The 61,087-nt window shown below is 40.1% G+C and overlaps 1 long non-coding RNA gene across 1 annotated transcript; it reads right to left on the reverse strand.

Moving 5' to 3' along the window:
* Window positions 1–38,007: 38,007 nt before the first annotated feature.
* On the reverse strand, window positions 38,008–39,603 carry LOC147754428 (uncharacterized). Its single transcript, XR_015317575.1, has 2 exons — window positions 38,849–39,603; window positions 38,008–38,623 (listed from the first exon to the last, which is right to left on the reverse strand). It is a non-coding gene; the product is annotated as an uncharacterized LOC147754428 (long non-coding RNA).
* Between the last annotated feature and the right edge of the window lie 21,484 nt (window positions 39,604–61,087).

A 61,087-nucleotide genomic window follows, 5' to 3' on the forward strand; every position in this document is an offset into this window, starting at 1 on the left:
CTTGTTCAGGCTAACCTAGTTCATTGAATAGGTTAGTTAGAAGGAGTCCTATGCAGAAACAGCTATGACGGCTTTTCTACTTGTGTCAAGCTCCTTCCACAAACTGATAGTAAATGATGGTTCATTAGTCACGAAGGCCGAAATTTCCATGATCGTGTCCGAGCTCAGTTAGCATTAGGCATAAAGAATACATTTGAAAGATTTTCAATATTCACAACTTTCAAGAGTTGTTTTCAATGTTATATATGCAGTATGTTGCTACAATTCTAAATTATCGAACTTTTAAACTTACCCAAGAAAAGCCACTCCGGAAAAATAAAGCATGCAATAAATTATATTACACGTTGTTGTTATATTGTTTGACTATTAGTCAAATTTGTCATAATCAGATCAATAAGCTCTAATGTTTTCTAGAAAGGTAGGATCCGAACAGTTTTTTTCATTCGCTAGAAATCTGTACAAAGACTTTCCATAAGGTCCACAAAGTGGGCAGCGTTAGTCTTTTGGTCATACAGCTAATAGCTCTGGTCCGTAATTTTGGGGCATATAAATTACGAGGTGATTACTATAAAATTAGCGTCTACACAGAATATGTATTAGTTTTCCTGTAAAGCCTTCTCCACAACTATGCAGGCGTCCGTAATCGTGTCATGATCTCGAAGGTCCCTAACACCCCCTGTAAACCGAACCTGAATATACTGGCTTCTAAGTTTTGACTTGGAACTGCTGAAATCACTCAAAAGATCTATAACCACATGATCTACTTTGTGTATAGGAATCAAGCTCAAGCACACAAGCTTTTTCATCCAACTAGACATTGGACGTGACTGAATTGATGAATTTCCTGTCAGCCGCGTAAAAAATAACATCATCCAAAACAACGGGATATCGCAAATTTTCTAGACGATACGAGGCTTGTGTTAAATTTTCGCTCTTCTGCGTTGCTCCATTGGAACATCATAGGGATAGACCTAGATTTATGTTTTGACGTCTTTGCCAGAACAGTTTCCACACTTGATTACGTCCTGATATTCTGTATCGTAACTCTTGGCCTGATCCAGTATTTTCATCCGCTCCGTATACGTTGGGTGCGGAGTGGATAAACGTGGTGAAGCTGACCCGTAATCCAACGTAGACGGCGGATCAAATGGTTACAAAAAATTTCCGTGTCGAGTTGTCACTGACGCGGTTATCTGTTATAGGCACAAAAGCACATATTCAAGCCTTGCACGTCTTATCAAATTGACATACCTATTTTATTAGGAGACAGTGACGATTTTACGGTGTCTCTTCATGAGTGAGACGGGCTGTTGTTCGCATTGGCCGCGTGACGTGCTATCTCGCTTTATTTAAATGCCGTTCAAAAACAGTTGAGGAATGGTGAAGCTAACCTAGAGGAAGACTTTGATTTTTTCCAGATTATTCACCAGATTATTCCAGATTGCGAGAACACCGGCAGACCCTCATTGTCGTTGCGCGCTTTTCTTCCGTCATAACTAAAAGATTGTCATCATCGGCTGGTACATATTCAAGCACGCCACATTGCGCTACGCCATTTTCGTTCGCGTATATGTTTATAGAGTAGCCAATACAGATTCTATAGTTGCATAGTATTCGGTAGTTTCCCTTCATCCATGCATCAACTCAATTGGACGAACAAAATGCACGACATTAGTTTAAAACATAGACCGGGCTGCGCTGTTTGGTGGAAGCCTGCCGTTTAAGCCAATGCGTTCGTTTCAACTTATGTACGAAAAAGTTATCTATTGTGTTGATACGATTAAATCGAAGACATTGACTATACAGTTGGGCTAATCGTGGTCGAACTGCTATGATTTACCTAACCTTATCAAATCTCTCAGTCGAATGTCTTTGTGAGCCGTACTATCACTTTTCAGTAGCTTGCCTTCGTTAGTGGGCGGATTAGATGCCGTTAACTTCAATTTGCTCGCTGACCGCTACCGTGTCTTGATTCCTGTTCGTTTATTAGTTAATAAAGTTCCTTCTGCATTCAGCGGGTGATTTTTTCGCTCGGAATCGTGGCATGGTTGAGCATCGGTGAGGAATGGCGGCACGTGATCAACATTACGTACGTTAGCAATAGTACAAATGGCGCTTTCCCAAATATTAAAAACGGCCGAGGCTGATATTATAGTGGTCGTATGGCCTTGATATAACTTTTTCTACCGATGTTTTATATTGACCAGTACACTTGGAAATAGTAAGCGAATGCATAAAACAGCAGCGACGTAAGGGCTTCGTTTTATTATAAGTACATACTTCTGTAAATAATAGGTTATAGGATATATTAGGAAAAAAAGAATAAACCTAAAGGAAAGACGGTTCACTCTTAGAGCACATTTCTATAGCATCCCTATTCAAAATATAGGCAACTGATAGAAAGGTCACTTACCTTGCTTGCGCACTGCTCAGCCAAAAAGAAAGACTAACGCTGATTCGAAAGACTGCTATTTCAGCCATTACTAATGCACCTCTTCATTTCTTTCGGATGCTCCTAACAAAGCTGCTGTACAGCGTCTTACTGTCGGCGCTTGACTGGCACCTAGCTTGTCGCACTGATTGGTTCCCCGTGCATCTTCATTCCGTGCATATGCGTACTATAGAGATAGGAACGTTACGAATGAAGTCGCAGTTGTTGAGTTTGTATGAAACATTGATTTAACGAGCGTGATTCAAGGACGCCATTGAAAGCTAAAACTCCGGCAGGATGTTTTCATCAAAATAACAAACGCATCGATACATGCCCTTTAATGCTTTCCGTTTTCAGGCTAAGGCTTTATTCGTTGCCAATTGTTCTCTAACATAGCCAGTAGTATTAACCTAACTAACAAATGGTTTTCAGTGCCATTGTTAGAGGCAATATCAGATGTTCTTCGAAAACTTCACTTGTTAGTATATGAACAGTGTCTGCTATGATGAGGTTAATGTAGCGCTTTTTTCCGCTTTTCCGTGCTCTTAAAAAGTAACAAATGTGTTCCTTTCATGCATCTTTGCCGAAAGACACGTTTGTTGCATTAGGCGATTTACTACATGTAGCACGGCAGACCAGTGATAAGTGAGGTGTGAATCAACCGAGTGAAGATTAATGTAACAACACTGTTCGCCAGCTGTCGAAAATCCCAGGAGATCACTTTCTCTACAGCTTTTCTTTTTGGGGAGGAGAACAGGCAAGTTCCTTAATTATCCTTCGGTCGAAAAAGACTCTGTGAAAAAGCCGAAGCAGTCTCCCCGTGGGACAATTTATCTGGTGGTTCGATTTGGCGAACTTTAAAGGGGCAGACAAACGGAAAACATGGACAGAGAAATTTTGAATAGACCGTAAGTAAATAGATGCGCAGTTATAGAATAATTCTACGTCCATTTTTATTTCCGCTTTAAGATTACGAGAGAGTAAACAGACGGCTTAATGCTATACACAAGATGCTTTTAGATAAACGTAAAGTTGTCTTATGTCGTGTATATTGGAGTTGAGTTGTGTACTAGCTAGATGCTTCGTCTGGTTCGATGCAGTCGAAGGCTTTTGTCATGAGTTGCATACTTAAAACGAACCGTACTTAATTTAAATAATTTCACCTTTAGGTGTGAGAATGAACTCTTCGAGGTTCCTCTGCTGTTTAGCAGTAGGTTCATACAAACTCAGTGCATTGGTTATTTTACAAGTTCGTATTGCCTTAGTTTAGTCTGTGATCTTTTTGGGACAATTACCGTTCGAAGCTAACAACAGTGTTAACATGTAACCGACAACAAGGTCAGGTTTGTTTGTTTGCAGTATTGTAGTAACAAAGTGATTCTAATTATATCCTGATTATCTTAATAATAATAACATACGATATAGATAGCGTAGGTCTCGGGCATCGGTCTCCTTCCCCATATATAAAGCTTCATGAAATAGCTATCTTAAATCCTATATTCGACTGCGGAAAAGGATCATCTCCTGTGCGTATCTAATGTAAATGTCATACTTTTACTATAAATGCATACATTCAAACCTGTTTCGCTGTTATGTTCCCCGCCTGAAAAGTCTCAGAACGCAACTTTCACCATTGTCTACAGAAGCCAAAGAAGCTACACTGAGTTGCCCGATACTCCAATGGCCAGTGGAGACAATTCAGCCAGACCTTGACCCATATCTCCTCATAGTCCCGACAGAAAGCCTGATGAACTCCGAAGTCCTGTTTCCAATACTAGCCTCCCATGGCTTCTTTTGAGGAGTGCTGGGCCGTATGCGATCTTACTGCAGCAAGTTCTCTCTTTAGCCTCCCAATGTTACCCTTGTGTACGCTTGTTTCTGCAACACAGACTGCGTTCGTACCGTTGCAAACTCAGCCAGCGCTTTAAGGGTGTTTTCGGACGTGTCCGCAATACGGCCGCGCTTCACAAACTCGCCAGTCATACAGCGCAAAGGTACCTGCCGAGGACTATAGGAAATCAAGCAACTAACCATCTCGCGTCTTCTTTTTTTTTTATCCCTGATTGTAAATGGGCCGACAATGGCGATGGGTGAACATTGGCTCGAAACTAAGGTTATGTGTACATGTGTGTCCAAGCGCGCACGGATCTGATTGTATACCTATTTAAACGTAAGTACCAACGCTTGTTCCGACGGAGAAGAACCTAGTTGTATGCTCCCCAACGCCAGCCTCTTAAAGAACAGTAGAATAACAATACTCTCCACCGTCTTCTGCGAACGAGTGCTGATAGCGGTACTTAGACAATGCGGTACTTCGTTTTTCCATGCGGCCCTCTGATGTGTATGACGGACGGGCAGCTGGAGGAAGAGCTGTTGGAGAGCAGGGGTCCTAACTTAATTTGATCAAAGGAAGGAACATGGATCGACATGGCACCGAGCTAGTCGAATCTATGCATTAATCTTGCACAACTTCGTACGAGGGCGGGTGTCTATAAGGCCACTTTACCTAGGTCCAGCAAGGGACAGGTGTACAATTACGAGCATTTTAGTTACAAAAATAACGTAGAAGTCTTTTGCTAAACATATTTCCTACATTCAATTATTGGCTAGAGAGTAACTATTATTGATTTTACCATTTACCAAGATGTTTCCGTGTGAACAGCTTTAGACAATATTTATGCCACATAATAATTTTACTACATTAGAATAACGGCTTATTATGTATGCCGTTATAAAAAAAACAATGTAAGAATTATTATCGTGAATATAGGTCGCGTTGGCCTCGCACAGTATTTAGCTGTCGACAATCCTATTACTAGCCTCATTTTATAGATGTAACTCCCTTAATTTATGAAGTGCTTGTTTGAATCCCAGCCAAGAAGTTCACTTGGGCCCGTCTTTAGGCAAGCCAATACAATTGGCGTCTAGTGCTACTAACACAGGTGGAGAACCTTTGCTAGTTTACATAAACTGTATTAAGTACGCAGTCCTGGTTCACGGGCATTATTTATCAAACGAGGTCATCGTTCTTAAATAGTGACGCTGACGACGGCTTTACTATCTGACGAATAATCAGGCCAAGGGAAATACAAGGCTAGTAAAATTTAGCACCATAGGCATATCTAGCTGCAGATTATTGTCTATGTTCTTCATTATGAGCTTAAAAGTTTTGAGAAATTGAGCTTTTGGGAAGCATAGGCAGAATTTACCGGGCTTGAACGTAATTCTACTCGTTTTGAAAGTTAGCAAATCAGAGGGTTCTTGTCTTCGTTGTTGAAAATTGTTTCATTCTTAAAATTGGATAGCTCGTGGCGTCGGAGTAAAATCGACTCAGGAACAGAAAAGAAAGACGTAGACATTTTTGATAAATTAGTTTGCTCGAAGAAAAAAACAAATGTTTTGAAGTTGTATTCAGACTCTGCAGCCCTCTAGGGAGCTAGATAGAACTGGATCCATTCAGCTCGTTCAAATCATATATCTATGAAATGCGTTCAGTCATTGGTTCCTTGCCACACTCTTTATAGCTTGCTTATTTCTGCTGGACTGACTTTAAGAAAAGAATTGCGAAGATAAGAGACGCTCGAAGGGGTCTGCGCTATTGTTTCTGCTAGCCTATGCCATGTGAAATGGAGGACAGATATTCTTCATGCAGTTGATTCTATTGTGCACTTGATTGCTTATGCAACTATATACTTGTGGCCCCGCCACCCATCTCGCTAGCTAGCAGTGACAAAACATCTCTGCACAATGAGGAAATGAATGACTTGCCCCACATAAAATAGCAATGACCGACGCTCATTCAAGCAACGGAGGCCTCTTGCACAGGCCGCAGCTTTTTCAAACCATTTAGACTATGTCGGTTTTTGTAGGCACCTGAATGAATGTCTTCACATCGCTGCTCGCTGGCGACATCTGTTAGCAATGGAGAGATGAAAAAGCTGTCTCCATAATATGCAAGAGGCATATGTGCTCAGTTGACACAATGCACTTTGATTCTCCTAGAAGTTCAACGTACGTAAGTTGTCAGCCTCGCAACTGAAGTTGAATCAATGCCCAGCTAGCTTGTGAAATACCACGATTCTCTTGTATCGATAAACGCAGCTATTGGTAAATAACAAAAAAACAAATTTATTAACATAACATAGTATCTAATACTTTTCCATATAGCATAAAATAACTATTAGATACTGAAAGTGGGTATAATACGGTGTTAGATATAGTAATTATAGAAAAAATAATGAAACACTGCGGAAGCATCATTTATCGAATACTATTGCTTTATAATAGTTCGATACAGATCTTTTATCTTTCCAAAAGTACATTCTCTGCTCGTCTCGTCTAATGAACGCTATAGTTTCAAGGTAAAGATGCGCTTATACCTTTTCTCCAAATGTGATATTTTAGCTAAGTGCATTTTCACTATATCTATAAACGTTAAATAAGTTCTTTATGCTTAGTCAAAAAACGATGGCATACATACATACATACATATCAAAAGTAAGATCTACTGAAAGAAACAAAAATCACATATACTTTATACATATATATATATATATATATATATATATATATATATATAGAAACCACCAATTTTAGCAGAAACAAATAGCAAGCTTATTTGATATGGGCACAGTAATAGCCAACTTCTAGCAAAAATTACGCAAAGTATTTGCCACACCTACCTTCGAATTACCTAAACAGCAGCAAACGATGATTGGACGCTATAGGAATCATTCACGGGACTACATTGTGACCTACTGCAGTAGTAGTAGTAGTAGTAGTAGTAGTAGTAATGTCCTTCATTCATTACGCGGATAGTCAACAAAAATGTCAGTGAGAAGTAGGTTTATAGTTGGGCGCTATTTGGCTGCAGGCCTTTCCTTCTTCATTTGTCATGGACACGAATCCATTGACCTCGTTAATGATGCGCTCGCTTCATCACCGTGTTGCCCCGCCGCTATCTGTACTATTGGCAACCTGCCCACTAAGTTACGGTTATAAACTTATAAATAGAAAAAAAAAACCAAATCACTTTGAAGCCATGCCGATATCGTAATTGAGTTTAGCTCACGAAAGTCTAGCATACCCTGAATAAACTTTTCGTACGAAGGCGTAGAACAGGAAGTGAAATCGATGTCGTCGCAGGTGGTCTACACAGGAAATGGCAAAAAGCTAATTCAATATTCTATGAACAACTTGGGAACTATTACCGAGGAGATAATATCCATAAGCTGATGGATGCTGCGCTCAATAGTTGACAAAGATGTTCAACTCTATCTTTGCTACATCGCGATTCACTGTTCCAGGATTCATCGTAGTCGTTGACCACTAGGTAAGTTGCCTACGCAGAGACCTCTGTTCGTTATAGGGACTTAGTTTCACGCACGCAGCGTAATTATGTCTCCGTTGGCGTGTGTTGCTACCGAGCCATTTATGTTGCTCAAACAATTGGGCTATTACCGACTAAACCCTTGTGATTGCATAGATATTTAGGTATATGGACTGGATTTACCAAATTAGTAGAAATCCATGTACTTCCACACCTACCGGTTCCGAGGGTTGACTGTTGCTGCCATGCTTGTATATGATCAAACTTTTGTAAGATACAGTTCCTAAAGTGTATATAACTTGTAGTAACTCACTGTCGACGGTGAAGCGCATAAGGCGCGACAACCTTGTCAGCTTACATAAGAACTCCCACAAACACATGTAAAAAAACGACTATTCACAATGTGGATTGTTTTTGTCGATATGGTTTGTTGGTAACCGTCGTAAACTCTGTGCACATCTTTGACTTGGACTCGAATTTTTCATGAAGACATAAGAGTAACATTATCTATTTCCAATAGTATTGTGAGTAGGTTTTTGGTTCTTGGTCTTCTTTACCCGACCCCCCGCCTAGAGTACCTCCTAGCTTTCGGCTTTAGGGTCTTTTTAGCAGCACTATAAAGGAATACTTTTATCATACTATTGTACTGCATGCACGCCGTAAACCGGTTTCTACGTTAATGTACAAATCTATAAGGTATATATACTTGGTATGAGTTAGTCAGGATAGATCAAAAACGTGTACTAGTAAATATCGAAGGAGAAAGCCCACTGATTGTCTACAAATTGTATTGCACACTTTGTCGGTGAACTATGCACTTTCTGATTAATATTTTTTGCACTCCTGCTATTAGAGAATTTCTAGTAAACATAGAAGCTTTGCTGACGATTCTTCAAAGCCAACGAACTTAATTGACAAAAATAACAGTCTTAAAAAGATTACAGATGCGACTGTCTTCACTACGATTTCAGATCCGACAGTTTGCATACTGGTTCTATTTTCATTTCTTACATAATTTATCTTATTATTTAACAAACTCACCTAAGGCATACAGAGAGTCAGACCTGAATCGAAGAAAAATACCACCTTGGAGTTGTCAGAAATATTCACCCGGGTGCTTCATTTGTAGCATATTGTTATCATTGAATATCCTTACCTCTGTTGTGTAAATGGGGGAGCAGTAAAAGTCAATGTCAGCTGTGCGCCTCCCACAACCTCATTTTGTGCAGCAGCAGCAGCAGCAGCAGAAAAATTTGTTGCAGCTAGCTGTTATATTTTCCTTTTTTACAGTCTTTTCCCGCCTGTTTCTGCCGGTAGATGTGATCTTAATAAAATAGGCTGATAACGTTAATGTTGCTCTGGGACAACACTGAAATAGAACCACATTTCCCATTTAGGTAACGCGTCCTAGGGGAGTCGTTTGCCGGTAGTCTTTGCCTCTCCGTCGCCTCCGCTCCTTTCTCCGTGTGGTCTGATGGTGACGCGGTGGGCTCCTGGACAAGCTATCGGTTACCCGCTGCCAACGTGGCCATTGTCCATGTAGCGGTGAAGCCAGTGTCGTAGTGGCGTATCCTTTCGAGCAAGCAGAGCTGCTACGTCCTGGCGCCTCGGTAAGTAACCTGAACTCCCAGATCTATTCTTCTGGACTTACGTGCACTAAGTGGCTGAAACAAAGAAGAACGCGCATTGCAAATATCAGAAATATCTGTAATGATATTAAGAGAAATTTCTTTAGGTATATTCATTATGAAAGCTGAAATTGATCAGGTAGAGATGGAACTGGTAGAACTTCTACTGGGTGAAGTGAACTAGCGAGAGGAAAAAATGACGGACTAGAAGTTGGTGTACCGAGCCTGTTCATATCAACGGTGTCCACGTATTTTCAATAAGGACCTTTTTCGAACACCGTAGTTCGACATGGCCCACCAGCCTCCTGAGCTTGGTGAAGAGAGCACATCTGGTTCGCTACTTATCAGCTGCAGATGCATAATGCCATAATTAATCATCGAAGCTGTATCCCGATCAGAAAATAGCATGAATTATTTTTATACATTGTTGCTAAAGCATCGAACAGGAATAAGCCGATAGAAGTTTACTCCGAATTTTCTTGTTACGGTCTCTTGGGTTAGTTTCTCATGCTTGGTAACCCATTATTTGGACATAATGATTCACCCTGCTATGATAGTCACCTGCAAGTGAGTAAATTTTACACACCTGTAGAATAAATACTATTGGTTTCGATTACTGAAAAAGAATGCAGACTGTACGTCAATTAGTCTGTACGTTAGACTGAATCATTCGGATCAGGAAGTTTAACAGACAACGTCAGCGTGATCTGCGCACCCGTTGATACGAAGCGCGTGATAGGACAGATCCGATAAAACAACAGATATCGGTAGTATTCGTTTATAGAGCATCGAGAATAATGTACATATAGTACTAACAGTAATTAGGTGATCCTAGGCTTGGTGCCGTGCCCACTTATTTAATTAGAATATTACCATGCATAATATATTCCATAGATTTAATTCGTTGACATGATAGACCCTGTCGGAGAACTAGAGCCTCTGATGTGAGGACATCTTTTAATTTAGATCGATTATTAAAGCTACAGAGAGAGGTGCCATTTGCCAGCTTAAGAAAAATAAACTTTGAGTCTTCGAGTAGCGCCCCGAACAATGTTTCCAATATGTTTTTAATAATGAAATAACCATATTATTTTCGGATATTTTTCCAGGAACGTTCCTGAAATTCGCTAGTGCTTATATGACCGTTTTTGCAGTTTGTCTTCGCAATAGGAGTTATTAATGCGGAAATATGGTTAAATAAACCAATGTATTGAACAATGCATCATTCGTTTCGCAGAAAACTCTATAATTTTCTCGAGGCACAATTTCACTACAGACAATACCTACATATATATGCGGAGTATATCTAAGTTCGGGCAATTTCTTATAAGTTCATCTCAACAAAAACAGATATTTTACTATTTTTGCATGCGGTAAAAGTATCACTATTGACGGTTACCACGAACATGAAGTGATCAGAACCTAAACCACTCATTGGTCATTTTCGGAATATTTTTTTGATCTGCAACTAACTTTTTAATAGTAACTTCGATTTTTATATTTTCATGTTGAACCATATGGCGCGGCTCGTGTGTTCCTAGCTCTTGTTCTCTATTGTGAAATATTACAACTGGTAAATTTACTATGTACAGATTGTGATTTTCTTTACGTTTCTTGGACGCTTTCGGTTTCATTGCTTCCCTTCGGCATTGGCTGCTTTGTTATATATTGTTCGTAAAGAGGAAAACTTCTTTCTCTTCCTCTCCGATAAACTCTGATGACGTGATCTATAAAGGGGCGTGCCGTAGGAAGACGAGGGATGAGGTCCTTTGCCTTACTGTACACAACGTTAACAATTACTACGCAACACATAAAGGAAATAAATGTTGCCTAGCACAGTTCGTCGTCCGTATTTAGAGAGGACACTAAAAACTAGGCCAGTTGAACTGTTGAACAGGTTATCCGATGTTATTACGGCTGTTCTGTAGGCCTACAGTAGCACTAGTACATAAATAAAGCGCACCGAACGAATTCTAGATGCATGATGAATTGCCTAAAAAGGAAACCTATGTGAAACTTACTGCTGCCACTAGAGCGTGAGACGATGTTGCTGACGGCACGTACATACTCGATGACTCGCCATTGTGCGCTAACATTGTGACTGAATATTTATAGCTAAACACGTGGAATGCCTGCGCACGACGAATTGGTAACATAGATATAATGCTAAAAGAAATGGCAAAAAAAAAAGATCAGCCTATGCAGCCTAGTCTGACTTTTCTTCTTCTTTTTTTTTTTTTTTATCAAAATTCTCCTTTCTTGTTTTAACATGACTGATACATACGGTCGTAACGAGACGGGAGAATTTCCCTAGACGGTAAATCGAGTATTTTGTTCACGGATGGGAGTCGTCGAAATGTGTGGTGATCTGTCTACATTTTGTCTCTCACGGGTGAGGCACAAGTCTACACAGACGCTCGTATTACTACTGGCAACATATCTCATTGTTATTATAGGGGGTTCGGTGTCCATCGACCAGAAGGTTAGAGCAACGCTTGAATTTTCGCAGCGTTGCTTAAACTGAATTTGTTGTACTTTAGCAAACAGTCTTAAATATTGTTTCTGCTATAAATAAATGACATGCACCATATTCAGCTTTTAAGGTCCCAAACACCTTTATTATTTGGCGCATACATCTAGACTATTTACTTAGTGTTATACATATGCTATACTTGTACATAAGCTATATAAAGGGCGTGTGCGTAATGTGCGGGAGAACCTGGCAAATAAGAATTGTTACCTTTACGACAAGCTCACAAAAATCATTTATTAAATCTGCTAGTAACAACCTCTGAACGAGACGGGCCTGGACGTAGTTAGGGCAGAGTTGCAAAGATGCGCTCTCTTGATGTTCAAGTTGTTGTTTATTGTGTGGTTTGTCACAGTTTTTCTACTTCTTGTGGCCACTCCTGGCTGTTCATTTGGCAGAGAACGCAGCAGCTTTTGAAAAAAACATACTGTTAATGCCACAATGATCGTCAATGAAGAAATTGAAGTTTTACGTAGGTAGATCACTTACGCGAATCAATGGAACGTAATAATTGTAACTAGATTTGTGCTGAGACCCCAGAAGCTTGGCTCTCTATAGTCCAACCACGTTCGCCTAATTAAAAGCTCATAGAAAGCACCTTACTCCAAAGGGACACTAGCCCAATTGCGTAAATCCCTAGTCACTCAGTTATTCAAATTTAAGCTAAGATAATATGAGGCAACGTGACAACTAAAGAGGCTAAACGCTCACTAGTCAGTGTGTACAACGATTTTCTACCGGGCGAAGGACAGAGACTATGAACCGCGCGCATTTACTAGCATTACCCCACGTGGAGGTACTCGATTAAGCGGTAAATAAATTCAATATATTATTTAGCCCTAAATTATAGTGGGGTTGCCAGTAATTGACGGCTTCCTCCCTTCTGTTTTGTGTTTTCGTTCTTCGGTCTATATGAATACAGGTATGATTATTTGTTTGAAAATGGTTGGCAATACGTTTGCTTGACCGCTTCAGAAAACTATCATCTGTGCCTAAAAGATGGCATGCTTATTTCAAATGTCGCATGCACCAGGCGCTAAATGTAGCCGATACAGATATCGAGACGTAACCAAGAAAATTAACCCTAATATTTCGAGATTGACTCTCTCAAGACCCATACCCAGTTTCTTTTACATAGAAATGCATTGTTCTAATGTAAATTTATTCTATATTGGTGATATACTATCTAATAGAAAATATTCAAATGTATGCATGTATCAGTACAATATTTACGAAAGATACACACATGTACAAGATAAATTTGGATAGTATTTATATTCGCCCACGACTAACTGCAACGAAAAGCACTATACTGAGAATTTATCGAAAATCTCAGTCACATCGACAACGCGTATTGTGACCGAAACACTTGGTGCTGACGCAGGCTTCCTTTTAGCTGGTTCAAGAAGGCATCTTTAAAGGCATAAGCTGAAGAGGAACTCGACGTCGAAAGAGCTAGTAATGAAGCGTTGAGTTGGGTTTGTCAAGGCGATGTCTCGTTAGCACCGAATCGGAAATTAGGTCCACATCACGCTCGCAGTATTGAAAAGGGCCGGCAAGCTGGAATCAACCGAGAAACAAAGGCTTAATTGATTCTAGGACGTGATAGCAAAAGTAGCTTAGGGGGATCCAGGCATGGTGCGATCCCTGTGTCAGGGTCGATCGCCGAGAGGTCACACAGTAAGAGGGGTACCGAAAGAAGTTGTATACAACAGGTAAATTCATGTGATAAGTAAAGGGAACTTTAACAAATACAGATAACAGCGTGCTGACTTTTCAGAACAAGGAATAGCGACGAACATTTTTATAACAGAGTGCTTATAAGAAGACAATCTTTTACCATAATGAAAACCTGTGGCCTGCATTTGATTTTGCAACAAAACTTGCTATATAGGTTTTTCACGTAACAGTATAGATTTAGGTCACGTAAAAACAGAATCCTTGAGGTACTTGAGGTCAGTAAAAGTAGAGAAAAGGCTACGAAGCCGGATCTTGTTAGTTAACTATTAGTGGTTCGTGCCACATAAAGACCTTGCCGTTCTTCACGTTATGGAAGGATAATTGTGCAAGGCTAGTCTAAATGTTGACATAGGCTTATGCTTTACTTTAGTTCGATACTGAATTCCATACAGTAGAAAAACAAAGGAAAATGGAAGTTCGTATTCTCGATAATTTTATACTGTCATGCAGCAAACAAAATATCTCTGTGTTTAAGCATACGTTTCTACTTATCATTTAATTATGTATGAATGTAAACGAAATGAATTCTTTTGATGACAAATGAAACAAAAAACAATTATTATATTGTGAATAGCTTTACGACGAAGTCGTATTTTTTAAGCTCCGCATCAGGAAATTGTAGCTAAAGTTTTGGGAAAATTTAGCGCCTACTGTAAATTGAAGAATACTTATAGCAGTTATTAAATGAAAACGCTAATCCAACGCGCCTGAATCCCTATCAAAAAGCGGTAACAAGGCATTATTCTCACACGATCTTATAGCATCGTGATTATTTTTCCCCGCTCACCCACTCTGTTTACTTTAATCTCCGTCATTGTTCCGATGCCGACAATGTCGCTTTATTATAGGACCTCGAGAGCGGAGACTGATGCCAAAACCTTTTTACGGATTAGAACTCGTTCCCCCATCGAGCCGTCCTTTTTTCTGTATCTTTCAGACAAAAAAAGTCTGAGCTCTGATTCCAGCAGCAGTGTTCATTATAAAGCAGGCCCAGATAATAATTAACTTAATTTAGCCGCTCCTCGCAACCCATCAGCAAAACCTACCGCAGCACCGCACCCATCTGACACTTCTAACGTGCCAGTTTTGGTCCATTCTCTTCGGCGCTTAGTTACCGTATACATAATTGTGTGATACTTTTCTTTCGGCATTCGTGTGGCGCGTGCAAGCGTTTTTGCAGAATTAATGCTATCACGGTTCAAGATAGATAATGCCGGGAAAGGTTGCTCTGCTCAGAACGTCGGATAGATTTCGGCGGAAGCAATAGCGGAGTAAAGGAAGGTAACTGAAACTTTGACCGGCATGGCCGCCACATTAGAATGAATCCATCACGAGCTGATGGGTATCAGGGCAAACCTGCTAGTGAAATATGTCTTTCATGATGTGACGATGTGAGATCGGCTCGCAAAAAGCGGAACACGGTCAGAAGGGAACAGTACAGACCTTGTTAACAGTTATTTAGTGAATACGGAAGATAAATAAAGCTACGAAGTGACGAGAGGCACCAGATCGTAGTAGATGGGGAGAGTATAAACATAAGGCCATTCGAAAGGCCAGCAAACTATAAAGTATGTCCCCTAACCTACTTCCTTTTAAAAACGATCTATTCATTAGAGCTTCTAACAAAAGTATTCAAGTGGTGCGCCGATGCTCATGCGATAATCTTACTGAACTAACGTGAGAGTGTTATCATAGATGCAAACCCTGAACGATACATCGATTAGTTAAAATATACCTTTTAGTTTTTATTCATCTGTTTCGATTTTTTATTAAATCGTGCATGTCTTTATAGCTTCCCACGAAAGCAAGGTGTTAACTAGAAATAGACCAGATAGTAAATACATTTTTTTACAAAGAAAGCACAATTCGTGCAACAAAAACAGCAACCAATAAAAATTATTCGTCAAATAAGGAAACACGTTCAGTTATTATAAAATCGGTAACATATATCTGCGCATGTCTTCAACATGAAACGATAACGTATGGTAACTTGGTGTGATATAGTCATGGAATATAGCTTCTAAATTGTATTTAGATATATCCGTGATAGCATGGTAAGCAACGTGTAAGTCTACTAAACTTTAGGAGAAATAATGATCCAGGTTTGAGTCGACGTACAGACACAATTCGTTTGGCGGTAAAGGTCAACAGGCCAAAGTAACGCCTAACAGACAACGTTTAGAGGTAAAACAGGAAATTACAGTAGTGAGCTACCCAATCCCTTGTCGGGGTTAAATAAGTCAGGAGGCATAATGCCTGTATAGAGGACATCTCCATACAGGAATTTCAAATGTGTGTACTTTGTCTTACTATTATTATTTAACACTCTGGCTGGGTCTTTGGCAAGGAGCCACTTTGGCATCTAAACCTACGTTTCTATAACCGAATTGCCTGGCCTATGAGTAACCTGCTCACGACACGGTCGTCGAAATTAGACAACAAAAAAATCTACCGCGTTCACCATTGATTAGGCTGATAGTGTTGGGGTAATATACATCGGCTGAGGTGTTAATTAAATAACGGGACGTAATGTTCACATTTTTATACGACTCAACCGTACGTATACATTTTACCTGGTATATATTTTATATAAATTTCCGTGTGGCCGTGAAGAATGATCAAATTTTATTGTCTGCATGTGAAAACATACGCATAAGTGAGTTGTGGCTGTCAGCAATGCGAAGATCCGCAATTGTCCCTATTGTCTTTAACGATGCTAAAGTCTTTGTTGTATTAGCCACCTTATAACCCTGTAGGTGGCCTTTAAGAGGCAGCGGTTACCCTTGCAGAAAAGAAGGTCTGACCTACAGCATCTTAATTTAGCCGTAGTTTTATAGGAAAAATAGTATACAATTTGAGTTCATTGGTAGTCGATAAACAGTCTTAATTTGTCTATTCATTTCATGCAATGATAATATGTATACATGTTTGAGAAATATTTTAACCCTTGGATCGTATTGACCGAGACGCAACGTGGCGCAATATACTACAGTAGTCTACAGGTTGAAGCCAGATAGTCCTTACTTTTAGGACCTAAAGTTTTATTATACCCTACTTGGTATTCATGACAGTTGTCTGTTTCCTATCAGCTTATACAATATATATGTGCTATCTATGTCACTAACCACTGGCGTTTGCCCTTTGCGCGTTAATACGTGAATATTATCGGCTTGCACGACTAGTTCACTACGGGAAGGTTCCTATTTCATTGTGTTTTCCTAGGTCGCACAAACTGCCATTGGCAATCAAATAGAAGTTATTCCATTCGAAGTTTATTGGTGAGGGCTTTCGAGTTCGATTTTCCATCGCACAAGTCATCCTCGTCTGAACAGACAGAAGTATACGCGTTGAATCGAACTAACTATTGAGTGCATTGAGATATTAGTAAGTGCTAGCTTATTGAACCCCAATAAGAAGGCATGAGCTGTTTTGCCGCTGGGGGTGGCTATCGCAATAAATCTCATTTATTCGATGTGTATGTGTTCACTATGCGGCCGTGCGTCTGTGTGCATGTCATCTTGAGTGTACATTTCTCGTCCATTTAGCTCCAGGTGCATCAGTTAACTTTTTGTCAGCATCCTTTTTAACGTGTCTTCCGTTGCTACCCATTGATGATCCCTTCGGGGTAGCTGTTGACACCGCAGTTAACGTTAAATAAAGGCCGAAAGTAACGGTTCTTTGAACACAAGTAGCAAACGAAAGGCTGGCTTTGTCGCTTGTGCCCGAGTAGATTCTTCGCCTTCGATTCTTTAGAGTAGAGCAAGCTGCTGTTGATTGTTTTTCGGCTCACATAAGTATTTCTATATTAATCCTTAAGAAGTTAACAGAAGTGAACGCTGAAAAAGGCAACTTTATCGTCGTTCCAAACAAAACCATGATGCGCCACTGAATGAAAGTCACGGACATAGCGAACATGTTGCTGCACAACTGCCCAATGAAGGAGAATTGGTGGAATGAGTAAACTGCACTATAACAATTATCTGTTAAAATATTAAAGGGATTGTTGCGTTGGAACGCCAGCCTTTCTCATTTTGTACAGTCTAATGAAATAGACATTTACAATTGGGTTACGAAAGTCTTGGGTTATACATCCATGAACGAGAGTACATATCAAAGTCTCAATCGAAACAATAAACCTGATTTACGTTTTTGAAAAAGCAAATAATTTTCTAAACGAACTAGATAGCAATAAAAAATCGTTTGTACCATGGACGGCTATTACGATGCCATAAACTTCTCTTAGGATCAGCATATTGTACATGAGTAGGGTACTAACCATAAATATGTTCTATCGTATTTAATATAAAAGCGTCATTAAGTGGCCTTTCTTTTCGCGTTTGGAAATTCTGCTAATCGATAGATCTATATAGACGTGACTAGGCATTATATCAAGCCTAAGTGACGTAATTGTGTCATTACGCAGTGATGGCAGAAAAAGCGTAATAAAAATGGCTGTAAGAAGATGCCGTTGAATAACTCGGAAATTAAATTACAGGTCTATATCTCAATTCCCCGCAAATGTAATATAAGATGTGAAAACTACTTTTTGCCTTCATAGGCTGAAAACCGATTGATATAATAAGTTACGCAATTTCAACGCGCCATGGAAGCTTAAACGCTGATCCGTTACTAGGAGAACAATATAAGTGTTACAATACACTGGCGATCTCGCTGCGAAACAGTGAGTCCTCTATTTCTTACTTTTCTCTATGTCACTTATCATTGGCCTTTGAAGTGATGTCTGGTCCTGGACGCGGTCGCCGCCTAAACGGAGCGTGTCGCTTTTTCAATATTGCTCAAATTTAGTTTAACTGTAAAACCTGTAAAATGTCGAGACACTATCGCGACAAGTGGTGCATGACGAGCGTTGTGAAACAGCATAGTTTTTAAACGTTCATCCATACAGGAGAATTCATGTTTTTGAGGGAATGCGTTCACGTTAAGTTTCGAAGTGCTTTTTCTTCCATACCTTTTTGATAACCGGAAACAGGGATTATACCGTCATGGTTGGTAGGGCCGAAATGAACTTAGGTCTTCATATTAGCAGTAAGATTAACGGGTATAAGTTGATTAAGGAAACAACCAATACTAGGGAGAGACAGACGGATGCCAAGCCGAATTGGGGCGGCAGCCATGGGGCATTTTAGTACCTCGTCGATTTTATGTTTGGAAGACACGGATACAGTTTGCAAAAATATGGCGTAATAACCAGAGAGCGTGTATTCATAAATGAAGTTCCTCATATATTTCTATAAGTGCTACAATAAAGGATAGTTATACCAGACTTTCACCTAAATAGTAATTGAAGCATAGCTCTTGATAATTGTTCAATAAAATTGACGAGCAAAAACTAGCCATTTAGACTCGTCTTTTTTTTTTGAAGGACGCCCCATTTATATTTAGGGCATGCGTAGGAAAGCACGTGACCAACTATCAAAAATAATGGGAAGTTCCAAACGTAACTTCATTAAGATGAATTTACTTATTCCTTGTTGAAGGCGGTGACTGTCTTAGAAGCTATATAATCTCTAGTATCATTGATACTATAGTGTAGGTGACAATGTTCTTGAACGATCGACCGATCAAGCCGCTTGTAACGCCTTATTGTGTAAGCGCCTTTAAGTGTAGATAAAATCCTAAGTGTAATATTTGATAGCAGGGTGAAACGACTCAATATAGTCGAGTTTTTTGCATCGTTTTCCGGTTTCTACTTTAAGCATTACTAAGGATTCCACTGAAATTTAGCACAAAATATTAGTTAACAAAATTGACATGGGGAAGGTTTTCCGCGAATTGTTTTGTGTCTGCATCATGCTTTTTTGGTTTACTGTTGCAAATAAGCTATGGTATCAATCACGGTCTTAGATGAAAAAAAACGCGTTGCTTTAAGGACCTTTCAACATGGGCGGGTTAATATCTGACGTCATCAAGCAGAAGAATCCGGAAAGATCAATCAGGACATGTGAAGTGTTCATTAAACACGAACGTTATAATGTTCATCGCTTTTTCTATTTCTCCAGTTATTGACTAGTATGTTTACACCCAGATTCAAACTCAGATCGCTTTTTTCGAAATTAGATCGCTTTTTTCGAAATTAGATCGCGCATGCGTTGCCGTTGCACCACGAGTTAGTTAGGTAGTGGTGTGACGTGAGTGACGCTGTCTAACTCCTTTGACCTTCTTTGTTTTGTGATATTAGTAAAATAAAGCCTACTGTTAACAAAGAGACGTATAGACTTGTTCAAATTTGTTGGCTTACAAGCGGATCAAATCATCCTCGCCAAGTTTTGCCTGGAGGTGCAAGGCTAAACTGATCCGATATCGGCAACGGAAGATATTTGGTTGTCGCGTGCTGCCATGTAGCTTACTGAGTAACGATGAAATACCTAATAATTATACATCCGCCAATCTAGATAAATCAAATAATAATATTTATAATTTAGATAAAATGGATAAATACGACATTCAGAACAAAAATGCTCGTGTTTCAGATAATCCTGCCGGAGCAAACCCCTGTTGTTGCTTATAATGCCTGCTGAGTTGAGGCATATATCCACAGATAGAAAAAAATCGGTCATTCTATAAACCACGAATTTAAAAAATACCTATGTCTGTTTTGTTTCCGAGGTTAAAAACACAATAATTTTGTATGTGCTGAATATGATGTATAGCTAAGCGTAACTCTCGAAACTGATTTTCTAAATTTGCAAATGGTATCTTTAACTGAACTATGCAATTCGTGTTCGCAGACCCTGTTTATGAGACTGGAGTAATCTCATGCACCCAGAAGTCTTTACGAAGAGAAAAGCACTTGACGTATTCGACATTGTTGCACCGAGTAAACAGGCCTATACAGAATGAAGACTTAATGGACAAGGCAGAGCCGTCCTTCGCGATAACAACACAACAGCCTGCCACGGCCTGCGACGCTCCTTTACAGCCACCATATTCTCCAGACTTCACCATGATTGACTAGTAGTAGTTTTGTTTTTATTCGTGATTTGACATTGAAGTTGACCTGCAATAGATGCCAAAATAGGTTCTTCGACGGATAGATCTAAAAAATTGTAGCGAGACAAGATCGGGAGATTAGAGAAAGCTATATAGGACAATAGTGAACGTGTATTGATTTACTATTAGGATTTATTGTGCATCTTTTATCCGCGTTAGTCAGTCAAACATTTAAAGAAGACCTGTCATATCGATCAGAGTAACGCAGAAGATTTACGCCTCAGAACATGAATTGTGATAGTCTCTCTGCAGCAGGCAATTAGCCTCTTAATCTAAGTATATGCGAAGTGTTTTTGACTCATGCAGACGGTTCAATAAATACTAGAAACTGGGCGACATCTATAAACTACGATTTCTTTTGCACAATTATATCATAATTTATTAGCGGTCTGTGAATTTAATTATTTGATATGAGATGTCAAACTTCACGTTTGCAACATAGGACGCTTCTACAAGCGAACTCCATAGAATACCACGCCATATTACCGTATTCCTGTTCAGAGCGACAGCCAGCTCTGCATTAGAAGTAATGGCACATTATTACATCAAAACAGATCGAACACGTGTCGGTTCGTCGTTCCTAGCCAGCTGCTAAAACATAAACACCGAACTCTTTCATCTAGTGCTTATTTTCACTTGAAACGGTTAATGAAAGCAGGGACCTTTTCGGAATGTTTGTTGCTAAATCGAGCTACAGGAGAGCACTTTTTCTCAACGACAACAACAAACGCTCACAGATAACAAAGATTAGACGTCCGCGAAAGAATTTATTGCAAAAAGCCTTTTTGACGTTGACGCTAAGGCCGCGACATGTAGAAAACTAAACTTGTGTGCCTTCTAAAAGCATTAGGCCAGTCATGGCGAGACTTACATAGGCCCAATTCCGTCAATGATTTAAGCTGAGATTATGTGTTTTAATATTTTTTTTTATAAATTATTATTTGTGTTGTAATAAATTGTAGTGATGCCCCTTGTGTTGTCATAGCTGTTTTCTAAGAAAACGAATGAAAAAGTCCCGAGGAGTAGATAAATCAGGAAGGACAGTTTCCTGATTTAATTACTTGGTTGATCTAAAGACAGCGGACAGAGACATGTTCTGACAGAGCTGTCAAGGCACACGTGCTGACCATGAAAGTTTTTATAACTTGCGGAAAACGTTAGTTTTGTATTAGGCATTGGGTATCTATATACCCTGTAACTAATGCGGCTTCTCTATATGTGCACACTTCAAAGGCATGCTGCCTTAGGGTAGTTCGTACTTGTTAGGGGAATACAGGTTGAACCGTCGATTTTTTACAAAATATCCTTCAAAAGCTGGCTTTTGGTATAAACTACCGGAAGAAAAACGTACAAGGTACGGGCTGACAACGACGGATGTTGTACCGTTAACTGGGCAATTTGTAACGGTTGTTTTTAAAAACTGCGTGGTCAGCAAACCCAAACGAACTACCTTCTCTGTTTGAAAAGAAAAATTGAAAAACATTACAGCGATATACCTAAGAAATTCTTTACATGATGCATATCCTAAACACTCAGCCGGTATATGTGAAAGCCCAATCCGGATGCATAAACAGCAAAGAAACAAGTGTTTTCGATTGCCAAAAATAAGAAGCTTTAAGTGGCTGGTAGGTAATTTACCAGTAATATCAAGGTAAGTTCAATGAGGCGTCTAACTAACTTGTCCCACTGTCGATCTTGTGAATACGCTAAGTAATGTATACACATGTAACAAACAAATATCGATGACCAATACGCTATGGATAGTTTATTTAGAGTTATTTATGAAGAAATGTTTATTTCGTTGTCTTTCCCATAAGCCGTTTCAACACATATTCGCTGGCTATAGATGTATGGTGCCCCAAGCGTGCATCTTACTTTTACAAAGGATACCTGCAATTACATGACGTGCAAACGTCTATTTTCTCGGTGCCGTTATTAAAATAACTGCCATTACTTTAACTACTCGATCGCGCCTTACTTACAGAGTTAGATAGATTTTTGCTTTTGATCAGGTGTGTTAAACATACATTAATAGGGCGAAGTTGGATATGCAGCTGAGGTTTCAGGAGGAAGAACTATGCAAAGTATAATAAATCAAGGTGTTTCTCAATGAAATACCGTATCTTCCCGTGACAACATTCACCAATATTAGAAACGTTATTGATGAAGAACTGCTACCAACGCTAAAAGCTGTTCTGGGCATTACTATTAAAAGGTGTGTCCACTGCCCCTTCATGGATGTGGCACACACAAATGGGAAAATTTCACACGCCTAACGAGGTTGTTACCCGAATCACTGTGCCTTGTGACAGCTCCTGCTGTTTTACTTCACATCGATCGTATTCTCAGCTCTAATCGAAGTGCCTACGGGACCGCTAAATGATTCATTAAGAGCGTGTAATTTGGATGGAAAGAGATTTTAATGAGTTAACGTAAAGAAAATAACACATCTAGAGGTGTCTTCCCTGAAATAGCGTTCGTGGCACACGTGCTTCAATCGCGACCTCTGGAGCGGTACGACACCTCCGAGTAGGGAGCTGAGTTGTAAGAATCTATGAAAAATTTCTTTATAGGTGTTTCGTTAACGACGTGCGGATTAAGCAAATGAGTGATATGTGACAGCCGTAAATTATTCGTTCGGACGGATTACTAACAACAGTAGTAGGTCTGTCACAGTAATTTTGTTTCATTAAACCTGTTACTGTTTTAATAATATTTTCTTTCGAAACGATGCTTTCTATTCCCCTCCATTTGTTACGTTTATTAATTTAAATATGTCTACCATATACACCGATAGATAAAAATTAGCTCGTTTGATATGAATAGATGATGAGGTCACAGAGTCGAATAAGCTTCTTAATAAATTGTGAACACTTTTCTTGTTTGTAGCCTCGCATGCGTATAGGGGTATTCCTGGTGTTTACCCAGTGTGGTTGTTACCAGTTGTAGTCATAGCGGGGTCAACGCAAGCTTTTTTGGTCAATTCGTGGCAGGTACCTTGTTTTGATTCGTACAAATACCTCTTTGAAAATAGTTTTTTCAAACTATGGAATAGGTAATCTATGATTCAACTCCAAATAGTACATGAAACAACTGAACCATCGCTTAACATCCTGATGATAGTTTAGAGTCCGAATGTATGGGCATAGTACGTCATGTACAGCCATAACACTGTGATACCATAGGCCCATTGGAAACCTTTTTTTTTTATTAGGAAGACCTACCTAACTTGTGAACCTGACCCTCAAAATACGACCCAAAAAATAGATACGTCGACGTCGATCATAATGTTTCACGAGCGAACTATATTCTGTTATTAAGCCATTTTGAGTAAGAATACCTTCTTTTTGTTAAATGAAAGATGTCTGCTTAATTCGATACGATGTTACAGTGAATCAACAACTGATAGTAACGGCTTTACTTGGACTCTTATTCGGTTTTACAACATCTTTACATTCAAATTTCTCGTATTTAGTTGTAGTGATGGATGCAAATCTAGAGAGACCCACTCACGTAGTATACAATTAGTTGTTTCGTAAACGGATTCCACTACGTGTCCTACTTTCTTAAACTTCTTTTTTGGTCTGAGCGATGTGTAGCCGCAGTAAGATCATCGGCTAGGCTCAACGGGGTAGAGCTCTCCCAAAATCATAATACGTTAGAATAAACGAACGAAGGGCCACCAATCCTAAATATTGACTAAATTTATTTAACCGGCTTCACAGTTTTAAGCGAGTGTAAAAAACTATTCCCGAATTTTTCTGATCACTGTCCCTCTGACAATCAGTTGCATCGAGGCTGGATTTCAGTCTCTCAGTGTCTTACAAGTTTGCTTTCAGCATTTGATGAATGGGGCAAAGTCCAAGCAGATCGTCTTTCGAAATCATCACCAACGCCACAACATCCATTAAGCTATGCACGTCAATAAAATTTGAGATGCCCAGTTGGCAATCGATAGATTCGCCCATAGAAGCACACAAGTATTTCTTTGCTGTTAGAGCAGCGTCGCCGTCCCGCGGACGTTCACCTGCTATGCATTTGTGTACATGGCCGCTTGTATTCCCCCTTCATATCCACATCCCTCGAAGCTACCCTATTCTATAGGCATACAATAATCAATCAGTTAGCCAGTCGTCCTGACTACAAGTGCCAGAAATAGTAATAGTCCCTTATAACGTAAGTCCGTGTACTGTCATTGACACTAAGCAGAATCTTCTTTCTTACGTAAACCCTTTCAGTCGGGTCTTCTACCTATCTAATCTACATATTCTGCATAGTAGCCACCAAACTACGTACTCTGCGTGCTTCCTAATATCAAAATGCACACAGATGATTTTATTACTTTTTTTATAGAGATCAGTAAAAAGCAGGGAATAGGTGAAAAATTGGTGCTGTGTTCCATGGTCGCATCTGAACAGGGAGTTTTATCTATCTATCTATCTATCAGTATCTAAACAGTTTTATGGTTAATATGAAAGCGACACGGATTGGACTTCATTTAAATTTATAGTTTGGACTGGACCTAAGAACGTCGGGGGTTTTCGACATGTATCGAAGATAGCAGCAAAAAGTTAGCACATAGATATAATCTACTATATTTACTGCATTTGGCAAATAAACAATCCATTGCAATGTGCACCAGTAACTTATATGTGCCCACAGCGTTACATAAGAGTGTATCTTTTTGTCACTCCGGGTTGTCGGCGTAACTTGTAAGAATTCTCTTTTGCGCAGCACAGATTCGGCTTCGCTTCATCCCCTTCTCCTATTTCGGTACCACCAGTGTCCTCTCATTGTTCCGAAAGGTCAGCAGAACAGCGAGCCAACAGCAGCAGCATCGACGTTGGCTGTCAGTCAATAAATGGAAATGTAACAATCCAACGTCTTTCGCTCCTTTCGCTTGCCATGCTCCATTTTACCCATAGCTCACCCTCGATCTCGACCCATTTTCGGGTCATCTAGGAAACAAGAGACGAACGAACGAACGAGTAGACAAGTAAGGGGCAACCAGAATTGAGTTGAATAAAGTGGCTCCGGCTCCCCACAACAAGCGTCGGTGCCGCTACAATTTCAAATACATTTGCCTCGCTTTAGTAAAATAGGCCGGTGAAACCTTAAAGGATGGAGAAAGGAGTATTGCCTGTATCTGAACTGCTGCGATCAGACGACGTCCACTCAGATCAAATAGGCCACTTTCAGTTCTTTCTTTAAACCGCCTCCAAGACTCTTCTGTCGAAAAATAGCTTCATCGCCGTCTTCATACTACTCTGAATTCCGTCTCTTTACCATCGGATTTAACCAGTATCAATATGGTCACCAATCGCGACCAGTAGAATAATGGGAATCATCCACAGCATCATTGTTCCCGTCGAAGTTACTATCAGCCAGCCGGACCACTGTAAATAGCCTACTACTATATGCTATACTGGCTGTGTTGGTTAGGCAGTTCTTGAAATCTGCTCCGGGAAAAGGACTGACATCCAGGGATACTCGCATGTATGCATACAGGAACAGCAAGAGAGGAGCAAGAGGGAAGACTTGTTGTATAAACACCCAGTTTCATTATACTACAGCTTTGTTTGTAGGCATTTTTTTCATTTGATGTATTAAAAACCAAGACCCAACGAACTTTTTCACTACCGTTGGAATTTCGGTATAGGAGAGTGGGGGTACGTATTATCACGCAAATAATGCAGAGAGACTGTTACAGCGAATTAGCATTAAGCTGTTATCTACGTGTGTACAAATACATTAGTGTACGTTGCTCTGCACGACGCATGCATATATACAAATATAAATCATCATTTCGATTCGTGTTTAGATATCCTACGTTGTAGAAACACAGCTGGCGGACCAACATCTTGAATGCACGACTCCCGGCATATATTTCACAAATGTTAAATAGGCTCACACACATACGGAGCATTGTGTAATATTGATAGGTAAGTAAAGTGATAAATACTGCGATTAACCAAAGCATTCATTTTCAAATATCATTCAAAAAAAAGCATTCAAATATCTTTAAATTTTACCAAATGAGTACCTCTCATATATATCCGTACAGGTTGTGATTTTTAGTTGGAGGATCTCGTCGACGTAAGCGAAGGCAAGGGCAAAATCAACGAAATAAGTAATTTAAAAATAGCCCGCGGCATTTACAACATGGCTTTACAGGATTATGCAGCGCTCGTTCGACCCATGTAAACAACCGATTAACTACCAGCATCTCACGCCAGAGCTCGAACGCGTCGTATAGCTTCGTAAGAATTTCTGCTGATGATGTCGACACGTTTCAAGGGCTTTCGTATAACCTAGCACAATTCCCTCGGGGCGTCATGTCCAAAGAGGTATTCGTGCAATATTTAGCGTCTGCAATCAGATAAGGAATGCTTTCACGCTTCGCGACTCATAGAACACTGACTGAAATGACCTTTCTAATTCTCGCTGTAATTCTAAGTTATAAAAATATATGCATGCATTGAGAGTACTGATGTGGTCAAACCTCGAAACTGCGCCTTGTTGGGCAGTAGCTTTGTTCAACAAGAGGATATTGGCCCCACTTGGATTAAAGACCTTCAGCGTGACCTAGAGCCAGTATACGTTCCAGATAGATTAGAGAAGCAACAAGAACCAAAACGGGAACGTTGCAGCCTCTTTCTTTAACGCCGCATTGCAAAATTTCCCAATACCAACAGCAGCAGGAGTGTCCGTCATCGTATATATATCATCGTACTTCTGTAAGCTTTTTCAGTTTGTTTACTAACCGTCTGTATAGATAATATCTTAACCTCTTGAGCCGTGCATGCCAGTTTTCTAAAAATGAGGAAAGTCCAATAACTGGAAGGCCTTGCCTATCAGGAGCCGAGCAGGTGCAAAGAGCATTTCGGGCCATTCTGCTACGCTGCGTAGAAGCTGTATAATGCTAGTAGTAGTGACAGTGGCCACCCATAGCTGCCTATGGCTGAGCCGTCACTTTCCGGCGCGGCCGCGGGTTGCGATGTTAGCGGCGTCGTACCAGCTTTTCCTGCTACTTTAAAGTTCTATGCCCTATCACTTTCTGACACCATTTTAACGACCGAACGGAAGCAGATCCGTTTAAAGGGAACCTGCTTAGCGAACTGAAGGAGAGGATGACGAAGGCCTGACGAACTTCAAAGTTGCAGAGGTTTCACCATCGTGGCCGACACTAATACCGCCGCTACTACAGCGCGAGGTCATCAAAGCGGTGATTCTGAAACAATGAAGAGGGAGAGAAACACCTTAAAGGTACTAAGCAGTAACAGCGGGGCCAGAGTCCATCGATCCTCTTAAACCTAAGCCAGAGCTAGGAGCGGAACTTCGCCATTTGAGCCGCTACGGTTTTCATCTGCTCCTCTGTATTGTATACGGTTATTTTTTTACTAAAGCATTAGCCTTGTGAGTCTTTTGAGAAAGCAGGGGCTCTTTCATCTGTCGGCCAAACATACGTCAAGAAGAGAACCATAAGATAGTTTGGTGATGGATCGCCTCTGGAGGGAACAGGCGGTTCGCGGCCGCCTACAAAGGCGCGGCAGCAGTACAGCCCGTGATCGCACAGCGGTAGTGGATTTGCCCACACCTGTTTGCGCCTTTTTCCTGCATAGAACAAATCAGCCTTTCATGCCATCTCTACCTCCCTTGCTCCCTCCCCACAATACTTTCTACATCATTCCTCTCACAATCTGTCCCCAGTGTTTCGCTTGCCGACGGCCTGACCCACCAACTTCACATACCTCCATACCCCCCATTTGTCGTCGACTTTTACTATGTTTAGCTTGTCTCTTTTTTCTTTCTGCTGATGAAACGTTTGTACTTCGCTGCTGCTGCTGCTGCAACGGGTTTCGTTGCCGTCATAGCTGCTAATGTTTATTTAGCCGGGTTCCGGATTCTTAGATGAAAGGATCACAGCCGAAACTTTAGCAATGGTAATAGCAGTAGTAATCGTAGTACTGTAAACAGTGGGCGATGATAAACATCCATAAACGTATTTGAACTACGCAAAGCTCAGAGAATCCGTGAGGATATGCGAGCGCAAACGAATACTTGAATTTGTCTTGATTTGTCAAGCTAGACTGGTGGGACGGGATTGTACGGCATGGAAAAGAACTAAAAAAAAGGTAGGGAGTGATCTCATACGAATGTGGGTATGTCAATAATTCTGCCATTATCTGGGAAAGGGGTTTATTGCCGTCTCTACTTGCGACGCACCTACCGTTCATGATCGACAAGTTTCATAGTGGAGATGATATGACGGGTACATCGTATCCTGATCTGCAGTGATGTGCACGCCTAAGATAGCGCGGCAGATCGATAACTGATTTCCTAGGCGGAAATGTATTTGTGAGAAAGAAGGATAAGGACTTTTCAGTGTTTTGCGGTCCTTTTCCTTTATTAAAAAAAATATTGCCTGTCTGAAATAATTTCGGGGGCGGTCGATTCTGAGGCTAAGTGATGAAGCGATGGGTTCAAACAACTCAGTGTTGAATTGGACTCGTTTGAACACGAATAAAAAGATTAATCAAATATGTCTTGAAAACTTTGTTCGAAGTGAGTCTTTCTCGTAGATTCTTTGGGTTAACAATGCAGTGCATCGATCGACTGGAACAGTTCACGAACTACTGAATTTACATATACAAACATCAAAACGAAAATTCAGCCGGAAGCAAAAATCATCATAATTTCCGCCAATGCCACTTTATCGGTCTTCAATAAAATGTGGAAACGCTATACGAGCCGTTTTAGCAAAGCGACATGCATCTAGCTAAGTCCAAACTAACTTTAGCGGAAGATCTACAAGGTAGTCAGCTTGGTTTCTTGAAAAAGCTATGGTCGTTGATGCTTCGAAACATCATCGAAGGGTGACATAATGATAAGGAGGTGACTTCCATTGCATCTGTTCTTCACTGTTTTTTTTTTTTTTTTTTTTTTTTTTGATGAATTGCTCCATTACGGATGCAACTTTTCGTAGCAATTGTCAAAAAGGAGCTCTAAAAAATATTCTGCATAGCGTTTTTTTGCCTTTGTTCTGTTCTACCAAGTAGCAAAATTGGCAAACGATGTTACAGCAGCAGCTCCTGCTCTGCGTAGTCCCTCGACGGGATGATCGATATTTCATCGCGTTCGAATGAAGAGTTTACACTCATACAGCGGTAGGAGACGTACTGAACAAATATGCGGCAAGTGAATCATCAATGACTCTGTTTACAGGGAACAGAATTCTGTATCTGAAGATCTGTCGATACGCAAATTTCGTATTTCACGAATGCATTTTTCCTATTATTCTTTTCCTGTTATATCTCTCTCTCCCTATATATCCCTAATGCGTATATTGGTCATTCTCTAGTGAGCCAACGAGATAGATCTACTAGGGTCTGTTTCATAATCTCAGCGAATCTTTTCAACTCCACGATACAGTGATCAATGGATACAAGTCAAAGTCTGCCGGTAAATCTGCTATACCCATATTGCACAACTAGATTTTCAATAGTTGTTTAGCTATAGCTATTCTTAGACCGTGTAAGATATTCATCACGAAACGATGGGAGAATACAACAAATCGAGTCGGACCAAGTCAATATGTGAGGTGCATCTTCTTGTAGCCGTGATTCCGGTACAACGACTATTTTAAACCTTGTAAAGGATACATAAAGTGATAGCTGTTCCCAGTAACTGCTTCATGCCAAACCTTCCCCAATAATTATGCTAGCGACAACTTATCAAAAAGAGCAATTCGATAAGTGGACTCAAACGAAGTTTTGTGTAACAAGTAAATGTGAACTTTTTTCGCATAAAACCACACCCATCTGCCCTTGTACCGAAACAAGCTTCCCCCACAAGCTTTGTCTGATAACATGTAGCGCATTATATCTAACTCTGTATATTACTACATATTGCCTTGTCCCTTCTACTAAACAGTAACTGCTAGACAAGTTATTCATATGTAGCTAAATTGAAATAGTCATGGAGAGGGTTTTCCGCTTCGCTTACACGTTGGCCTAAAGAAAGAGTTATAGCGGCGCGGTCGCTAGCTACACTCCTTCCTCACAATTGAAAGCCGTCCATTATATCGCATTTGTGGAGAACTTAACGAAATAAAGTTATAATTCTCGTATTCGTATATTAAGAACAGAAAACGGAAAAGAGAGACATACAGAATTCGCAAGTGACAGTAAGACTCTCACAAAATATCTACGCTAAAAGGCTGGCAAGCGTTGATTAAGGCTACACGTGTATATATATCATTGTTATTTGTGTCAAACCGAATCGCTCGCCACGAACACGACATGCCTATAAAGTAGCACGAGATTAATGTTTCCTTTCATTATGAAGAAGATAACAAGTGAAGAGTGCAGCGGTGGCGAAAGGGATATGCATGGAAAAGCGGGTAATAGAAAAAAACCAAAGAAAGGTTCTGGGGGTACGAACGGAGGTAGCGATGGCAGACGGCCATCCTTCCATCCGGATAATTTCATCCTGGAGAACGCGGCGGCTCATCATGACGGAAGTGTGCTGTGCCATGGAAATGTCCTGGTGAAACTCAATTCATCTGTGTCTGCCTTTTGAAGCATAGGCTAAGAGCAGATATAGCGGCAATAATGGGAAAATTGTAATCATGAAGAAAACGGCAATGATAAAACTATACATTACACTCGAGTTGAGAATCTATCATAAGATATGCTATATATTCGTATTCATAAGTATATTATGCATGTATCTTGTCTCGGATAAAGTTACTATAATTTTTTTTTCTCGTATTTATTAGATTACACGTCTGGAAATTGGGCGTATATGACGTAGTACGTATATCTTTTTGGCGTGCGGTTGCTAGGAAAAGCAGAGTCGACCAGCAGCGTAATGCTACCACCCGCTCTCTTTTTAAAATTCGTTACTTATTAGAGTATAATCGATTGAATTTGTCGTGCTGTCATTTAGGTTTACTGAATAAAACTTAGCTATGTTCAGCACGAATCACCATCCAAAAGTATGACCTAAAAATAAGGATAAATGGCCCTAGACGTGTCCCGAGATTCGACTCAGGTCCCCTTACCCTTTTTGGTTAGTTACCAACACCAGAACTGAAATATATAAGTTACAGTTGGCCACAAAAAATACGTACTTCTATTTAATTAGTTGCAAAGAGTGGAATGGTACTCATTGATACAAAAATTAACAACGTGTTATTAAAATGTTTGTCATCATACGGTACGTGGTGTTAATCTCAGTATCAATATGATCGTTTCCCATTGATCAAGTTCGCGTGATCTAGCTAAACAATTCGTGATTAAAGTTATACTATTCTATTTAAACAACAACCACAAACAATCCCAATAGCAACTACTAATGATACGCTTTCAGTTCGAAGTAACGGTGGCAGCAGCAATCGAGGCCTGGCATAGCTAAGTCGGTCCTTGTGCCTAAAGTAAGTTTCTTTCTTCTAACTCCAGTATCCCCTCAACTTTTATCCTCTTACTATTTGTTGCCTGGGTTCGCTATGAGCTGCAAAACACAGATAAAGTGGAACACCCATTGTCTGTCTCGTTGTGCGTGTCGGCGTGTCAAGCGGTCTCTAGTTTGTCGTTGTTACTTAAAAAGAATTGCCAAGCGTGCCAAGGCCACCGGCCCTTTTCCCGGATGGGTTACTGGTAGCGGTATTTGTGTCGTAGGTGGTTTTCTAGGTAGTTTCTTTTAAACCTCGGTTTCTCCCATATGTTTTGGCGTTATACATTGTGCTTCGAGTTCTGAGTCATTAAGGACGAAGTTGACTAAGTGTCAGGGCAAGCCGGTAAGCTTAGATTGAAAACTGCTACGAATAACGGTAGTGTTGCCGTTGCAGGGGTGAAATGACTGTCGTTACCAAATTCCCTTTCTGCGAATTTCTAGATCATCACTTGATGATAGAAGATGAAGGTACTGAGATGTGATAAGGAACGCAAAACAGACACGATGATCGTGTTGAAAAAGAGTGGAAAAAAGGAGAAGCGTTCTACCTATCTATATAGGACCAACTGTGACTATCAAAGATGCCAGGTCCGGCCAACGATGACCATTCTTGGTGCAATCAGTCCACAAATAACAATGCCGTTGGATTCACTAAACGTGAGCACCGTACGTAGACAATCAGGAAGCTTTGCAAGACCAATCGGATTAAAACAAACCTCCAGTTAGAGAAGTGTAGTAGACGTTTCGTTAGACTGTTTTTTTTTGCTCTTATGCGATGAATCAATAAACGGATATTAATGTAATGTGTACATATAGTATAAACAAACATTAATTTTTGCAGGCTTTACATATGTTGCTTATCCTGTAACCTCTATATCATGGTTTTGACTATGATGTATTTATTATTAATGTACTTTCTTCTATGGAAACTATTGAAAGATGCCGTCAATTGTCCGGTAGCAATTTTAAGTAGATTTCTTTAAGCTCTATTAACTCTTTCTCTAACGTCTCTTTCGTTATTACGACTTCATACAAGTATACCTGTTAACATAAGAGAACATCCTGTTTCTCGAAGTTTCAAAACAACATAATTTCTTCTAGCGTCACTGGCTGAAATCTAAAATCAATTAGGTTATCCCTTGTTATTTCTAAAACTGTGCCAGCATCGTTTGAAGTTTCCCGGTCTATAGAGTTCGATTCATTACTACCCTCTGGCCATTTTCTCAAAAGCACTAAAATTACAATGCCGGTCGTTCCTATTCTTAGGCTGGAACTGTTTAGTCTCACAACCCTTTTATTAATTGGCTTTGATACAACGGTTTGGCAATTATCTGTTTAGAGTCGGAATTAAGATACACGAGTTCTTCACTGCAGATCCTTTAATGCGAAAACAAGTCATTATTTCTTCTTATCATTGCCTAAGCCGTATGGCATAGTTCTTCCGTTGGCTGACTATACGTCCTAATCGAATGCCGCTTTACATGCTATGCCAAGTAATCCTAGGCTCGCTATCGAAACACGATTCCTTTGATCTTCACATACATAAACTTAAATCCCTTTTCCTATAGCATAGTCGATAATTAAAAAAGGTGGCCGATCCTTTGAGTTTTGTGAGACGTAAGCTTTCTGACTATTCTTTAATTTTCAGAAGAAACGACATAACAAATCCCAAATTTGCCCTTACGCCAATACTCTCTCTGAATTTTCTGAAAATATCAATTAGTTAAATAAGTTTAGCAAAAATACCATAAGTAGTAATCAGATCTTCACTCCTGAGGAGTGATCCGTTTCTTCGTCTTTCTTTTTGCCCGTTTACGAAGTCAAGGTCATCACCTAGTGCTATACCTAATCATGTTGACACAAAATCTAAATGTAGTATAGTAACTTCAGTCATTGAAACTTGTTGCGCGATATACGATTCACATGTTAAATAATAATTAATGCATCATAGTGGGGATTAATTACTCTCATGAGATCTCGGATGGACATCACGAATAATCAATGTTGTCGCAACAATGGATTCCGCGACGCTGTAAATTACGGACCACGCGTTCTCTTCCTAATGCTCTGAGCTTTTTCTATTCACCTTTTTATATTTCTTCTAATGCTAATTATATATTTCAGTAAAATATTGCCTCCTAGAAGTCAGCCACCGTCAGGTTTATTAGGTTTCCTATACGACAGACCCCTAGTTAACGTATAAGCTATGACCGCGTTTCTCTAACATTTTCGCTTCTTATTTTTCTCGCGGACATAATTGGGTATGATTACTTACTCGTATAATCTTACCTGAACGACTTTGTTGAACGGGCACTCCTGTAATAGTTGACGAAAATGTTCGAATCTTCGTAGGCTCCAAACAGGTCATTATGTACGGAGCTACATTATCAATAGTCCGTGTACCTTAGCTTGATATGAGTATTCTGCTGGCAGTATACGTTTGGGTGAATGCCCTATGTATTGGCCTTTAATAGGTTGATAAGGACGCGAAACATTTTCGTAGCAGTACGCTAGTTATTTACTAGTACACCAACAAGAAAGTTCGGTTACAAAGCAACCTAATTAAGAGTGGATCCAAGAGATAGCGTTCATCTAATTTTGGGACAAACGTTAAACGGATGACTATGAAAACGACAACGGATAAGTTTTGGATGAAGTACTATATAATATCGTATATGCATCATATTTTTACGTAGACTGATCCGAGTGTGTGTTTATGTAAAAAAAAAAAAAAAAAAAAGCCTGCGGCGAATGTTCGAGTATTTATACAGCAGTTAGTGAGATATTTAGACTTGAATGAATCGATATTCTTTCTGCAGTGTTATTTTTTTAGCCAGGCAGATGTCTGACAATTCCGCCGAGCATGAAACGAACGATGCGTGTCTTCTGGTTTCAGCCTAGACCACCTCACGTGTTCTTATGGTTAGTTAGCGCTTTACCATAGCAGGACATAGTACTTAAACTTGGCAGTTGTGAGAGAAGTACGGAAGGATTTCCGTACAATCTTATTATGCCTACACACCCGTATTGTGTTTCCTACTTACGAGCGATACGATAGCATCTAACAGCCACTTTGATGGCTATTCACGCTCAAATCACTTAGTGTGACATTAAAGAGCTTTTGTAAGATAACTATTTCCACTGCTATCCTGTATTTTGCCTGTACAGATAAAGATAGTATACTATATGTAAAACGTTCAATTATATCCTTATGCAAATTAACTGACATTTTGCCTAAGGATTTTTATTACTAGCTGATTATCCTTTTTTAATTTGGCCTCTCAACTGATAGTAACTTTCACTTGAGGGGTCACTTTATGCGATAGTCGACACGTATGTCATAGGGCATGATGACACGAGAACCAAGAGCATCCTTTCGATGTACCATCAAAACAACAACCGGTTACAATTTTCTTTTTTTTTTATTAAATACGACTATAAAATACATTGGGTACATTGTGCGGTAAAATCTATGAGTATTGTAGTTTTTAATGAATGATTAGCAAAAATAAACGCAGAAGTGTTCTAGATGCTCTTAATGACCGAGCTGTGTCCACCAAATATTTCCAAACTTTCTTTTATACGATTTTTATTAAACTAGTGGCAACGTCACATTCTGCCAAGTCCTTCCTCCTACACTCACTCACCAACGCGTCACTTGTTCTAAACAAATTCGTTTGCCTTATCGTCACCGCCAGTATTCTGACAGCTTTCAAGTACTAGTATTAAATTTTCTTCAGAATCCGATCAGCGATAGCCGCAGCAAACAGAGCGAAGTTGTCCTCGTCGCGCGTCAGTGCAACTTTGCTATGCCATCCTGCTGCTGGGTTGTGGAAAAAAAGCGAAGTCCCGCAACAAAGTCATCGTCAGCACTCTTCAGGGGCTTTCCGAGGGATTCACGACGGTCGAGCACCAAACACCTGAACATCGCCGGATTAGCAAGTGGAGTGTAAAAACTGTGGTGCTTCCCCGTAGCCAACCACGTAGATGTTCTCTTGTTCACTATTCCCAGCCCCGGGTTTTCTTCCGTTAACTTCGAAGAGTTGAAGAACCCTGATGTGCATAGAGTCGTTCTGAATATACGAACCTGCCCCGCCTGCTCTGCTTGTACTCGCCGGGAATAGACGAATAGAGATGGGCGTCTGAAGCGGGAGGCCGTAATGGAATTTGCTGACATTAAAGGTGGAAGATCGGCAGAACCTGAGAAGGTCAAAGCCGAACAGTTCATAAAGGCCGTTGTCTACTGTTGCCCCTAACACAAACATTCACCACACCTATATATGGTGTGTATTACGAGGAAGCCTGTAATGTACTAGCATCATATGTATGGACGAAGCAAAGGTGAAGCAAAGAAACATTGCCACCTATTACGCATCCTGGGACTCGTCAGCTATGGGGTACCGACACTGATACAACGGACTTTGCTAAGTCTTCGTGATTTCAGGTAGATAGACCAGATAAAAGCAGTTGCAGCTGGACGCTATTGGTTGGAATACTGAGCGGCAGCATTTTTAGACATCTAATTATTCTCTTCCAGCATATTCATAAATCTGTTTATAGAACATAATAGTTTAATGTATTTGATAGACACGTAAATTTATTACTATTTGGTTCGATCGAGATATAGGCTTACAAGCCCGTCAGACCAAACCTTCTTAAATCCCATCCAAAAACTTATGACCGAACCCACGATACAACTAACTTTTGACGGTAGCGTTATGGTATGGCAGGTCATCGCTCTTAGCGCACTTCGCAGTTGTTCGCGCAGGGTTGGAACGTGATAATGTCAGCTTGAAATACAGTCACGGATAGCGATCGTATTTAGGTTACGATCGGTGAAAAAGACCTTTAAATAAACATCGCTTATATTGCAAATTTGATCGGGTCCGAAAAGAAACAACAACAACCTTTAAGGCCATACATTTATCAGGAACTAGCGAAAGAGATGTAGCCAAGCAAATACTAACGTTAAAAAATCGTTTCAGGTCACTTTAATAAAAGGATACGTTTGGTTAATTGTAAATATTTGTAATATACAAAATCGAAATATCTTTTACGAATCAGTATCTTTTTTTGATCACCATGAAGATTTTCCGCAGCAACCTACATGGCCTATGACAATATCTGTCGTCCATCAAATATCGTTAAATTATGTACGATCTAAGTTGTGTATCAGACTTTTAAAAGTAAAAGGGTCCGATATCAGTGGGTTCCCTTAACGTCTTCCTTTTCGTACAACTTCTCTCACTAATTAGTCCTAAATGAATCTGTGACGGGTTTTGTTGAACAATCAGATTTGTATTTTTGCTCGAAAAAAAGTAGCTTAACATTGCTTATAATAAGGTTAGAAGTTCTTAACTTGCCTTAGCCATTTCTTTCTGTCGTTAGTGAACATACTAACAAAGCCAAATTTCACTTCTAATCATCGTGCGCCTTTAATCGAATAAAGGCAATCATGCTTGAAGTCATTTGTCCACAAAGATATCGTTGGGTTGAAGAAGCAAGACCCTAGAACACCGTAGCCCACATGACTTACCACAGTGACATCGCTATTTTGCAGTTACTATTCCTATGCGATAAACTGATCTCTGATGCTTTTAGCTTCTTTGTACGCGCTGTACGCACGCTTGACAAAAATCAAGGATTTCGATCTTTTGGCCTCATACATCGTTGATATTAGGACAGCTTAAAGGCAAGCAGAAACCCAAAGGCCAATGGATGTTTTGCCTGCAGTATATAATCTTTAGTGTAATTAGATGATATGGGGGTCACTCGTCCACACACACACACACACACACACACACACACACACACACACACACACACACACACACACACACACACACACACACACACACACACACACACACACACACACACACACACACACACACACACACACTCACACACACACACACACACACACACACACACACACACACACACACACACACACACACACACACACACACACACACACACACACACACACACTCACACACTCACACACAAACACATAATTAGTCGTATGTAATTATTCTACTTTGTAAGCACGTGCTACGCAATCTAGCCATGAGCGTCAAATTTGCTTCCATACGTACTGCGTAGGGTTGGTGCTCTTGCGTACTGAGGCAGTTCCGTTGGCACCTCTATAGAGGACCCTATGCAAGGTCGGTCCTCCTCTTGTACTTATACAGCTATTATTGAAAGCGTATTTCGATTAACGTTGACTTCTCCTTCCGCCGCTGTAAAGCCGTTTATCTTACGATGATTAATCACTGTCATGTGGCTTATTTGAGTCACGGCGGCTATATTGATAGACTGAAGCAAGCAAGCAATGCAGGATTCTGCCAACTCCTGCAGAATATGTTAGGCAAAATAAAGGACACGCATAAATATATTCAATTATCGTTCGACCGTAGCTTCATCCGAAGTACTTCCTGCTGCCGCTCGGCAAGTTGACAGAACATGCCTGCAAGACGACAAGGTCCCTCAATCTGGCAAGAGCACGCGCCGAAGAAAAGAACAGTTCAATCGAAGTTAGTGCAACCGCACAAAGAGCAGTAAATAAATGAGGAAAAAAAAAAGCACATTATCTAAGCATTATAATTGACGCTTGATAGTTTGTTTTATTAATATTTATTAGTACACCGTATCTATAGATATAGCAGTTCATCTAAAATATAATTCTACGCAGCACCATGATTACCACTTATACTTACCTATGCTCGTATGAACGGAATGAAAAAATACGTAAAATGCGTATTTGGGTGTCCTTTTGAACGGCACGTCACCAGCATATATTACAGTAACAACTGAATAAATTTTAATTGAAGTAGTTTTTTTAGAATTCATGCAGGAGCTAGAAAGTTGATAACTCCTTCTGAACACTTCGAACGAAGTCGCAGTATACAAGGCTGTTTGGAACTTTTCATATTTCATATATCCCTTTCGATTGTGGAAACATGGAAGTTCCTCGATAACTGTGCATTTGACATTTGCATTACCGTACCAAATCTCGTTATCGATAGCCTGTGTGAAACAATCGACGGTGGAACACATTATGTCGCCTACAATCCTTTTGAAGGCATAAAAATAATCGAAACCGTACGGACGTAGAGTTGCGCTAATATCTAGGGGCTAAAGCGACTGTTCAACCTTGTTTTCCTTGGTGCAGGCCATGACTAAGCCATGGCGACGAGATCGGACGTCTTAGCCGTTTCGTTCCCTTCAAAGGTCTTCGCAGCGGCTTTACTCAGAATTACACAGCAAACATCAGCAATCGTCTGCTGACGACAGGAGTTGAGTGTTACCTTCGATGCTACACGCATTGGATCGCTCTGAGTGTTTTAAGCCAGTTACTAATAACACCTTTTGAAAAAATTCAGGCATCAGATAAATTACCATCTAGCTATATTATCAGTATATGCCTTCCTTTGAATTTCGTTTTCCATTTGGCATCGTTGATCCGCAGCGACCTTGTCACCATGCTGTAATTTGCAGGTACGAGCTATTGCACGATAAATATTCAATGGAATCCATTGCTTTTCGCAGGTAATCACGAATGCCCTTGAGCATCATCATATGTCCAAATCTATCCAAAATGCCTTTGTAAAAGAATCATTATACACTGCCAGAAAACATCGCCAACCTAAATGCAGGTAGTGATAACTAATCTGCGGAAAAAAAAATTCTTATAATTTAGAAATGGTGAACTTTTGCTATCATTAGAAAGAACGTACTCTATTGATTAATTCACTAATAATGATCGGCCAACTTGCAACCTTTTTACAAAGCTTTTATTAAAAAAAAAAAAATTTTAATTCTGAGTTTCGTTTGGCCTAGCAATGTCCTCGCACATTGCACCATTCACGAGTCAATCTATCGCAAATACAGGAAGTATTTCCTGTCCTCTAACTTCAGTTAAACGAATTTAATCTTGAGTCGCCATGAGAACAGTGTATGGCCAGCTCTGCGTACTGGCGAAGATCAGCGTTGGAAGCCATTATCACATCAAAGACCGAAGTAGTACGCACATAATAAACAAGAAATACTCTTAGCATTAAAATACATTATATTGTCGGCATTCGGCCGACATGTCAATGGGTCGAACAAAAGCAGTACGCCACATGTATAGTAGGACAAGATTCCTGTAACGCGTATATAAGGGCGGCCCCAGTATAGTATACCTATACTGCTATATCTTCTGTTGCTAATAGTCTATATCGTATAGCGTCACTCATATTTGATTATGTAATCCAATTAGAATATTATATAAAATTAAACAATGATTCCTCTCGTGTTGGAAGAGTAAATGATGTATGAGGTAATAAAGGTAAACATTACTGAAGAACTCTTCTAAGACGCGGGCATTCGGATTAATTATGAAATTTTGGCTCGAAACTTATTTTATTTAACAAACGTGAGCATGTCAATACGATACGGAACGCTTTCTGTCTTTACAATATGCTGAATCACAACGTAAACCACAATGTAAGGAAAGTTCGTAGGCTACACCTTTGTTGAGACTTCTTTGTTACAAATATTTCATAGAAACATTAAAAGCTTTTGATTTCAATAGGATACATAAAAAAAAAATCATGAACCACACATAAATGTATTCCATAACGATTTATTATTATTATTATTATTGCTAACTCCAAACGGTACCAAAATCAGATACCAGTTCGAGGCTGGTAAAAACCTGTTTTTACCTATTTTCCATCAAATAAATTATCATTATCTACCTATATGCTTGCGAAAAAGTTATCTTTTTCCACTCTCTTCAATTTTGTTATATTAAGAATCGTGCACACTACGCACGCATCTAAACGAATATAGGTCGCGTACCGAGATTTCTAACTATTCAAAGAGGTGATCTGAAGCAGAGGGTCCTCGCGTAGTCCTACAATGCTGTTTAGATATGACTTACATATAAAATTTTCTCTATGTATTTGCACATTGTGCGCGGTAGATAACGCGGTTTGTTTAGATACTGTTTATCTGCCTGGATATATGACGCTATGAAATCCCCCCATTCGTGAACCCTATAGTCATCGAGCTTCGTTCAAAGCAAAAACGTTTCTAACTACACATATGATAGTGTCCGTGTCGAGAATATAACTGTGTTTCTTAAATGCGATAATGCTCCTATTCTGGCAATTTTAGCATGGATATAATTGTGGTTTCTGGTGATTGCCCCCATTCGGCCTGGCTCCTTGTACAATTTAAACTTATACTAATCATTCCTCGCTGGAAAAAAATGCATCAGATACTGTTCCTCTAATTTAGCACTATCATAGTAGCACATCGTTGTTTCATGCTCGTGAAGCTCGTGTACTTGATAAGTTTTTTTTAATTTTTATTTATCACTATTATCATTAATGACCATTTTTAATTTTTTCCACCGTTTACATATGTCACTTAAAGTATTTTAGAGCTATAAATCGTAATTATATGAACATACGTTTTATAGAAGTCGTTTATTTAATTGGTTCGTCCTGCATTGATGGAAGCTTCAAGCAGCTGTGAGGAAAGAGGGTTCTAGAAATATTTAATTTATTTGACTCTATAAAAAGGATGTTGTCAATTAACGATTAATGAAATTTAATTCGAGAAAAGGTTGACTACTGTTCCGTAGCACCTATATCCGGCGCTTTTCAATATATTTACTTTTACGGGACACTACACTGCTGCTGGATACCGATGAAATACTACTGCTTTAATGAATTTTCCTCTAGCTCCATTTATATTTGTCGTCTGAAATTTCCCCGAATTCTTAGAGGGGTCTCTGCATTTTGTTACGGGGACACAATTTTTACTGGCGCATTTCGGCAGCAGAAAACAAACAGATCTCATGATTTCTACTAAAGTGATGGTAATTGAGAAGCTGTCAGGAATAAATAATGGCTATTGGTCACTGGATAAAGTATTTACTTTTACATTTTATCTCCCATAAAACATACGAGAACAATCTCCTGTTTATGTACGTGTGCGGAACAATAAAAAAGCTATCGACTGCTAGGTAAATTTTAGGTAAAAAAAAAAAAAAAGGTTTACAAGTTTCAGTATTTAGGTGTGACGTTTTTACTTGTTAGTCCTTCGCCTACGTGAGCTAGAAACTACAACGCCCTATTCTGGCTTGAGTAAAACTTTATGGCAACATTATCGTCGTTTGTTGTTTTATTGTCAAGTCAAGCAAAAAAAACCCTTTCTTCCAAGAGTCTCATAGATATTACAGTATGTTTGTAATTTCAACATACATTACGCGATCATACAAACATATTTTACATGAGTATCTATTAATATTAACCGAAATATACTTAAACTTGCGCTGTCACTACCAAAATTGAAGCTAACAACACAACGGAGTCTCTACTAAGAAGCAATGCGTTCGAGTCAGCAAGGAAGACCAAGTATTATGGTATCCCTTTGGATTTATCGCCCAGAAAAATACAGCATCGGCGGGAACTTAGCGATCCATGTATAATGCAATCATAATATAATAAGGTTTGTTATTACCAAACTATAGTTACACCACCGAGATATTAACATGTAGGTTTATTCAACAAAACTATCCCACTCATGCGTCTCTTTATATAAACTAGCCATACCCGAATCTTCTCTATGTGTAATAAATACGAATGCTTAATGACACACAAACATATATATATATATATATATAGAGGATTCTTATGTGGATTCCCAAACAGTTAAATTGAAGAAGAGTGCAAAAAAAAACGCTAGCGCAGAGTGCCATGTAAGGATCATAAAAGGAAACATATGCGGCTATGTAAACATCTATTTAAGTTTCTTTGAATATTGTTATTAGTTATATGCGAGGATTAGCGAACAATGATATGACGCTAACGCGCAGTGTTGGTTTACCCCTTTATCTTTCATTTAATCAGGGAAATTTCATGAATGTTACCAGTTATAACTAAAGCGGGCGTCTTTATGCTAACTGCGTTTTTCATGTTATTGGCGCTGCCTGTAGCGTAGTAGACGTTGCCTTCTCGCTTTTCGAAATAGTCTTTAGTGATGCGCAAAGGACAAGAAGGGATTTAAAATGGATAAACGAAGTTAAAGGGAGACTTAGAAGAGCGCTTTCTACCTCTACTCTCTCGACCAGGCCACCATTCAGCGCCACTTTTGCTTGTAGCTGTCCGTATTTCCTGCCACAGCCTTTTGATTTATGCTATTAGAGACGCCAAATGTCTTGAGCTGCTGTGATCAGCTGCTTAATGCTGCGAGAAAAGGATCGAGTTTAACTGTAGACTGGAAGACGGGAAGTTTCAAGGTCTTATTCATTTTGACCTCGTTTTTTGTTTATTCGGTCTAGGCTGGCTATGCAGCGTTCTTCAGCAGTTCTCCTACTAGATGCAGTGAAGAATAAGAAGGAGAACCTGATGATAGATAATCTGTTAAGGATACACTAAATGCACGAACGATGGCAGTAACAATAGGTAAAGCCTGGGGCGCTGACTGCGGCAGCGGCGATGATCTCGGCAGCGGCCCAACTCCGTTGAAAGGAAATGTCTGCGCCGGGCTATAAAACTTTTTTTGGGCCATTCTCTTTAATGTCCGGGTGAGAACGCCCGTCTTTTTGGAAAGGAACAAGGGACTATTCCCGCTAACGTAGATTACTTAGGTCATTGCAGTGCCCGTAGTAAGCTTGTGCCCCTTGCGCCTTGTGGGACAGAGGGTAAAGCAGAGAATAAAGAAGAAGAAATAGCGATGGGTTTGATGAGCAATTATAACGAATCAACTAGGGGGTGATCAGAAGCGCGAAGGCAAAGATAAACGTTCTTTTAGGGGTAGGTTGCTGATTGCAGAAGAATCAATCTTGGTGAGTTTGAGTAAGACATTGATGGTTATTAATATACTTAACAACCTATCTAGCAGGCTTGTAGATTTAGGCTTTTAGTCCTTGTTGCTGTCGTTGTTGTAACAACTATATTTGACAGTTCTAGGTTAGTAAGTTTTCTTGAGGTGAAGATACTGCATAGCCTTGTAAATATTTTACTTACGTTACTGAATGTAGTTAGCGACATGAGACAAAACGTTTTGTACGTAAAGGGTCTTCGATGACAGAAAAGGTTAGGGCCAAAGTTAGTTAGCGAGAAGTTATTTGTGACGCTTATAGAGATTGGAGATACGTTTATCTTTTGGCTGGCAGGAAATATCTGAATGATTTTACCGCTGTCAGTGTTACTTAAATAATACAGTTTTGCTGTTTGGCAATGACCTTACTAGTTTGTGGCTACAACCAATTTTGTGGAGACGCATTTGCTTGTATCCAACTTTAAGCTAATGAGTAAAATATATAATCATGACATTTATCGTTCAGAAAAGTACGATCGAAATAGATAATTTCAATAATAACAGTGACATTTCAAATCTGATGTAGTATAAATTAAACGTCTATAAAGTTAAATCGCATTAAATACAAAAGAAAGAAAGACCAAGAGCGTCTCTTATTCAATTGGATATATTCTTAACTAATTATGATATTTTTAACTTAGTCAAGTGGAAAAATCGCCAGTTAACACAAACGTACTAGTTCAAAACCTTTCACAGGTTTATTTTCCGAGAGGCGCAGATTAACGCCTTGCATTTAGCTTGTATGACCAGTTTTATGAAATAAAATAAATATACACAACATTTTTTATTGCTACATTCTTTTACCGTTTTTTTTCCAAATTATGATATACGTCCTTACCGTATTTAATAGCATGCACCCTTCAAATCTCAGGCCTAATCAGATCCCATTATAGCAGTAAAATATTTGGATAGTTATTTACACGATCTATCTCTACCCTTACCTATATTCAATACGAAGTCCATTTTAAAGCAAAGTTATTCAACGTTAGTCAAGTTGATCGCACGATGCGTCGCCGTCCAGGCAGTATATAGCGTTTCCATGTTGCCTCCAAACGATGTGACGGGTGTAACTGATTTTCAGACTGGCCGACAGAAAGTTTCTGAAGGCCGTCGTTGAGGAAGGCTAAACAGCTCTGCTATAGTTTTGTCGTTCCATCTTTGTGCACAAAGTAGATAAGGTAGTTGCGTCATTGGAAAGCATACTAACACTAACCATAGATGTGTAGATTAAGTGTCGAAAAAACACAGGATTATCTCAAAGGAAACAGCCTCAAATCCAGTAAACCCAAGCCGACCAAGCGTAGAAGGCGAGCAAACTGCAAAATGAACTGGAGAAAAGTAAGTAGAATATTTTGCTTGCTTGTCTATTCTATAAAGCAAAGGCGGTTGGTGAAAAGCTACAAACACTTAAAGTCAGCGACAGGCAGAACGAACACCGAAGACACGGGCAGTGCGCGAGAACCTCATTTTGTTTCGGAGCCATTGCCCCCTAGACTCGCTTCCACGCCATCGTATGTAAAGTATCACAGCTCCTACGAACGGCCCGAATTCCTTGTGCAACAGCTCCTGAGTTCGGCTGAAGTGATCCACGGCAAATCGTTGCAGCCAAGCTCTTTTGTGTTTGGTGCTCTAAGCTATCATTCCAAGGACCTCGCTCACTGTTACCGTCTCAAGGGCAGAATTGGCGGAGAGAAGTTTAGGGTTCACTGTTGGTAGGAGCTGGAAGGAGTTCTGCGCCTGTTTAGGAGTTTCGCACAGCTGCCGAGGGAATGAAACAAGGCCTGCCACAGAATCGACAAGGGGACTTTTCCTATCTGCATAGGGCCCGCGGTTATCTATTCGTAGCGCTCTCGGTTGTTGTGGTGTGGGATGGCGCGTTGGCTAGCCTTCACAGCAGCGTTAGCCGTATTTGGTATCGTTAACTGTTTTCAAGGAAATATTTTGCAAAATATTTCCATTTTGGTCAGGCACTTTTGTTGGTTGTAGCCAGAAGAAAATAGAATAAAGTCAAATTCTGTAGGCCGACACGGACAGATGATGATTTGTAATTCCCGGAAAAGGCTATACAGACAGGTCCTGATGGGTGTGGATAGAGTGCTATCGTGTGAAGTAAAACGCTTAGAATAATGATGCAAACTAGAATCATCAACGATTGCAAACGGAAATTCGAAATGGATGTTCAATTATGTTGCACAGGACAAAGTTGAAAAACGAAGAGCCTTTGGGGTAAGTGATCGGAGCCTATATGTGTGTTTCAATCATTTTGAAATACACAAACACTGCACATTTTTATATTTATTTGTCCTTCGGTGTCCTATAAATTAAAACTATACACAGATACATCGGCCTGTTGAATGAATTTTTATAATACGATTTTGCATTGTCAACTATGCTAAGTTTTTTTACTAACATTACATAATTTTCTGAGTGTTACGTAGACAGGTGGAAAGACCGGAGGATTTGTGCAAATGAACTAAGAAAAAAGCAGAAATATACTGTTTCGAGTATATTGATATCTACGGTACACACGTGTCAGCCGCCCCATTCTAATTGCTGCAAGCAGAAAAAAACAAAGAGTGCACTCAATGGCGGGGTTCTTAGCACAAGTTATCGCCGTTCTACTGCCATAATAATGCAATAATTAGAGCTGGACGTACACAGTTGTTTTGTTCTAGTTTGAATGTTGAATTCGTTCCGGTATGAGCCTGATGACCCATCTACGATATTAGTATTAAACATTTCTGGTGTAATCAAAACGAAACGCCAAAAACAAAAGCCACTATTGGCGATGTCGTTAGACTTCGCGTACGAACTTGTGGAGCAGGGTTTTGTCCAGGGAAAGGACGTGCTTTCGAAAGGCAGCCCGTTTTTCGAATCGAACGCCTTGGTGGCTCGTGCTAGTAGCTAACAATGTTTTTCACGTTTTACGTCCGGTATCTCAGCCGTTAGGAAGTACTTAGACGGTTGGCTTTTAGTACGACAAAATGTATCTACGTTCGGATTCGAACGTAGGTTAGCACGGTTTTGCGGCAAACACCTTACTTACTACGGAGACATGCTAACAGCCGTAGATTCCAGGCCATCAGCAAGCTAGCCGAAGCCAGCTGTAACGTCAAGCGCTAAAGCCACGATTTGGATTGCGATTAGACGAAAAAGCTGTAGTACAATAGAAGGGGACGAAATGAGCCGCAGGAAGAAGTGCTCCTGAAAAAAAGTTCGTTTCCATCCTTAGTAGTATCCTGCTGTAGGCGCTCCCGCTCTGTCCCGCTGTGTCCCGTTGTCTCTCCTGTTCGTGGGCCACTCGCAAGTAGCTACGGCGTTTGGAACGGCAGCGAAAGCGGCATTACTGAGAACGACCGGTCTGGTTATTTTAGTAGCGGAGCAAAGAGTTATCCGTTTGTCCGGCTACTGCTGTTCTAGGCTAAGATGTAAATTATTTTCCTGTTTTCTCTTATTTGTCGAATGAGCGAGTAAAATGACTATGCACCGACCTACAAGTGAAACATCTGATTTTGATTATATAGCCGGGGTCTACGGCAGCAGGAGCTGCAGCAGCAGTAGCCATTGCGGCTATGCAGGGATATGTGGTTGGTAGGGACATCTACTTGCATAAAAAGCCTGGCGGTCGATGGGAGAACGAGATGGAAAAATGGGAAAAGCAGCTTCGACTGCAGTAGCCCTGGCTGTGATCACTCGACGTGGTAGCGCGCAAAGGCAGGCAACAAAAACCGGAGAAATCTGCTTAATCGCGTCATTGATGTCGACAGTGCAGGCGAACCTCCCCATATCGGGCGGATTGAGCAGTGGGACCGTTAACTTGGCCAGCTGATCAGACTCGAACTCCTTACCATCCTTTGAAAAGGAAGCATCTTTTAAAAAGGAAGGGAAAAGAAAAGAAACACGGGAATCCAACGCATATGGATGACTGAAAAATTAGAAATCATGGTTCTCTTGCCTGCTGACGCGTACAGAGCGAACGGCTAATATATGTAAAGCTGGAATTTAACGGCTGTGTGTGAAGGGCTATGGTAATTATTTTATTAAGCATATATTTAATGGTGACGATAATGGTAATGTTTGTTTGACTGTTTTGCCAATCTTCTAGTTCGTTACTAAGAGAATAGTTAATTCGTCGACGTATGTACCAAAAACGATTTTATTTAACGCCAGCTTTGTGACGTTGTCGTACGCAGGTGAGGGCACACTTCGTTTGATTATTCAAAGTGATGCACCTGAGGTAACCTTAGCAAATAAATACTGACAATGCACTAGGTAAATTATTAAATTTTAAAGGATTAAAAACAATGTTTCATCTCCACGAACAGGAATTCGGACTCACATGCACAAAATTCTAACTGTGATTTTTAGATGAAATTCAGAAATTTTTCAAAACATTGAAACATTGTAATGTCATCTCCCCGCTTCGTGACACCAGCATATTGCCGACTGCGCTGCTATTGACTGTAAGTGGTATCGCTTTCCACCAAAAATCGTTGAACCTCAAGGCGCGACCGTCCCAAATAGGAGAGCCGCTGCAGCACTAATGTATCCTGGATGTAACGCTGTCAAGGAAAAAGTCACCATAAACTAATCTAGATTGCGGTTTTCCACTCAGTCAGTCTGCTCACCTTGTTTGGTAGTGGCATTGTTCACTTTCTCAGTATACCTTCACAATTTCTGACACCGGGGACTACAGTTCGAGGATTCTCCAGTTTGTGCAGCGGTCTAGTAGAGGGAAGGTCACTAAGAAAAGCTGGACCCGAAACAAGCGAAGGACAAGCGGGTAAATATAAGAAACAACTCGGCTGGCGTCGTTAGGGTGGCACCAGCTCAAAAACAGTAGTGGATTCGCCTTGCCCAAAACAGACTATACTTAACACTCTCTTAAAGAGCTCACTCACCGTAAAGTTGATAAAGAAACCAGCCATGTTCTGCTTTAACCTAGTTCTTCTACTCATCACCTATTACACCGGTCACTTTACCAGACAAGCTCAATCGAAAGTTTTTTTTCCCAACCTTGTTAGCCCCTTTCTACACATAGTGATTAAATAGATTCGCCAATACGACAAAAAAGAGGATTATTGGTCACAGCGTTGGGTCTGAACGGTATAACTAAATGTAACTGAACAACAATGAGCGTCTAAATCTAAAATTTTAGCTTGAAAAATAAAAATAAACAAGTGTTTTCTACGAAATAGTAGCTTCAATGTCGTTTTTTGAGCATCCGTTGTTTCAAGACAGAATGCTCAAAAAATATTTCTTTATAAGAACAAGGAGTACCATATAAGTCAACAATGTAACTATTTCAAAACGTTTTTGTCATACTCAACAACATTGATTATATCAAACATCTATATTGCATAATGCAGTTGGGGGGTGAGAGCTTTATATGATCGTCAGCATGTTCATATAGTTATGAAGGGCTAAGCAAACCAATGGCAGGCGTATGCACAGCAAAGTTTCACGGCGCTGAAAGGACGCCAACTGTATAAGAGAGAACAGCCTGAAAAAAGGCGTCTTGTGTGCCTTAACTCCAGCTGAGCTCGATAATTATCGCCTCCAAGGAGTTTTAGTCCCTTTAAAGGGGAAGGCCATTATGACGAGAAACTAGCGGCTGTTGCAGGAGCCCCTGGAAAGAATTTAACGTAAATGTCAATGTTTTCAAAACAGCGTCTGAGGAAAATTTTATCCCTGCGGAATCACCTACTACCCGCCGGAAGACAGCGCATAAAGGGGTCATAATCCTTAGGTAAATCTCAAGTATGAGAAAGTGCTGTGTTTCAAAGACGCCATTCCAAAAATGGTGTAATATATGATACGTTTCAACACATTTGATGGGAGTGGGTCACTAAGCATATGACGGGTCGACGCGATATATATGCTTATATAATTGAGTATCCTGCGTGACTTGGCTTCAGTTAACCATAAGAACGGCAACCGAGCGTATCTGCGAACCAACACCATCGGGACGACGACGTAGGGACACGTTTTGAACGATAGAGACATCAGAATATCGTATCTGACCAAACGCAATCAGAAAACTAAAAATGATCATTGGTACTACCACTAGAAATATCATGACTGTAGCAATGGTCGTTAAGATAGTAAATCGTATCGTGCAATGCATCGTACGCAAAGCTCTTGATGAGGTGAGTGGAAAAGAGTGATGATTATAATTGACTTCGTATATACATAATAAATCTGTTCACCACTCTAGGCTGGTCCGCTTTTTTTGTCGTCTTCTTTAAACGTATTCCTCGGAGAGACGAGGTCGTCAAAACAACTTTCCGTCCTTCACGTTGTCTCCGTTGTTGACGGCACGAACTCGTCAGAGGCAGCGGCCTATATAGAAACTGTGCTTGCTAGCGGTAGTCATCTAAACGTAACAATGTCGAGGATTTTCTAAAATACGCAACTCACATACAATTTCTTGGTGTGTATAGTATATGACATGTAGAGCGGTCAACTGTTCGGTTAGAGGACTTATTACACCTGTTATGCTAGCTCTGCGGAATATTTAATGACTCAGGCTCATTTGAAAGATAAAATGAACTTTCCATTTTGTCATTTTAATCCTATTCGTTGTGCCTTCGATCGAATCCTACGTTGAACATAACAAAATATGGGTACGAGTAAAGGATCCATATGGATGATACCTTATGGGGCTGTAAGACAGAGCTGAAGTACAGGTACTTTAAGAGTAATTCCTGTATCTAAGGTGAGATTTAATATACTAGTTAGTTTGGCCGGAGCTATTTGGCAAGTGAAAAAGTTGGATAACTTTTAAACTAGCCATTAGAACTAGTTCAAGTTTGGCACACATTTGTTCGAAACGGAGATGGCCAATGTTGCCAGATATCTTGCACAACTGAATAGCCTCATGAATATGTGGCGCAACGATTAACAATGCATTGTCTCATCGTCACTTTTAATCACGGCCAACAGAATCGAGCGATCAGTTCCCATATTCTCCATATTTAAATTCGTGTGATTTCCATTGTTTCCATACTCCGAATAAGAGCATCGATGGTGTAACGTATCCTACGTACCGATTCTCTCACCAGGTCATCGACTACGAGTTTAAGTAAAGTAATGCGAACCATAAGTGTTCAACTGCTGAGAAACGCTTTCTTCAACTTAGAAACGATAAGGAAGGATACGCCTAGCATTTACCGAAACATTGTGTCCCTAATTTACACAGGTTAAAGGCTATTCAAACCTTTCGATTCGCTAAGTAACTACGGATAAGCAATTACTACGGAACAGCTGTTTTAGTACCCACACATCGATCGTAACTTGGTTGGAAGCAAACTGCTTTGCGCTCAACAGCCTAAATAGAAACATAGACTTTTCAATAAAGAACACCCTGTGTCTGCACAAATCCAAAATGGCCTGTCATGGTCGCATGCTCTTCGTGCAAGCTAAAACCCGGTTTTCTCTTTTTGTGATAAATACCGGCCTTAATCCTGCTTATGTTAGGCCACAATGAGAACTCGTGGCGGAAAGGGCACTCTCTTCCAGCTTGAATGCAAGAACGCAACGCGTCTAGCCGGCTAGGATGATATGTTTCTGTTCCTGTTATAAACAGAAGGCGTGCCCTCAACGGTCAGACTATAAGGGACTCGTCTGCGTATTATCGACGATGCTCAAATATACTTCATAATCACTAATACATCCTAATTTTTCATAGAGATATGAACACACTGTTAAAAAGGTCAGCGGCTGGAGAAAAGGAGTCGATCCTTAATTATAACAAACGAGCGTAAAATAATAACATGAACTAACCTGATAAACTACAGTTTTTTTAAACAACACTTGTTTCACTTAATCGAATTCGTTTTCCTGCCAATATGAGTTTCTATATGTTATATACGCAAGTGACGCATTGACTTTGAAGTAACGGAAAGCTGTCATTATTGAAAACTACTACAACCATGTCAAAAGCAATTATAAAGATTTTGAAAAATGTTTCGGATGATAGGTAATGAAATGCCTCCGTTTTATAAATTTGTACTGATAAAAAAGAAATTTAAACGATGTTTCTTCTACGATGATCATACTGAGCTTCATAAATGCAGAGCAAAATTGGAGAATTGGAATGTTTTTGTTATTATTTTGCCTAATGTAGTTTCTATATTTGCTGAAGAGATCTTAGACCGAGTTTGATTATATCATAACTTTCAGGGAATTTGTGATATTTGACATCTAGTTCCACCTATAAGAGATGGCGAAGGCCCCCGTATATACGGTGAAGGTCCATAAGTGTGTAAAGATAGCAAGGTCTGAGGCTCAACCTTTACTCGGAAATGTGTGTGGCTTGTTGATTTTCGAGACTTAGGATACCCGTTTAAGAAAAGTTGACAACTTTTACCCCTACCAGCCTTACAAACCTAGAGGATTGTCTTAACTCAAGTGAGGACCGCTGGGTCCAGTTCCAGGAAATAAGCGCTTTACAAGTCTACGAAGACTTGTGGAAATAGCATAAACGAACTTGGATGACTCACAAGAGAAGTCAATTCCGATGCGAACATTGTCTCATGCGATCACAATCAAATGCTACAACAACGGCAGCTTAGGCAAGGGCAACGTAAGGATTCATGAGCGTTTTGCACATTTCCGAATAGCGGAACAGGACAGTTGGAGAAAATAACCGCTTTACCGACGAACAGGTAGGTCCAGGTGAATAATGCAGTATTGCCTGAAGAACAATCCGGCGGATCATGACACAGTTTCAAGTCTTGCCATTGGTTTCCAGAAATGGGCCTGTTTTATCTAACTAGCCTTTCGTCGAGTCTTTTGTTCGTCTACGGTCACTCTGGGCCGCTTTCTTTTGAACATCCAACGGAAATCCTTAAACACGAGAATATAGTTAAGTCTCCGCTTAGTACTGGTTACCTTGTCGGCAGCTTGCTTTTTTTAAAAAGTACATGCCAATGAGCTCGCTCATTGGCCAGTATTGGAGAAGCATCGAGCCAATATGCTAATTTATTCTAGGACGTTTGTTTTAAAATGCTAGCTATACTGCGGCGTCGGCTGACAGGGGCTCCAGGAGATTCGTGGGGCAGCTAGGAATTAGCTGTTCCCACAAATGAGGAAGCACAGTTAGCCATAACCATATTGTGTTTTTAGCTTACAACTTTCAAAATATCACTGATATTATATATCTTCGTACATCGATATATTCTGTCACCACAGCGCACCATGGGACAATCTCAGCCACAAACCATTGTGATGCACCCAGTATTACAATGCAACGCAGCTAAAATCGGTGTTAAATAGAAAACGTATGAACATGAATAGATTTGACAAGGCAAAACGAAAATATACGTAGGTAAATTATTATATTTATTTAACTCGTATGCCTGCGTGACAAACGTGTAAATAAATCACCGTAGTTACCTATACGATCTTTGCTGCTCGTCGTTCCACCTTAGGCTACAGTTGGCCTTGCAGAAGAAGTTTCTCAATATTGGCTTGGTCAAAAGGTATTCACTAATAATTTATGCGTCGTTCTTATCTTAACCTTGGATCGACTGAGCAACTTGGCCCGAACGTCCTTTCCTGACAATAGATGGGCGTGTTCGAGTACGTTTTTTCCATCATACATGGATATATAATAAATTTATATATTATATATATATAAATTATATATATTATTAACTTATGTATAAGTTACGCTATTTACAATAAACGGTATACTAAATGGTGTGTTATACTAATTTAGACGACCAGTTCTGAAGGGTTTATATATATATTCGATTGTACTATGATGAGCAATTTCTGCAACAGTGGCACGTTTCAACACAGTCCGTACGCTACGTACCAACTATATAGTGGCACGCTTCAAATTCGTGCCTGAAAGAGCGGAAAACGCCGTCACATTAGCAGTACGAGAATTTACTATAATCAATACATGATTTTTTTAATTAAAAGTTCTATATGAGCTGTCATGAGCTATCAATAATTAGAAGAATAAACACGCTCAGTAAAGAAACACAAGAAGAATTGAAGAAGACATGAACAAGTTATTAGTGTTCTGGCCTATTACCTTCGCGTATGTAGGCTAGACTTGTTGTAGTTTGCATACATTACATTACCTCGTTGTATAAGAAAATACTCCCAACTCGCTCGAGCATGTCCCAAATACATTTGAATTCATCAGTTCTCATGGCTGTTTTACAAACAGAACAAATGACTAACGTAGTTCCTGACAGGTCCTAACGGGACAGTCGCGATGGTAATGGTATATCATCTATCGACAAACGTTTGTCCTTCTTTTAAAAAAAAAAATCGGTATTCAATACCATTCGTGTTAACCATAACTAGTCTTTACGACCGAAAGTATTGTGCGAATGACATACTGCAGTCATATTTACTGATATAGGGGAAACCCGAGACTATCGAGTCGCAACTGTACACAGCGGGACATGGATCGGATACCGTGAAATCATCGACAAAGATTTTATCTTCAAAAGCGATTTGTTGGTAGGTTTGCACCGTTGTGCCATCGGTGAACTAGGCTCGGATAGGGCCTGGCGAAAAGAATTATCAAATTTTTTTCCTTTTCCTGTTCGTGTCAACCTACGTTTAGCAGTCCATTATAATAGCACCAAAAATATTATATGTTTGTATGGAACGCACGTCGTATTAGAGCATTTTTTCGCTAGTTATTAAACGGCAGAACTACACCATTACTTCTTCCTAATTCACCGCATACCTTACAAAATTATGCACGCGGCACTGTAATTAGCGTGACACTTATCATTTTATTATGATGATTCCACTGTAAGCATTTCTACTAGTAGCGTACTGAAGCAAAATGTCCTATCCTTCTAGGCCCGTCCTATCTAGTGGCAACAATTTCCGTCTGGGAAATATAACGCTGAATGAAAGCCATCTGTCTTTAGTCGTAGAACTGTTGTCGACATGTCATATTGCTGTCAACTCATACCACAATGACATTGATTTGTATTCAAATCAGTGCACGAGTGGGCAGAGGGCAGACGACCGCTACGTTGAGCTGCCTATTGCCAGCAAGGACACGTAAGGATGCGGCAGGACGGCTACCCGTTGTTGACGGCGAGAAGGCGACAGGAAGATTTGAATTAAAAGTTATTGGTTGGCGCCTTCGTAGAACGCACAATGCCAATTGAAATACGCGCTCAGTTAGTACTCAAGGTGCCGGTTGGAAAGATCTAAACGTTAGAAATACGCACACATATATATATATGGGCCGTTGCAAAAACTCTATGCATAGTTTGAATGCATATGACTGCATATTTATTTACAGACACTTAATATTTAAACTGCAAATGGATTTTTAGTTCCGGTCAATACTTTACTGATAAGGGTAAATAATAATAAAAGCTTTAGCAAACATTTCACTTTTGTTCAATTGTAACTTTTGAGTTTTCCAGTGCCGTCAGCTTTCTGGCGTAGACCTTATCTTTGGGGTATTTCCACGGAAAGAACTGGCATTACGTTTCAAATGTTGGTAATGGACCGAATGTCCTACGGGATCTCTATGTCCGACTTATTTGTTACGAAGATTCTGATCAAGATATACTTTTACATCGTGATGTCAATGTCCAGGTGGTCGGTCTTGCTGGAGATAAGATTTACCATTTTCATCAGAATCCTCTCAAGTGCGTGGTAGAATTCATACTTGCGGTAAATCCAAATAACCGTCTATAGTCACTCTACTGTCAGATAAGAATTGTCCCATAACTTCTTTATTCGAAATGCCGCACTAACCTGTAATTCCTGATACAAGTTAGACGGTGTACCTGCATAACATGTGTATTTATGGTTGCCGACTAAATGAATTTGTATGAAATATGTAGCTCGACCGCTACAGACATTTTTCCGTAAAATTGTGCCTTCTGTTTACGCTACTTCAAGTAGCAGCAGCCTTGTAAAACTGTCCCCCTCAGGAATAATCACCCTTATTGATAGCACGTATTACTTTTGCAATGTAACTTTTAGCCTTAAAATCGGATGGGCACTTGATTGCTGATGCCGAGCTCACGACTTGGTTGTCTTGCAGATTTTCGAATGTCTTTAGAAGCTTTATTAGCGGACGAAATTACTAGAAGCGTTTAAATCAGTTAACAGAAATTTTATTTTTTCGCATTATTTGTTGCTAGGCAACGTCTCCGACACCGGAAAAAAGACTTACATTCTTCGAAGGCAGCGATCTTCGCGCGAGCGTTTTGTGCAGGCAGCTTCGGCTTCCTATGTTGCCCACTGCACATGGGTTTAGGCGAACACCTGGATTATATGAAACTGTATGAACATGAATACAAAGAAAGAACGAACAGAGGGATAAGGACCGAACCAAAAAAAAGCCAACGTGTTCGAAGAGATTTCGCAAACATTTTTGTTAGAGGAGTTTGTGCAATAACGCCTCCAAACTGTTTAGTGACTGGGTGAAGGCAAGCTCGAAATCTTGTATCTTCTACTGTTCCATCGAGAGTCCAGATCCGCCGTCTCTTCCTTCATATTGCACTTCCCTTCAACACTTGTTCCTATTGGGCAGCGAGCCAAAGAACCACTCACGCTGACACACAGCCGCAGATCTGCCTTGCCACTCGGGCCCAAGTAATGTCCTGTTCAGCCCGAAAGCAGACTATCCACTACCTCTATCCCACGATCTTAGGACATTTCCTTGGCTATTGCTTCCAGTTTTTCCCTTCGTCCCATCATTCTCCGCGCACTGCTCAGCAACTCTAATCGTGACGATCATAATTCGACGAACAGGGCGAGAAGTGTCCTCCTTTGTCAAAGAAAAGACGATATTTTCCCTCAATTGAAGAATGATGGTCACGGCAGGTCCTCGGGAATACTCGAAGGTTCGGCGGCGGGAGCTTTGTAGACCTATGCAGCTGCTGATTTTGCTACGTTCGGGGCCGAGACTCTACTCTTGGTCGAGTAGATGGAAAAGGAAGTAGACTGCGTGTTAAGACGGGACTTGACGCGGAGGAACGGCCGGACGCCACAACATCGCGGAAAGGAATGCTGCTATCGGCGTCACCGCAGACGAGAACGACATCCAAGGAGCAAGTGGCAACCGTGTTGACCGGTCTGCCTGCGGATCAGTAGCTCGATCACTATGTACATGATTATATTTAAGACGTACCGGACGCGGCTGTCGATCTCAGCAGTAGCGCGTAGTGCTGATGGTAGCAGAAGTAGTTGTATTGGAAGGACTGCAACATCCAGATGCTTCGACTGCGATAGACTGAGGACGCGGGACCGCAATATCAACATCCGATTTCGGGAGAGTTTAATCAGGTCTTTGGCAGACAATGCCTCCTCAAATAGTTGAGCCAATATTGCAAAAGTTGGTTGGAGGTTTGCACAGCTTGAAAGGAATATAGCGTAGATATGTGTGTGTGTGTGTTTTACTTTCTTATCGATCTACTATGTTTGCAAAGAATAAGAGAACCCACAGGCTAATATGTAAGAAGTATCATACCAAAAATGTTATAATACAAAAATTATACTAAAAAATAATACAATAATAAAAAATCTCTTAAGGGCATTGAACCAGCAGCTAGATGTTATGACCACTTTCTATTGTTAGACGTAAAATAACGATAACAAGAAAAGGTGCGTTAATGGCGAACATACACTTAATTATTAAACCTTTCAGATCTAAATCCTTGTACTGCACTTGTTACTTATTCTATATAACACCTTCTTACATATAACATATTTTCCAGTTCGTAGTAACTGTGTTACTCAGAAGTATCTTCTGCTATAACCCATTTGACGGGAAAATTGTGGCATCTAGTAATATCCTGCCAATCCTGCAGGTGTTATATAAGAGTTTATGTATGTATTTATGTAACGCTTAAGACCAGGAAGTTATTCTGCTCGTGTGCGTAGTATATGTTGCCAGAACCCAATTTCAATATTGCAGTAAGTGTTGAGAAAATCTTTTATCGTTCCTCGTTCTTCGCGTAAATGAATTATTTGTTTTAACTGAAAACCTTGCATCGTTAAATCTCACCTAATTACTAGGAATCCGATGTGGACGTTGCATACGATCAATACGATGATATCCTCTAAATTTTTAAATTGGCAAAAAGCTTGCGAACAAGAACCCTTCATGTCCCTTCTACGGAGAGGAACGTCATGAGGATCTCTCAAATATACTCTCAAGAGTTAGTCTCAAACGTTCGACAGGAACAAGTAATCTGACTGACAAACAAACAAAACGAAAGTGTTAATCGGACATTGTTGCCAAGCGCTGTCTTGAAAACAACTGGATGCAGATCGTCAGTATTGTTGTTTCACGTTTAACACTCGCGTCGTTCAGTTATAGCCCGGCTCAATCGAATCCCTTTTGCACATCCTGCTGCTACACACCAACAGTATTCATATTAACAAGTAAAAAAACAAATTTACTCTCAATATCAACAATAAATAACCCCTTATCTTTGATTATAACATATTATACTAACTCTAATCTAGCCGGATTATAGTCGTGTGCTTCTTAAGTGATATCTTTCTTCCGACTTAGACAAAAATCAACAAATCCTACCGTTGAGTTCTGGTATCTATGTGGAAAGTGTAGTATACTTATATGAGGTCACTTGACCGAGCCGTTCTATCAAGATTTAGAGCGAAACGAACGTTACGTTCTCGTTGGGTTGAGTCGCCCAGCGAAGCGTCATTCACGTGTCACGCCAGCTAGAGGTAAACGCAGAATTCACTAGTATAGCCCTGTCGCCGTCTGCATGCCTTCGGCCTTCCTTATCCTTCACTACTGTCCTTCTTCATTGCTCGGATGATCCTCCAAAGGTCTAAAGCTAAAGAGGCGCATCATCGCTTTACTTCTATGTGCCCACTTTCTTCACTAAGGTGGCGAGGACCTGGCATTCCGAAATACCGAAAGAGAGTCACGAAACACGTAAACGTAAACCGAGAGGTACCGAACATGCTGCTAGATTTTTTGGGTTGACTTGTCGAGATCATGCCTTGGCTGCCATGTGGATGAAGACTTAGACAACAGACACGTCATATAAAAAATGCGATCGACCGAGAAGATTATATACAAGACAAGGGAAGATATAGTACATGCTAATGTGCGACAACCCATAAGACCGAAGTGCCATCATCATCGTGTTCCCTAGGCAAACGCGTGAGCATACCAAGTATAGTGTGTACGTTTATAGAAGTAGGCTTAATACAGTAATGTTGATTTCGGTCGTATACTATTGGAAAAACCGGCCTATGCTTGACGTCGCTGAGGTAATGAATATGGTAATCGAGCAATCAGACATTTTACTTTCAATCCAACTAGAATGAAATTACGTCGGCGGTACATCGTGGTATAAATTTTATTTAAAATAAGAATAGCTCATGTAGTGCGTACGTAAACTTCCAGGAAACACTTTAAAGCTGCAGTATTTAGAAAGACACCAACGACATTATGAACGCCTTAGGCGAACAAACGTCATGAGGTTATAGAATAGGGTACGCCATAAGAAAACCTCAGAAATCGACAACAACGTTTCTAGTTTATAATGAACCCCAGTGGTTCAATAAAGAATAATTACTTTCTAATTGTTTTTGACATAAGCTTAACGAGATATGTATATTCCCATAATCACCTTAAGACGATCTTCGGTGTTACAACTGTATTGCCTAACTACGAATTATCTAAAACAATGGCGGATGGCCGAGTGCGTGCAGATTTTTGGAAGGGGTTTTCGCAGTCGTTGATTAGAGCTAAACATTATGACAACATTTCTAATTATAGCACACGCGTGACGCCTTGACGGGAACGAATTTGTCGAGAAAACCGCTCAATTCAAATGGAGTCAATTTGACTACATTTGAAAAATGTGTGCTCAACGGGCACATCTACTATTTTAGATCGCTCAGGGTTCATTGGGTCAGAGCTTTAAGGCTATTCACTGCATGGATGGTCACAATTGTATGTCATTTTCCAGCTCACCTGTCTCCTTTGCTAATTTCAATCTCACTTGGTGTTAAAACGAGCTCGGTTGTCTCAGCTTTTGATAGGTAGAAAAATTGTTAACGAATTACGACAAGAAATTGTATTTAGGATAGATTATGAAAAGCAGGTTTATGGATCTGTTTTAGCGGGGGATTGTGTGATTTTTCATCCTTAGACTGTCCCACACAGTACAGCCGATGTACATCTTAAAGAGCAAATTTAAGGTATAGGTCGTATAAATAGCATGGCATGATGAAATTTGCTGTTGGTGTTTTACACGGAAAATTCACGTGAAAATAAATGTATTATCTCCATCTCAGCGCACTGCTTCAAATACATAAAGGCTGTTTAATAATAAAGGTAGGCTGTTAATGGTATTACCGTTCTCAGTGTTCTAAAACCATTCCATCGATAAATCAGTATCACTCAGCCATCGTATACGTCCGTTACGGACTAACAAACAGTTCCGCCTAATAAACTGTAGTTTCAAATCGAGTTTTCTTGGATACACTTGAACCGCTCTACTATTGTCGCTACATACATAACGTTAGACTTAACAGCAGTAGCAGTGGTTTTTTTTAGCAGAAACAATCGGTTCCATTCGCACCATGGCACCTAGTGGCTCGCAAAGGCGTGACACGGGTGATAACAGCATGGTACGATTCCACCTTTTTGTCCCCGCTCATTTGCTCTTTCGCTAGCTAGCCTTTACCAGGCACGATGCCTTATGTAAAGCACAATACTTTAAGCGGAAGTTGTCAGTGTTTGGCGTTATATTTTTTTAAGTTTTTTTTAGTTCGCTTTTATCACAAGCGGTTTTTCCATATCTCGCTTTCCCGTTCTTGACTGAAACAGCGTAGTGAGTCTCGTTATAAAAGTGCTGGCTGAGCAACATCAATCTTTGTTGAAACCTCGGTTTTCTTGGGGCGATTTTTCTTGCGGAGCTCCATCGGCACGAGGGCCATCGCTCTGTAAACTATATAGATGATCTATATACATATTCTGACTTATATCATTACATACATGCAGTTCGACGAACGCTAATGGACACTTCTCGTACGCGCACTCACGTATACAGGTTATATATGTATATAGTATACGTATTTAT

The sequence above is a fragment of the Varroa destructor genome, unplaced genomic scaffold, assembly GCF_002443255.2.
Source record: "Varroa destructor unplaced genomic scaffold, Vdes_3.0 BEIS01000007.1, whole genome shotgun sequence".
Classification (NCBI taxonomy): domain Eukaryota; kingdom Metazoa; phylum Arthropoda; class Arachnida; order Mesostigmata; family Varroidae; genus Varroa; species Varroa destructor.